The following is a 72,089-nucleotide window of genomic DNA, read 5'->3' as shown; positions in this document are numbered from 1 at the left end:
GATGAGATGTTAGCTAGAATAATGAGCTTACAGAACATAAAGGACTTGATGGAGCTGAAAAACAGCATGAGAACTTCGTGAAGCATACACAAGTTTCAATAGCTGAATCGACCAAGCAGAAGAAAGGAAAAAATGCTCATCATCGCTGGTCACAGAGAAATGCAAATCAAAACCACATTGAGATACCACTTCATACCAGTTAGCATGGTGATCATTAAAAAATCTGGAGACAACAGATGCTGGAGAGGATGTGGAGAAATAGGAACACTTTTACACTGTTGGTGGGAGTGTAAATTAGTTCAACCATTGTGGAAGACAGTGTGGCAATTCCTCAAGGACCTAGAAATAGAAATTCCATTTGACCCAGCAATCCCATTACTGGGTATATATCCAAAGGAGTATAAATCATTCTTTTATAAAGACACATGCACATGTATGTTCATAGCAGCACTGTTTACAATAGCAAAGACCTGGAACCAACCCAAATGCCCATCGATGATAGACTGGATAAAGAAAATGTGGCACATATACACCATATACTATGCAGCCATAAAAAATGATGCGTTTGTGTCCTTTGTTGGGACATGGATGAATCTGGAAACCATCATTCTCAGCAAACTGACACAAGAACAGAGAATCAAACACTGCATAGGTGGGTGTTGAACAATGAGAACACATGGACACAGAAGGGGAGCATCACACACTGGGGTCTGTTGCATGGGGGCAAAGGAGGGACAGCAGGGTGGTGCGGAAGTCAGGGAGGGATAACATGGGGAGAAATGCCAGACCACATTGCCATGTGTGTACCTATGCAACAATCCTGCATGATCTGCACATGTACCCCAGAACATAAAGTACAATAAAAAAAAAAAGACAGTAATTCCAAAGAAAGTTATATTCCTTCCACTCTGATTACTTGGTGCTAGGTTTTAACACTTCCTTATCTCAGTAATATCTTTCAACTGGGGAGATCAGAATGACCACAAAGAAATAAAATCTTCACTTTAGGTTCCGCTTTCAAAATAAACTGTTTACTGCACATCAACAAATTAAGCCTTGTGTTTACTCTAACTTTTAGAGAGATGATGGTTGCTTTCCTGTGGTTGTTTGTAATGGGTTTTCTGGACAGATATGAAGAATTACTGATAAAAAAAAAATCCCTCCTCTAATATAACTGGGAAGTGAGAAGTGAATTGCTTATCAATTTTTGAACGATAGGAAAGTGCCAAAATTACTTTCTTTAAATGTTTCAGAGATTTTTCGTAGTAGGAGATTCTTTTGCACAACAGACCTAAATGTCTAATGGTCCACAGGGTGTAAAAAAAAATCTTCTACGTGTCAAGGTAACCTACATATGCAGAGGCAAGAGAAAGGTAAAAGTGCTGAAAAGGCTCCTCCTTCCTGGAATTGCTGTAATTCTCAATCCTCTACAATTTTGGAATACAAAGCGGAACTCTTTTTATTTACATTTTATGATTCAAGGGAGTAAGTACACCATATAAAAAGAAATGCTTTATGTTTCTTAAGGATTAATATTCTTTTTTTTTTTTTAATTGAGATGGAGTCTTGCTCTTGTTGCTCAGGCTGGATTGCAATGGCACGATCTCGGATCACTGCAACCTTCACCTCCTGAGTTCAAGCAATTCTCCTGCCTCAGCTTCCCTAGTAGCTGGGATTACAGGCACTCGCCAACATGCCTGGCTAATTTTTTTGTATTTTTAGTAGACACAGGGTTTCACGATGTTGGCCAGGCTGGTCTCGAACTCCTGACCTTGTGATCTACCCATCTCGGCCTCCCACAGTGCTGGGATTACAGGCGTGAGCCATTGTGCCCAGTCGGGATTAATATTCTTAACATCAGATTCAGCCTGATTCTGATTTTTAGGACGGTAGCTCATATGAATTATCTATGCAGTTTTAAAATGTACAAAACATAGGAGATTCTCATTATATACCTCTTGGATTTCTGGATCTGTATATCAACAACAAAATAATAATAACAAAGATACCCTGAGGATAATTCTGATAAGCAGCCTCAGGCTCAACCTAACTAGATGCAGTAGAGATTTAAGAGGCTCCACCTCATCAAGTCAGCCTTTCTTCCTGTAGGTTCTAAGATATGTCCCTACGTCATATGCCAAAGTGGGGTTGCCTGTTTGTAAGTTCTTGACTTGGTAACTTCTATAAGAAATAAAGTTTTAAAAAATTTCACTCCAGTTGGGTGGAATTCTGCCCTTATACTAAAGGCCAATACTTGGAGCTCTGTTATCTACTTCTAAGATTGCATGATCCTCAAATCTGTCAATCCTGATTGTCCAGTGTTGACTGTTGTATCTTCCATTGCCATTGCCAGCAATTAAGAAATAACACAGTCTTATTTTGAATCCTCCAATTAAGAGCTCCTGGAGTACCATCCCATCCTTCACCCACACCCTAGGGCTTGGATTTCCCATCTAAGCTAATTGAGTTTGCCCTTTAGAATATGCCTGTTCAAATGAGTAGGTCTAGTTTGAGATAATGGCTCTCCTTTTTCTTTTCTGTCTCATTACTGCTGATCAGACCAGAGTCAGCGGTATCTTGAAATACTGTATCATTTTCCACCCCAGACCATAGAGAAAGAACTGGTAGAAACTGATAATGTGCTAGTGGAGGCCATAGCACTCACTGAGATTTAGCATCAGGACTAAACAGAGGGGTTATTAACAACCAAAATATGTGATAGTCTGAGAGGATAACTTTAGTACTAGGCAAGGACCAAAACTGGTCAACAGGACCAGGAGGAATTTGTCTAGTGAGGATATGATACCTGCAGGCCTTAGCACATCAGTATCCAAATGCTGGTACCCAGTCTGGTATTAGGCTGGTAGCATAAAACTCCTGCTCAGAATACAACTCCCTGACTTTAGGAAGCACTATATTTGAACATTACCACAGCAGTGATTTTCAACTTTGGTGTTTGGATAACACAGACAAATGAATATTTATGGGCTCTATCCACCAGATGTTCTGATTGAAGAGGTCTCTGGTAGGAACAGGGAGTCACATTTTTGGAGAAAGAAGCTAGGGGATTTTAATACAGTTGGTCAAGGATTATACCTTAAGGAACTCTGACCATGTAAAGTCATAATATGTCTTAACATTTGAAGCATCAGTTAGAGGGCAAATTATTTCATATGTTGGGAAAGGGGAATATAAGCCTTGGAAACCTGGCAGAGTCTGGCAACAACTGTGCCAAATTTTTTACAATTAATTATATAAGTGCTAAGTTTAGCCATTTAATACATCTTTCGTATGGTTCTACCAAAATTTTGTTGGGCTTCTCCTCAAATCCTTGTTTTGTAAGTCCTAAATTAAAGACTTTTAGTTTGACATATTTAGATTAGAAGCACAACACCTAAACCAAATGATCTCAACTGATCATCCAGTCACTGATTAGTGCTTCAGTAGAGTCGCCCCTTATCAGAATCTACTCAGCTCCATTGACAAGCACCATTATATACCCAGTGGTTCAACAGAGCACATTCCTGATTTGGTGGTTGCCAGGTGTAGTTGGTAGTCTTTAGGCCACTGCTGTCCCAAGAACAAAGTAAAAATTAGAGCAAGAAAGTATGTTACTGTAGTCCTGCAATGATGTCCTTTTATATTGTGGGGGGTCTTTGAGTGCTGATATACAAAAAAAAAAAAAAAACCTGAAAATAATTTAAAAAATACTGAGTCTGCGGTTGTTGGCTCTTCTTACATGATAGAGTCTTCGCTTCCTGCTCACTCTGGCAATCTCCTAACTTCAAGCATAATTGCTTCCCAAGGAACAACTCAGGTTTCATGGCATCATGTGCAGGTGCACAGATCATTTATGCTGCTTATTTGCAAGTTTAGTAAACTGCAGCAGTCAAATTAACTCTAATTCTTCATTCTCATCAATCTTTAACATATACTATCAATTGTAATCTGGCCTAACTCAACAGACATCATAAAATTGCATTATTAAATATTAAATGATTTAATGATCCTACATGCAGTTTCCTTGTGGATATAATCACTTTATTGTCGTAGCTTAAAATGCCTGTTAGGGAGAAACAAGGAAATGCAGCTCCCTGGAGGTGATTTTTTAAAAAGGTACATTGGATTGACTACCTTGCTATGCTATTAGTGACGTTTTCCTTTTTTTTAAAAAAAAAAAAAAAGAGTCTCGCTCTGCCACCCAGGCTGGAGGGCAGTGGCAAGATGCAGCTCACTGCAACCTCCGCCTTCTGGGTTCAGGCGATTCTCCTGCCTCAGTCTCCTGAGTAGCTGGGACTACAGGCATGTGCCACCATACCCGGCTAGTTTTTGTATTTTCGTTAGAGACAGGGTTTTGCCATGTGGGCCAGGCTGGTCTTGAACTAACCTCAAGTGATCTGCCTGCCTCGGCCTCCCAAAGTGCTGGGATTAAAGGCATGAGCTGTCACGCCCAGCAGATGTTTTCATTTTTAAACATGGTTTTCATCATGTCACTGCCATTTGCAGACTCCTATGAAGGCTCTTAATTGGCTCTCAATTTGAATTCAATTTCCTAATTCTGGGTACTAAGGTTCTCAACTTCTTTATTCACTTTAACCTGATTCTGGGGGGAAGGTTCTCAACTTCTTTATTCACTTTATTCACTTTTACCCTATTTTCCACACGATCAGGTTCACAGACCTCTGTATTCCAAACCTAGTTACTTTTGAGAGTTCATGTCTTAGGCTTGCCTCTGAGTTTTCATATTCGCCATTATTTCTCCTAGAAAAACCTCCCCAGTTTCTTTTGCCATATTGAGGAACACTTTCTTCACATTTCTCCCCAGAAGAGAAATGGCCTTTAAAACACCTTTGTAAATGTTTTCAGTAATCAATATCAGATTCCCCTGTCACAGTGGTTCTCAACCTCCACGTCATATTAGAATCACCTGTGGAGCACAAACACTCTCCCAGATGAATTACATCAGAGATTTTGGGGTTGGGATCCAGAATACAGTGCTTGTTAATCCTCCCCAGATGCCTCCGCTATACTGCAAGGGTTGGTAACAGCTGCCTCAAATTGTTTCTCAGATCTTAATGCACGTAAATGTTAAGGATGCAAATCCTTAGGCAAGTGCTCCTTTGTGGATGGATCCTGGATGGTTCTTCATTTTACTTTTGTCAGCTTTTGCATTCTAAAATGCATAGGCATTTAAAAATATCATTTCAGGCCTTAATTTTCTTGACAGGAGAAACAACCTCCTTCTTTTTCTTTAAGCTTTTAATTGTATCTCAAAGGTAAGCCAGGGCAGAGCTAATGACATGCTGATTCAATGTTGTATTAAATATATGGAGAAAATAGTGCCATGTTTATTTCCATGCAGATTTAGAGCATCTGTAACATATAATTTTTTAAAAATTCCCTGGCTAGAATGTTGGGTCAGTTATGGTGAGTTTGAGCCATGGCATTGGCAGTATCCCCAAAACAGCACTGAACTGATGGCCGGCCAATTCATTGCTAATACATGGCTGTCAGTTACTTTTTTGCAAGTTGGCATGAAAAAAGAGCCAAATATCTGGTTGAATGGGAACTTAAAGCAGGGAAGACAACACTTTATCAGATGCTTCATCTTTTGCAGTATACTAATAACAGTGAGCAAGCACATGCCACAGTAGGCAGGTAGACCCAGAGGTTCTGATTTAAGGGTTCACTGTACTACTTCACTGCACCACTCTTGAACAGCTTTGCTAACAGAAGTGTGCCATTGCTTCATTTGTAGTGCTCAGTGACAATTCTAGATGTCTGACCTAACAGAAGTGGCACCCAGAGGATGACTAGGGGAGACTGACTCGTCTCTGGATGTCTGGAGGAATAACAGAGTGACCAGCAGTGACTGAAAATAAATAGCAGTTTTCAATAGTATGCCCATGGCCTGTGGGTATGAAGGTACCCAGCAACTGTAGGCCCTTATATGAACACACATAGGTTCACACCTGCAGACTCTCAGGTATAAGTGTGTGAGATTTTTGCAGGTAAGTGGAGGTCCTTTATAAGCACTGGGGGTAACAGCCATGGATATCTAGGTTTTTACTATTAATATGATGCCATTTGATCTCATAGTGTGCTGGAGCCTGAGGGAATTCTTGTAATAAATTAGAAAACATGTGAAAATACTTGACATATTCATAGTAAGCCCTCATTCAGTACTATATGCTTATTGTTAACATTATCATGTAGTAAATTGTGAATAAATTATATTAGACTATTAAAGAACACAGTTTAACTTTCAATCATCTGCAGTTTTTAGGAATGTTTTATATACTGATACTTTTGTATATATATGCTTCATTTTACCTAATTTACAGAAATGCCTGACCAGAATATATCACATAACCCTGTAATGTTTACTTGTATTATATCAAGTTTGATTTTAAGTCTCTAGTGTATTGGTATCTCATCAGTATTTTCTATTAATCAATAAAGAGAAATATTTTACTGCTATATATGATACTGCTTTTAAAAAAATTTGATATTTTTATATGAATATCTAATGCTACATAACATTTCAACTAATGAGATTGTCCTTAATAATAGAAATTGTCCCATTTTCTACTATTTAAAAAAATTTATAATCACTGCTTTCATTTTTGCTGTTGATAACTATGCTATTCATTTTTTTAAGATGTGTTGTGGTAAGACACTTAACATGAGATCTACTCTCTTAACAGATTTTAAAGTATACAATACCATATTGTTAATAGGAATAATGTTGTATAGAACTTATTCATCTTGCATAACTGATTAGCAACTCATTTCCCCCTTTCCCCAAGTCTGTTATGCAAAATTCTATTATTTGCATCCATGATTTTATAATTTTAGATATTTCATAAAAAAAAATCATGTAGGTTTTGCCCTTCTTTGATTAGTTTATTTCACTTAGCATAATGTCCTCAGAGCTCATCCATGTTACTGCATATAGGAGGGTTTCCTTCTGTATATTTAGAATAATAGTCCATTGTATGCATATATCATATTTTTTATACATTCATCCCTTGAGGAACATTTAGATTGTTTCCACATTTTGACTGTTGTGAATAGTACTGAATTGAATATGGGAATGCTACTAACTTCTTGAGATCCTGATTTTAATTCTTTTGGCTAAATACCCAGAAGTGGGATTGCAGGATCATAAGATAGTTCTATTTTTAATTTTTTTAGGAACCTTCATAGTGTTTTCCACAGTGGTTGCACCATTTTGCATTCCTACTAACATTGTACAAGTGTTGCAATTTCTCTACAATCTTGCCAACATTTGTTTTTTGTTTTAGAGGATTTTTCTGATAATAGTTACCCTAGCAGGTATGAAGTGACATCTCACTATGATATTGATTTGCATTTCCCTGATGATTAGTCATGATGAGCATCTTTTAATATACTTATTTAACATTTGTATCTCTTCTTTGGAGAAATGTCTGTTCAAGTTCTCAGCCCATTTATTTAACTGGGTTATTAGGGTTTTGTTGTTGTTGTTATTGGGTCCTTTATATATTTTAGCGGTTAACCCCTTATCTGCTATATGGTTTGCAAATATTTTCTCCCATTCTGCAGGTTGTCTTTTTATTCTGTTGTTTGCTTTGTTGTGCAGAAGCTTTTTAATTTGATTCAGTTCTACTATTTTTGTTGCCTGTGCTTTTAGTGTCATAACCATGAAATCATTGCTAAAACCAATGTCATGAAGAATGTTCCCGTATTTTCTTTAAGGAGTTTTATAGTTGCAGGTCTTAAGTCTTTAATCCATTTTGACTTGAATAAAATGTATGGTGTAAGACAGGTATCTAAATTAATTCTTTTCCAGGTAGATATTCAATTTTCCCTGCACCCTTTTGTGAAGAGCCTATTATTTCTCCATTGGGTGTTCTTGGAAGCTTCACTGAAGATCAGTTGACCATATATATGTATTTATTTATGTATTTTCTATTCCATTCTACTGGTCTATATGTCTGTCTTTATGCCAGTACTTCACTGTTATCATTGTTGTAACTTTGTAAAATATATTGAAATCAAGAAGTGTGATGTCTCCAGCTTTGTTCTTCTTTATCAAGATTGTTTAGCTGTTTAGGGGTCTTTTGTGGTATTAAAATGAATTTTAATATTGTTTTTTCTATTTCTGAAAAAAAAATGCCATTAGAATGTTGATAGGGATTGCATTGAAGCTGTAGATTGTTTGGGGAAATAATAATTCTTCCTATCCATGAACCGGAGATAATTTTTGTAAGGTCTGACCACACCATGGACAGCATAGCGACTCCTGTGATCCACATGTACACCTCAGGACGGTCTTCCGGAATTAGAAAACCTGAAGTAGCTGGAAGGAAGGATGGTCAACCTCTGCAGTGCCCAACTAACCTGAGACATTCTTCTATTTGTTCTATTGGCCTCAATTGACAAGGCCACTGAACTTTGTAACCAACCTTGGTCAACCTTGTGACTCCATGCCCTAGGACCCCCTCCCAGCTTGCAAGCCTATGATCCCCTCCCAGCTTGCAAAAATATGCCGTAAACTGTAACTCCGGTAGCTTTCCACTGTTTATCCCAAACTTATAAAACCAACTCCAATCCCTCTGCCCTTCTCTGACTCCATTTTGGCCTCAGCCCACCCACACCCAGGTGAATAAAAAGCCATGTTGCTCACACAAAGCCTATTTGGGGGGTCTCTTCATTCAGAGCTTGTGTTTTAACACTTTTGTGTCTTTTAAAATTTATTTTATTATGGTTTCAGAGTTTCAGTGTACAAGTCCTTCACTTAATTATTTTATTCTTTTTGATGCTATTGTAAATGAGGTTGCTTTACTTATTTTCTTTTTAGAAAGTATGTTATTAGTGAATAGAGAAACAACTGATTTTTGTATGTTGATTTTGTATCCTACAACTTTACTGGATTCATTAAAAGTGTTTACTTCATTTGAACGACAAACATTAAAACATTTTTTAGCTCTACTGGCCTTTTATTTTTCTTACCCAATAATTTTGGGAATCAAATAATATATTTGATATTTTCCTAGTAATGTAAACTAGCAAGGCCTGCCCCATAGTAGTGCCAGCTCAAATACCAGCCATGTTCCTTTTTCATCTTCACACTGCTCACGCTGGATCCATGAGAATTTTTGTTTTAACACAATCAGAAAGTTTTCCTAAATGTTAATTTCATCTTCCTTCTGGTCTCTGGCTACTTCTGCCACTGTCTCTGGGATAACCCCAGGTTTTTCCATCCCCACTAGATTTCTGGTTCCTGAAAGCAGCCAAGTCTTATGTCTTAGCCAACAGATAGGATATGTCTTGTGTGCCAGAGGTTTACCAGTGTTTTACAGGAACTAAGCTTGTTGCAATTTATCTTTGATTTACAATAGACTGTTCATATCAGCCAGGGGACATTCAGAAGTGTCTATTCTCAATAAACAGTTTACCTGACCCTCTCTCTGACCTTAGTCCTAGTCCTTCTCAGACCACCTCTTTCAGCCATTAACACATGTTTGGAATTGACCTACATTGCCAAATACTTACTAGAATTATTTTTTATGGATTTTGCTCTTCCTCTTTAAGCAGGCTCTTTCCATGTGCATCTCCCCATCCAATTCATGCCCTGTATTAGTCAAGAATCTCATAGGCTCCATTTAACAGACATCAAATTCAAACTGAATTGAAAATAAAAAGGGAAATTATTGACTTACATTTTTGAAAATTCCAGAGAGTTCAGATTTTATCTTCTTTTCATTTTTTGTCATTGATTTACTCTGTGTCTCCTTTATTCCCAGGTGGGCTTTATCCATTTGGTATCTGGTCATTGACACTCTCCCAGGAAGTGCTACTATGACAAACAAATGGCTGAAAAACAAAAAAAACATTTTTCTTTTGTAATATCTCTGGAAAATCCAAGGTAATATTCACTGGCCTAGCTTTAGTCATATGTCAGTCCTGAATTAACCACAGCACCAGATGTTTGTGATGCAAGTCCTGCCATTAGATAGAAGTGTGAGTCAACCCCATCAGAACTACATGGGATTGAAGAAAGAATGAACCTCACAAAGAAAAACTGCCATACTATATTCTTACTAAAATAAAGAGGAAGCGGATACTGACCAGAAAAAAAAAGCAACTCCTACTATCTTCAACATACAGTTACTATCTCAATACTCAATGGATAATTTAAATTATTCCAGAGTCTCCATTTTTATGTTATTGTCAGTATGCTTCGTTAGCCATGATAGTACACACTAACTCACCTATTACCTGTTTTGCTAATTAGAGCAATAACAGGCAACATTTTTAGAGTACTTCCTACATGCCTGGGCTGATGCAGACCTTACAGAGAATGACCTGGGGATCTGCACCATTGTTTCCTTGGAAACAGTAAAGATAAATGGGAAATGCTATGTCTCCCCCCTTTGTTGTGGCAAACTGCCTGTGTTGACAGAGCTCTGCCTTGGCATGCAGGAGTCTGGCCTATGTGACTGGGACAGTATAAAAGATTAATAAGGAGATGGGATTGTGGCTTTTATATTTCAAGGTGATCCACAGGCACCTTGGTGCTCTTGCTGTGGAAGAGTAACAGGGAAAAAGAATCTGTGAACTTGGATAGATGCTGGGTCTGCCAATGAGATGCTGATGATCTACCTGTTACATTTCCTACTTTGAATTATTCTATGAAACTAAGTAAATGTAGCATCAGAGTGAAGCCTAATTTGGTCTTATGAGTCTTGTTAACATCTCAAACCCACAACTACAGCTCTGCTGCATTACAGACACTCTCCCAAGAGCTTCACGTACACAATCTTGTTTATTCCTTATAGAGAAGTCTATTAATTTGGTATTATATAATTAGAAGTAAGATGAGACCTGAAAGGTTGCATAATTTACTCAGGGCTATGCAGACAAATATAGGAGAAACAGGATCAAATACAGCTAGTTCAACCCAAGACTTTGTACCCTCAGTCAGTAAACTATGTCGTTATATTTGCCTCAGATCACCTTTAATCTATTTTATCATCATCACCTCAATGGTATTACAAAGTATTTTCCCACTCACATCTGAAAGAAAAGGATGTCTATTTCTTAGGTCTTAATTTTACTGACCTAGGTCATATCACATGGGAGGTGTTAAAAAGGTGTTTTCTTATTGACTCTGATAGACACATAATAGCCTGTTTGCCCTATAATCTGGTGACACACATTTGTTTATGCCAAACTTTGTAAAGGTACTGTATTTCTCCTTCCTGTAGCGTTAAAAAGTTTGTCTGTCTGTTCAACATCTTTCTTATGAGTTTTTTTTCTCTTGACTGAAATTTCTACTCCCATAGGATTAACTAAAATCCCTTGTTAGGCACTTTTCTTACTACCTATGAAAGTGTTATATTCTTCCTCTTCCTAATTAGAAACCATCCATCTGGAAGTTTTAAAGCTTAGGTATTTTAATGGAGGAAGTTCATTTTTAGAGTATAAGTATCTTTCCTGATATATGTGGTTGCTTATTTGGGGACACAGGCTATTTAAAAAGCAAGCAGTGGAACATCTGACCTATTAATATTGTACCTTTACCTAATATTGAAATTATATTTAATGAATTCTAACTGTATATTGTAACTAAGGTGAAAGTGACCTTCTATTGTAATTTTACAGTTTTTCAAAATGAAATAATAGACTTACCAAATATCAGGGGTCTGAATGGAAGCGCTACCAGTAAAATAAAAAATGCATGTCCTTTAGGCTTATGGGGAATAAACCACACTCTCAGTTTTTACCTCAGAACTATATTGGCTGAGTTAATTTGAGTCAAATTCCAGATAAGGCTGTCAGTCTTAAAAGAAGTAGGAAAGGTCCTGTGGAGTTCTAGGTTGTATTAAAATTGCCCCAAATAAAATTACAAGATTCACTTGATTGAATTTATCCTTTTGGATGTCAATATAATGCATTAGAAAAGTAGTTGTGGATTATGATGTTTGAAAGCTAGAAAATCAGCATGTAAAGTGGTTGGGGATTTAAGCATTTTTGTTTATGTGATACTATTCATTATTCAAAAATATTTATTGATATTCTTTCCAAGCTTTATCATTAATATTTCACCTAACAAATTGCTCCTTGAACCCATGTTCTAACTACAATTTATCTGGAAACATCATTATCTACTGTGGTTTAGTATCATTTGGACAGATAAAGACAAGCACCCCAAGAAGACTGAATACAGGCTGTATCTTGTCAATTACTTAGGAAAGGCCTGATTATTGTGTTCCCTTTATGGAAGTAGGTGTGTCTCTGTATTTTTCTATCTGTGTTAATAAATTCATATTTCCAGTGCTAATTCTAATGAAAAATTGAGGATGCCTATTTTCTATTTGTTCCTTTTCTCAAATATGTTTTGTCCTCTCCTCTGCTGTCACTCCTTTCCTATGATTTAGTACTTAGATCTACTCAATAAATAGTGATTCTCGATTTTCTAGTTCATTGAGGTATATTATTAGTTTGTTTATTTGAAATCTTTCTACTTTTTTGATGTAGGTGCTTATTGGTATAAACTTCCTTCTTAGTACTGATTTTGCTATATCCCAGAGGTTTTGGTGTGCTGTGTTCTGATTTTTCTTTCTTTTAAGAAACTTATTGATTTCCTCTTTATTCCTTGACCTAATGGTCATTCAGGAGCATGCCATTTAATTTCCATGCATTTGTACATTTTCCAGAATTCTTTTTATTGATTTCCAGTTTCATTCCATTGTGGTCTCAGAAGATACTTGATAAAATTTTTACTCTTAAAAATTTTTTGAGATTTATTTTGTGTGCTAACATATGATTTCTCCTGAAGTACGTTCCATGTGCTGATGAAAAAAAAATGTGTATTCTGTAGCTGCTAGATAAAATGTTCTATAAATGTCTGTTAGGTCCGTTTGGTCTAATGTGGTGATTAAACCCAATGTTTCTTTGTCAGTTTTCTATCTCGATGATCTGTCTAATGATGAGAGTGGGGTGTTGACGCATGTTCTCACTCATAAGTGGGTGTTGAACAATGAGAACACATGGACACAGGAAGGGGAACATCACACACTGGAGTCTGTTGGGGGGTGGGGGGCTAGCAGAGGGATAGCAGGGGGTGAAGAGATTGGGGAGGCATACCATTAGGAGAAATACCTAATGTAGGTGACAGGGGGATGGAGGCAGCAAACCACCATGGCATGTGTATACCTGTGTAACAATCCTGCAAGATCTGCACGTGTACCCCAGAACTTAAAGTACAATTAAAAAATTATTTTTAACAACAACAAAAAAGAGTGGGGTGTTGAAATCCCCAGCCATTATTGTATTGGACTCTCTCTCTCCCCCTTTCTATCTAACAATATTTGCTATATATATTTAGGTGCTCAGGGGTTGTTTGCATTTATATTGAGAATCATATTCTTTTGCTGAATTGACCACTTAATCATTATATAATGAATTTGTCTCTTTTTAAGTTTTTGACAAAGTCTGTATTATGTAATTGTAGCGATTCCTGCTCATGTTTGGTTTCTGTTTGCATGTAATATCTTTTTCTATCCTTTTAGTCCATATGTGTGTTTACAGGTGAGATGAGTTTCTTCTACAGGCCATATAGTTGGGTCATGCTGTTTTAATTCATTCAGCCAGCATATATCTTTTAAGTGGAAAGTTTAATCCATTTATATTCAAGGTTATTGTTGATATGTGAATGTTTATTCCTATAATTTTATTAAATGTATATCCTTTGTTCATTCCTTTCTCTGTTATTACTTATCATTCTGGTTTGATGGTTTTCTACAGTGGTAATGTTTAAGCCTTTTCCTTGTTTTCATGTTTGCTTTTCCAGTGGTGCTTCTATGTTTTTGTATTTTCATGATGGTAGATAATATTCTTTCACTTGCAGGTAAGACTTCTTTAAGCATTTCTCATAGGGCCCATCTAGTGGTAATGAATTCCCTCAGCTTTTGCTTGTCTGGGAAAGCTTTTGTTTCTCATTCAATTATGAAGAATAATTTTGTTGAGCCTAGTGTCCTTCACTGCCAGATTTTTTTTTCTTTCAGTACTTTGAATGTATCAATCCAGTCTTTCTTAGCCTTTAATGTTTCTGCTGAGAAGTTCAGTTATTCTGATGGGGATTTCTTCATACGTACTAGATGCTTTTCCTTGCTGCTTTTAGAATTCTCTCTTTGTCTTTTACTTTTGGCAGTTTGACTATAATATATTTTGGAGAAGTATATTTTATTGTATCTATTTGTGGATATTTGGGCCTCATATATCTGGAAGTCTAAATCTCTTGCTAGACTTGGGATATTTTTATCTATTATTTAATTAAAAAGGTTTTCTAACTTTCATTTTCTCATCACTTTATGGGACACCAAAAATTTGAGTTGCATTATGGTGTCCCATGTGTCATGTAGACTTTGCTAATTCTTTATTATTATTTTTTGTTGCTGTTTTTTACTTCAAAAGACCCATCATCCAGTTTTGAGATTCTTTATTTTGCTTGATCTAGTCTATTGTTAAAACTTTCAAATGTATTTTTCATTTTATTCAATGAAGTCTTCAGTTTCAAAATTGATCTTTGGTTCTTTTTTGTGGTATCTAAGGTATTTAGCTTTTTGGTAAATTTCTCATTCATATCTCGAATTGTTTTTCTGATATCTTAGTATTATTTTTCAGTATTTTCTTCCATCTCACTAAGCTTCTTCAAAATAACTATTTTGAATTCTTTTTCCATGATTGTGTAAATTTCTTTTGGATTGGGATCTGTTGCTGGGGAATTATTGTGTTCATCTGAAAGTATTATATTTCCTTGCTCTTTCCTATTTCCTTTGCCCTTATATTGATCTCTCTTGTTACAGACACTTCTTCTAAATTGATCTCACCTATTGTTACTTACATTGCTCTCATCTATTGTTACAGACACTTCTTCTAAATTCTTGAATTTGCTTTTGTAGGGGAGGACTTTTTCCTGAAGACGTATCTATGGCATTAATTGAGTAAGGCTCTTTGGCTTTGATTCCGGGTGCATGTAGTCATGTGGTCTTCAGCTGTAAACAGTGTCAGTGGTATCTGTGATTTCCTAAGTATCTTAGGGTGCAGTTATTTGTGGTGGTTATGAGGAAGTTTTGCTCAAGACAAGGATGCCAGGTGGGCCAGTCTTTGGGCCTCAGTGGTCGCAATGGTGGGCTGAATATCATGTTCTTGGGTGCTAGGGTGACATATGCTGCACTGGTGTCAGTGGGTTTGGGAAGGCAGACTCCCGGGCCTACAGGTGGCTTGATCAGATACTGGTCATAGCAGATGGATGGGTTATCAGGCCCCTGAGCAGCCAGCATGGCATGGGTATTGACAGTACCAGTGGAAGGATGATCCTCTGCCTCTGAGTGATGTGAACTGGTGTTGGCAGTGGCTATTAGGGAGGGTGGTGGGTAAGCCAGTCCCTAGGCCCACATGTGGCCCGTGCAGGTAGGTGCCAGCTGTAGTGGTAGCTGTCTGGTAGGTTGGGCCAACCTCGGGCACCAGGGAGGTGTGCTTAGGTTCCAACAGGCATGGACTGGGCTGGGTCATCCCCAGACCCCTGGACTGTGTGCTCTCACATGAGGGGAGTGAATCTAGGCCCTGTGGGGCTTGTCTTCGGGCCCCCTGATGATGCTTGCAGGTGCCTCTCATAGTAGGTAGGAGTGGTGTGATTCCAAGACCCATGGTGGAATGCTTAGGTTGGGTCCAGCAGCAGCTACAGCATGGCCATGCTACTGGAGAGGGCAGGGACAACTTTTCTGGCAGCAGCCTAGGCAGGTGGGTTGGGTGTGCATGCCCTGCTTGCACCTCAGCCCCAGTGGTAGTAGTCGATGCCTAGCTCACACCTCAGCTTTAGTGGTTGGAACTCATGTGTAACTTGTGCCTTAGCCCAGTGATGGCAGCCTATGTTTTGCTGCACCTCAGCCCTGACACTGCTGAGTCCCAGGATAGTGTGCAGTCTGTTGTAGGCTGGGTTCTCAAAATGGCACTTTGGCATAGCAGGACTCATGGGAGTGTGGGAGCCGGAGCAGGCTCCTTTGTAGCATGCTGTCATATGGTCTCCAGGTAGCTCCCTGTGTTAGTTTTAGAGCCTGTGAGGGTCTAGGGACTGTTTTCACGGCTTGGATTACATAAGTTCACAGTAGGAAAGTCTTTGGACTGCTGAGGGTCCCTCACTTATGCTTTTCCTGAATTGAGGAGTCTCTTCTGACTCCCAGTGAATCCCAGTCAAGCAGGCTGCCCCACTTTCCTCTTCTTACTTGCTTTAGGTGTTTCCTATACTTTTTCTGTTGAATTCCATTGTTCCCCTTTGGATTATATATTTGAAGTGGAATTATCTACTCACTATTTTGATTCTTCTTAGTAGAAGAAACTAGTATGTGATGCCTCTAGTCAGCCATCCTGAAGCCTCTCCAGAAAATGTATACTTTTAGAAACTGGAATCACTCTCTTAACAGCAAGAAGCTTATACAAATAGAAGGATTCAGAGATAATATTGATGAAAAGCAGAGCACATTTATAATTCTGACTGCATTCTTATTGTGTGGCACATTTGGTTGAATAGAATAATTACAGAATCACTACCACTATTTTAATTGTTTTTCTTCTCTCTCTTATTCCTCCATTCTTCCCTTTTGTGTATATGTATTTAAGTTAGTATGAGTTAAATGCACACTTGGTGTGCTCCAATAGTACAACAACAACAACAACAACAACAAAAAAAAATCACACAAATGCACATAGCATGAAAGAGATGCATAGCATGCTGAGTGGTTTAGCCCAGGTTGTACTGCTTCAACTTCATAACCTCTTTGTTTTAAACACCTTTGAGTCTTTCTTTATAGTTACATAACATATAATGGATGAAATGATAGGTCCTGAAATGTAAGTCAATTCTTCTTTTTCATTATACCTCCCCTAAATTCCGTTCCAGGTCTGGAAGAGACCCTGTGTCTAGTGGGACACCCAGAGATGGCAAGCCTAGCCTAGTTCCACTCCATGGAAGATGATTCCCTGTTCCTCAATATGAAAAGTGTTATCACTCCATATGTCTCGTTGGGCATTTTCAAGGATAACTATGCCAGAGAAAGGTAATAAATGACAGAAACCATTCTTGCCTAAATGTATACTTAGTAATGTAATGTATATGCAATTTGTCTTAGTAATTCCAATTATTCTTTCTAAAATCCCAATAGAGAATGTATTGAGTAGTTATCCTTTAGCATACTAGCCTTGATCTTTTTTTTTTTTTGAGTTACTTAAGGAATGTAAGAAATGATTATACAAAGTGATAACCACAAGGTATGGGGGAAAGTGCATGAACATTCTAGTGAGATTATTTATTTTATTGGTTATTGTAAATGTCATCTCAAATTTTATGTTAGGTTTGCAAATATAAGTGGTAGGTATATGGGTGTTCCCTGTACTATTCTTTCAACTTTTCCCAGTATCAATGTTGATAACAAATACTGACAACCATAAAAGATTTCTACAAAAAGAATTACAAAACACTACTGAAAGAAATCATAGATGACACAAACAAATAAAAAAGTCCACACTCATGGATGGGAAGAATCAATATTGTAAAAATGACCATACAGCCCAAAACAATCTACAGATTCAGTGCTATTTCTATCAAGTTACCAAAGTCAATTTTCACAGAATTAGAAAATCTATTCTAAAATTCATATGGAACAAAAAGTAGCCCAAATAGCGAAAGCAATCATCAGCAAAAGGGACAAAGCTAGGGCATCACATTAGCTGACTTCAAACTATACTATAAATAAAGCTGCACACCTACAACCAACTGCTCTTCAACAAAGTTGGCAAAGTAAACAATATAGAAAGGATTCCCTATTCAATAAATGGTGCTGGGATAGCTGGCTAGCCATATGGAGAAGGATAGTGGTCTAGTTACCACTACCTTTCAACGTATACAAAAATTAACTCAAGACTGATTAAAGATTTTAATAGAGGACCTCAAACTATAAAAATCCCAGAAGAAAACCTAAGAAATGCCATTCTGGATATCAACCTTGGGGAGGAATTTATGAGTAAGTCCCCAGAAACAATTGCAACAAAAATTGACAAGTGGGACATAATTAAAGAGCTTCTGTACAGCAAAATAAACCAGCAATAAACAGGCAACCTACAGAATGAGAGAATATATTCAACAACTGTACATCTGACAAAGGCCAAATATCCAGAATCTATGAGGATTTTATACAATTCAACAAGCAAAGAACAACCCCATTAAAAGTGGGCAAAACATCAACAGACATTTCTCAAAAGAAGACATGAAAGCAGCCAACAAACATATGAAGAAGTTCTCCACATCACTAATCATCAGAGAAATGCAAATCAAAACCACAATGAGATACCATCTTACACCAGTCAGAATGGCTATTATTAAAAAGTCCCAAAACAACAGATGTTGGCGAGGCTACAAAGAAAGAACGCTTATAAACTGTTGGTGGGAGTGCAAATTATTCAGCCACTGTAGAAAGCAGTTTGAAGATTTCTCAAAGAGCTTAAAACAGAACTACCATTTGACCCAGCAATCCCATTACTAGGTATATATCAAAAAATAAATAAATACATTATTATACTGAAAAGATGCATTTGTTTGTTCATCATAGCACTGTTGACAATAGCAAATACTTCGAATTGACCTACATGCCCATCAATAGTGTATTAGAGAAATAAAACATAATACATAAATACCACAGACTATTATGCTGCCATAAAATGAATAACATTATGTGTTTTGCAACAACATGGATGCATTTGGAGGCCATTATCCTAAGCAAATTAAGGAAGAACAGAAAACCAGACACTACATGTTCTCATTAAATATTGGGTACTCATGGACATAAAGATGGCAACAATAGATAGTGGAGACTCATAGATGTGGGAGGCAGGGACGGGGTGGTTGAAAAACTTATTATTGGGTACTATGTTCAGTCCCTAGGTGATGGAATCAATTGTACCCCAAACCTCAGCATCACACAATATACCCTTGTAACAAGCCTGTACATGGTATTACCTGAATCTAAAATAAAAGTTGAAATTCTAAAAAATAAAATAACTAACAGCAAATAAATAAATAAAATACTGAGAAGAAAATGAAATCCTCAAAGCCTGGGCCTTTGAAAATAATTCTTATTTTTTATATCATTATCATCTATTGATGACCTACTATATACACTTAGATAAAAACTATGGACAAACTTAAATTCAACATAGTGCCTGCCTTTAAGAATTATATCAATGAAGCTGGGTGTGGTGGCTCCTGCCTGTAATTCCAGCACTTTGGGAGGCTGAGGCAGGTGGCTCACTTGAGGTCAGGATTTCGAGACCAGCCTGGCCAACATGGTGAAACCCCATCTCTACTAAAAATACAAAAATTAACTGGGCGTGTTGCTGGGCACCTGTAATCCCAGCTACTTGGGAGGCTGAGGCAGGAGAATCATTTGAAACCAGGAGGTAGAGGCTGCAGTGAGCTGAGATCATGCCATTACACTCCAGCCTGGGCAACAAGATCGAAACTGTCTCAAAAAACAAAAAAGAATTATATCAATCACTTATAGCAACAACAATGCTACACAACCAATTTAGTGGCATGCAACCATAAGGATTTATTTTTATACTGATGGGTATGGAGGTTAACTGTGGTAATCACTCCTTCAATCACTGGGGTGGCTGCTTCAAATTTCAACTTCTGCTGGGCATGATTCCTGGCTATATATTGGGCTCCATTTTATTCAACATAAGTTCATTTTGAGACCCATTATCCTTTCATAGTGATGGCAGAAATTCAAGAGCTTAAGCCCTACTAACCAAGGAGGTGTCATGATTTTGGTTGCCTCACTTCTGCTAAAACATATTAGCCAAAGCAAGTCATATGGTTGAGCCCAAATCCAGAACAAAGTTAACTTTGCCTCTAGTGAAACTACAAAGTCACATGAGAAAAAGCATACCACGGAGAGGAAAGGATTAGGATCAAGCTTAAATTGCTCCAAGAGGGTTAGAGTTTAATTCTTGACAAAGCAGATAAAACACTGTACAGCTGGCAATAAGAAAGTCATCTTAACAGAATGATAATGGATTTCTCCATTTGTTTAAAGAGTAAATGAATGTTACTGAGTTCTAACCTGTGGGTTCATTTTCTATATTTAGTGCCTCTAACCTTAGATCATTTGAGAACTTGCACAGATTAATCCACATTATCAGACTATAATAAGAAATAAAATCAATTAAAGACACATTATGAAGGCTTGTTACTAATTTTTAGATTCTTTAGATTCTTTTCTAGACCTATATAAACAGTGATAAATGATGACCAGCACCCTCTCTCAAGAAGGTCTGGAGGTAATGAGATGTAAGGACATTTTAGTTTTTGTATCAACTATTTCTTTAACAGGAAATCTATGATTCTTGAATTGCAGACTATTGAATTTTTGAACAACTGTTAAGAACAAATTGAATTTTTCATGTGTCTTAGTGAAAGGTTTACATCCATTTAAAATTGCACCTTTGTTGTATAGATCAACATTGAAGGAAATCAGCCAGAACATTTTATAATTAAGAATAATGTAGGAATGTAAGATCTTTGTTGCTTGCAGAACTTAAAAAAAATCTATTAATTTTTCATTATTGCAGCATAATGAGTCGACTCCTTAAATGGAAAGGAACATAAACTCCTTGCACGAAATTTTGTGACAGAAACTCAGCATGTGCTATTAAAGTGTTTCTTTCAATAATTTGATTATATTTTATGATATAACCTGTTCAATCAAATGGAAATGTAGAAAATGTTTCATTTGATTCCTAAATAAGGGATAATGAGGTCTTAAAATTTCTGCTACATAAATTGCTATTAAGATAAAATGTGAAAATAATTCACAAACTGAAATATCTCTCTATATGTATATAATGCAGAATGCTTGAAGTTTGCAATGATTATATTCAGTGATATTATATAATTTTACTGCCCCTACATCATATATGAATTAAATCATTCTTATATGCTTAAATGCACATTTATACATGAATTTTAAAACAAAGGAAGTTGTAATCACATGCCAATCAGAATGCTTAAAACTAAAATGCCTGACAACTTTAAGGATTGTTGAGAATGGAGAGTAACTGGAATCTTCATATCTTGCTGATGGAGTTCATTTTGGTACAATTGCTTTGGAAATATCTTTGGCAATATCTCCTAAATCTGAACATATGTACACTCTATGACAAAGTCAACTCCCAAGTATACATAACCCAAAATAATGTGTCATCTATCTATAGACACAGAAGTGTTCACTGCAGTATTATTCATATGTGGCCTAAAATGGAAGCAATCTAAATCCATATCATCTCTGGAAATAAATTGTGAAATATTTGGGGAGAGAGATCCAAGATGGCTGATGATTAGCAGCTCGGGCACGTACCTCCCAGTGAAAGCGCAAAGAACGAGAGGACGCCACACTTTCAGACGAATATTAGTTGCTCACGGACCAGGAGATTCCCAGTGGAGGAGCTCCACGGGTCGCCAGGGCGACTCTTGTGGCCGGCGTGGCGGTTTTGCTGGTGCCTTAGCACGCCAGTTCTTGGTGCAGAGTCCGGAGATTCCCGGGCAGAAAAAAACACCATCAATCTTAACACCGCTGTTTTGGCCGGCTCAGTGGATTGCTCAGATTTCCGCGCAGGGAATCAACAAGTTGGACGTCAGAGACCCAGTTAGAAAGTCGGTAATTATAAAGACGACAGACGGACAAATATATAATGAAGGGAAGAAACCAGCGTAAAAAGGTAGAGAATACTCAAAATCAGAATGCCTCTCCCTCTACAGGGGATTGCAATTCCTCATCAGTAACGGAACAAGGCTTAATGGATTACACGTGTGTTCCAATAACAGAAGCAGGTTTCAAAACGTGGGTGATAAGAAACTTCTGTGAATTAAAAGAACTTGTTCTAACGCAATGCAAAGAAACTAAGAACCTTGAAAAAAGGTTTGACGAAATGTTAACGAGAATGGACAATTTAGAGAAGAATATAAGTGAATTGATGGAGCTGAAAAACACAACACGAGAACTTCGCGAAGCATGCACAAGTTTAAACAGTCGAATTGATCAAGCAGAAGGAAGGATATCAGAAGTCGAGGACCAGCTCAGTGAAATGAAACAAGAAGACAAGAATGCAGAAAAAAGGATGAAAAGGAATGAGCAAAGTCTCCAGGAAATATGGGACTATGTGAAAAGACCTAATTTACGTTTGATAGGTGTACCTGAATGTGATGAAGAGAATGAATCCAAGTTGGAAAATACTCTTCAGGATATCATTCAGGAAAATTTTCCCAACCTGGCAAGGCAGGGTAATATTCAACTCCAGGTAATACAGAGAACACCACAAAGATATTCTTCAAGAAGACCAACCCCAAGGCACATAATTGCCAGATTTATTAGGGTTGAAATGAAGGAGAAAATACTAAGGGCAGCCAGAGAGAAAGGTCAGGTTACCCATAAAGGGAAACCTATCAGACTTACAGCAGATCTCTCAGCAGAAACCCTACAAGCCAGAAAAGAGTGGGGACCAATATTTAACATCCTTAAAGAAAAGAACTTTCAACCCAGAATTTCCTATCCAGCCAAACTAAGCTTTATGAGCAAAGGAAAAATTAAATCTTTTGCAAACAAACAAGTACTTAGAGAGTTCACCACCACCAGGCCTGCTTTATAAGAGCTTCTGAAAGAAGCACTATACATATAAAGGAACAACCAATATCAGCCTTTCCAAAAATATATCAAAAAGCAAAGAACTTTAACACAATAAAAAATTTATATCAACTAATGGGCAAAACAGCCAGCTAGCATCAAACGCCGGTATTAAACTTATATATATTTTAATTGGATAAAAAGCCAAAACCCATCGGTATGCTGCATCCGGGCCCATCTTACATGCAACAATACACAAAGACTCAGAGAGAAGGAGGAAGGTTTACCAAACAGAGAGTAAAAATAAACTAATAAACAAAAACCAGGAGATACAATTCTCGCCTCTGATAAAGTAGACTTTAAAGCAACAAAGATCAAAAGAGGTGAGAAATGACATTACATAATGGCAAAAGGATCAATGCAACAAGAAGAGCTAACGATTCTATAGATCAACGAGATAGAAAATTAACAAGGATATTCAGAACTTGAACTCAGACCCGGAACAAGTAAACTTAATAAACATTTATAGAACTCTCCACTTCAAATACACAAAACATACATTACCACCTCACACCTATTCCAAAGGTGATTATATAATTGGAAGTAAATCACTCCTCAGTAATCGCATAGCATTTCATAGGTTTAAATTAAATATTGGTTGGCTGTTTGTTTGTTATCTTCTTCCCTTATACCTTCCTGACTACATCATTAAGTATAATTATCAGTATAAAAGAGGTTTTCAATACCCATTACTAAATTGCATTCTAGCCTGGGCAAGAAAGCAATACTCCCATTCTCTCTCCCTCTTTCTTTTCCTTCTCCCTCCTCCCCATTCTCTCTCTCTCTTTCTCTTCCTTTTTCCTCCTTCCTATTCTCTCTCTCTTTCTCTAAAAAAAAAAAAAAAAAAAAAAAATTGTGAAATATTTATACAATTGAATACTATATAACAATGAGAGCAAATAAATAATTGTTGGACACCATTTACATGAATAATTATCAATATAACATTCAGTGAAAGATGCCAAAGACTATATTTTGTATAATTTCATTCATATAAAGTTCAAGACCAGGCAACACTTGTTGAAAGTGTTAGAAATCAGGATGGTGGTTACTTTTACTGTGGCACTTACAGTCTGGAAGTAGATATGAGGAAGACCTCAAAGGTGCTGGTAATATTCTACTTCTTGATCTTGGTAGTGGTTACATGGATGTTTTTACTTAGTAAAAAAAATTAACAAGTTGTACAATCAAGATTTATATACTTGTCTGAATCTCTGACATATTTTTTGTAAAATATTTTTTTAAATAAGCACATATCTGGCTTCTCAATATGATGACTTGATGACACCCTATTTTTCACAATTTCTGAAACAGCTGCTTAATGACTCTAACACATTCTTTTGAATTTTCATTATTTTTAATTCTTCAAATTATGAAGAATTTATTTTAATTTTTAAGTCCCTCAACCTGTTCACTTACTATTAATTCCTTATGTTGAAATAAGACAAAAGACCTTAAGGAATTTATAGAGTCTCTCTTCATTCTTGTATTTGCCAAAAGAAACTCTCTGTTACAAACCTTGGTTATTGATTCTATGACATTTAAAATAATATCTTTCATAGGAACTCTGCTACCACCTTTCTGCCCAAAGTAATTTACACTAACCATGGAAATTTTGACATTAGATTTGGGACCTTCTGTCCCAAACTACATGCTTCTTGTAACAGAGGGAGTTTGAATAGTATGAGGTTATTCCTAATCTAGCAATAATACTTAATAATAATGAAAACTTAATGGATTGATCTATGAAGTCCATTTTTCAAATGAAAGGTAAGATTTTTTTCCCTAGGAAAATCAAGGTTAGGTTTGTCTCTAGACATTCATTAAGCAATGAACATGGGTTCCCAGGAAAGGAAGGCCTCCTAGGTATGCACAGGGCATACTCATTCAATTGGAAAGCCCTTTAACAAAGAAATTACTTCCTCATGAGCAGTATTCAAGCAACCTCCCATTACTACTGCATGTTAAACTCCCTCTTGGGCATTTGGTCAAATCTTTAAGTTGCATTATAAGCTTTTTGTATAAAATGTTTTTTCTCTGAAATAGCTCAAACATTCTCTCCTCACTGTCTCCTTTTTTTGTATCCCTCACAAATTCCATCAAAGTCAACCAACTTCAAACATTAATGTCTTCTATAGTGCTCATGAAGTTTTACACAGTGTGATATGGAGAAGCAAGACATCTGATGATGGAACAGAGTTCCTTTGTGACTAGAAGACATAAAATCCTTGTAAAATGCAGAAGACTTGTCAAAATTATTGTTTGTCTTATACTAAATTATAGCCTGTAGAGTAAAGAAAATCCACACAGAGTAAAAGATAAACAGTATGACTTAGGCACAAAGTCAATTCCATCATGAATACAAAGAAATTTATTAAAGTATTATTACTGAATTCCATAGTAAACACTAAGTGGTCAGATATGCTGCATAGGGTGAGGCATCTGGTAGTTTTCTCCTCTACATTTGTTGTACCTTTCTCCCTGGTCATATAGGCTAACCCAGTTGAAGACAATATTCACAGCCTCCTTTGTTTGTAGCCATGTTTGGCCACTCAACTAAATTCCTGCTAATAAAACATAAGCATAAGCAATTTTTTCCTAATTTGAACTTTCTCTATTTCCTATTCCCTTTTGATTAAAGGCAAATGAGGCCATGAACAACTCTGACCATGCAGAAGAAATCATATGCTAGGGAATGATGCCACACCAATATAGAAAGTATCTACACCACTGTATACCATGATTGAGCTGAGCCACACCTTTAGCCTAGATATTGAACTCATCTGAGAAATAAATATGCTTTTGTCTACCTTTAGCCATGTGCATTTCAATTTTTGTCATATAAACTGATGTTTATCCTAAAAAAATCCAGATGAGTTTTTTTTGTTTGTTCTTCTTGATTAATAATTTTTGATTCTGAAAGAATTTGGAATATTTGATTATTTTCATGATAAAATGCTTTGTATTTCTGTAGGATATTTCTTTTTTCTAGACCCTTCTCAATGATTTGTCACATTATAGTCACAACAATCATGTCGTGGCAGTTAAGATAACTCATTATCCTATATTGCACATAAGGAAGCAAGTTCACTGGCAAGTGGACCTCAATATTTCCAAATTATTTCAGAAACTCATACAAGTTTGGAGAAAAAATAGATGGATGACTGTTTATTAAAGTGAATAAAAAATTTTATTGAATTAAAATCTATAATTTTAATAAGGTATCTCATTCTTTTGGAGAAGTTAATACATGTGACATTTTACTGCATTTAACAACTAATTTATATCTTTAAAAAATTAAACATATCAATTTCTAAAATTAAGTCCATCTATTGGTGTAGACACAAATGAAATGAAATCACCACTCCATAGAGATAGCTGTACTCCTATATTCTTTATGGCATTATTCACGATAGCCAACATATGGAAATTAAGTGTCCAATGAGAGATGAATGCATAAAGAAATTGTGATTGGATGGAATATTATTCAGTCTTAAAAGACGAGATAGGGGGAAGTTCCAAGGCCGGTTAAGTGAAGCTCAGGATTGCAGCTCCGAGTGAAAGTGCAGAGGGTGAGTGGACGCCGCATTTCCAGATGGATTTTTATTGCCCACAGACCAGGAGATTCCCAGGCAGAGGAGCCCCATGGGTCGCCAGGGCGGCTGTTTTGGCCAGCGCGGCTGTTTTCCCTGCGCCCCGGCACAGCGGCTCCCGATGCAGAGTAAATGGGACTGTGTTCCCACTTAGCCAGCAAGGGGAGCTGAAACGGGGAGCCAGGCCAGGAGATTCCCGGGCAAAAAAGCACCACGAATCTCAGAGCAGCGGTTTCAGCCGGCACAGTGGGTCGCCGCACGGGAAATCACACAGATCCCGGTGCCTGTTCAACAGGCAACCAGGACACCTGGGAGAGACCCGACCATTCAACTAAAAAACAGAAGGCTCTGAGGCAGGGAGCCAGGAGATCAGGCCCGATTGGTCCCACCCCCACAAAATCAAAAACAAAAACAAAAAAACAGCAATTGGAAACGCTCTGGGTTGAGAGTTTCACAGCAAGCACCGCTGAACCCGGGACAGTCCAGCTCTGTGGGGGAGGGGTATCCGCCATTACGGAGGCAGCCTGCAGTTGCCGAGGCAACCCGCCATTGCCAAGGCAACCCGCCATTACAGAGAGAGTCCGTGATTACAGAGGTAGGCCAACATTGCGGAGGCAGTACTAACTACACCTATATAAACAGGACTGCAGGGAAGTTCACACGGCAGCTGAGTGGAGCCCACAGCAGCTCAGCAAAGCCTCTGCAGGCTGAGAGTGACTAGGCTGCCTCCTTGTGGGCAGGGCAGCCCTGAAGAAAAAAAAAACAGGCAGCAGCACAGCGGAAACTCATAAAGCCCTAACTCCCTGGGACAGAACACCTGGGGAAAAAAAAGGGGTTTATGAGTTCTGCTGCTGCAGACTTAAATTTACTGGCCCAGCAGCTCTGAATGAACAATGGGGCTCACAGCTCAGCACCTGAGCTAATATAAAAGACAGACTGTTTCCTCAAGCAGCTCCCTGACCCCCGTATATCCAAGGAGTCACCTCATAAAGCAGAGCTCAGACTGACATTTGGCAGGTATCCTTCTGGGACAAAGCAGAAGAAGAAACTGGTAGCAAACTTTACTGTTTGGCAGCTGCTGCAAGTGATCCCCAGGCAAGGGGGGCCTGGAGTAGACCTCAGCAGTCCTACAGCAGAGAGGCCAGACAGTTAAAAGGAAAACTAAGAAACAGAAATAACTTCATCAACAACAAACAGGACGTCCACTCAGAGACCCAATCAGAAAGTCAACAACTACAAAGCCAACAGGTGGATAAATCCACAAAAATGGGAAGAAACCAGAGCAAAAAGGATGAAAACACCCAAAACCAGAACACCTCTCCTCCTACAAGGGAGCATAACTCCTCACCAGCAAGGGAACAAGACTGGATGGAGAATGAGTGTGATGAAATGACAGAATCAGCCTTCAGAAAGTGGGTAATAAGAAACTTCCGTGAGCTAAAAGAACATGTGCTAACCCAATGCAAAGAAACTAAGAACCTTGAAAAAAGATTTGAAAAAATGCTAATGAGGATGGACAACTTAGAGAGGAATATAAGTGAATTGATGGAGCTGAAAAACACAACATGAGAACTTCACGAAGCATGCACAAGTTTCAACAGCCAAATTGACCAAGCAGAAGAAAGGATATCAGAGGTCGAAGATCAACTCAATGAAATAAAACGAGAAGGCAAGATTAGAGAAAACAGGGTAAAAAGGAATGAACAAAGTCAACAAGAAATATGGGACTATGTGAAAAGACCTAATCTACGTTTGATAGGTGTACCTGAATGTGACGAAGAGAATGCATCCAAGCTGGAAAATACTCTTCAGGATATTATCCAGGAAAACTTCCCCAACCTAACAAGGCAGGCCGAGATTCAAGTCCAGGAAATACAGAGAACACCACAAAGATACTCCTCTAGAAGAGCAACCCCAAGACACATAATCATCAGATTCGTCAGGGTTGAAATGAAGGAGAAAATACTAAGGGCAGCCAGAGAGAAAGGTCGGGTTACCCACAAAGGGAAGCCCATCAGACTCACAGCAGATCTCTCAGCAGAAACCCTACAAGCCAGAAGAGAGTGGAGGCCAATATTCAACATCCTTAAAGAAAAGAACTTTCAACCCAGAATTTCATATCCAGCCAAACTAAGCTTCATAACTGGAGGAAAAATAAAATCCTTTGTGAACAAGCAAGTACTCAGAGATTTCATCACCACCAGACCGGCTTTACAAGAGCGCCTGAAAGAGGCACTACACATAGAAAAGAACAACCAGTACCAGCCACTCCAAAAACATACCAAATGGTAAAGAGCATCAACACAATGAAGAATCTGCATCAACCAACGGGCAAAACAGCCGGCTAGTATCAAAATGGCAGGATCAAATTCACACATAACAATATTAACCCTAAACGTAAACAGACTAAATGCCCCAATCAAAAGACACAGACTGGCAAATTGGATAAAAAGCCAAAACCCATCAGTGTGCTGTATTCAGGAAACCCATCTCACATGCAAGGATACACAAAGGCTCAAAATAAAGGGATGGAGGAAGATTTACCAAGCAAATGGAGAGCAAAGAAAAGCAGGAGTTGCAATTCTCATCTCTGATAAAATAGACTTTAAAGCAACAAAGATCAAAAGAGACAAAGAAGGACATTACATAATGGTAAAAGGATCAATACAACAAGAAGAGCTAACGATCCTAAATATATATGCACCTAATACAGGAGCACCCAGATACATAAGGCAAGTTCTTAATGACTTACAAAGAGACTTGCACTCCCACACAATAATAGTGGGAGACTTTAACACCCCATTGTCAATATTAGACAGATCAACGAGACAGAAAATTAACAAGGATATCCAGGACTTGAACTCAGACCTGGACCAAGCAAACCTAATAGACATTTACAGAACTCTCCACCCCAAATCCACAGAATATACATTCTTCTCAGCACCACATCACACCTACTCTAAAATTGACCACATAATTGGAAGTAAATCACTCCTCAGCAAATGCAAAAGAACGGAAACCATAACAAACAGTGTCTCAGACCACAGTGCAATCATGTTAGAACTCAGAATTCAGAAACCAACCCAGAACCGCACAGCCTCATGGAAAATGAACAACTTTCTCCTGAATGTTGACTGGATAAATAATGAAATGAAGGCAGAAATAAAGATGTTCTTCGAAACCAACGAGAATGAAGACAACACATACCAGAATCTCTGGGACACATTTAAAGCAGTCTCTAGAGGAAAACATATAGCAATAAGTGCCCACATGAGAAGAAAGGAGAGATCTAAAATTGACACCCTATCATCAAAATTGAAAGAGCTGGAGGAGCAAGATCAAAACAACTCAAAACCTAGCAGAAGACAAAAAATAACTAAGATTAGAGCAGAACTGAAGGAGATAAAGACACGAAAAACCCTTCAAAAAATCAATAAATCCAGGAGCTGGTTTTTTGAAAAGATCAACAAAATAGACAGACCGCTAGCCAGATTAATAAAAAAGAAAAGAGAGAATAACCAAATACATGCAATAAAAAACGATAAAGGGGATATCACCACAGATTCCACAGAAATACAAACCATCATCAGAGATTATTACAAACAACTCTATGCACATAAACTAGAAAACCTGGAAGAAATGGATAAATTCCTGGACAGTTGCCTCCTCCCAAGCCTAAACCAGGAAGAAGTCGAAACCCTGAATAGACCAATAACAAGGTCTGAAGTCGAGGCAGCAATTAAGAGCCTATCACCCAAAAAAAGCCCGGGCCCAGATGGGTTCACAGCCGAATTCTACCAGACATACAAAGAGGAACTGGTACCATTCCTTCTGAAACTATTCCAAATAATCCAAAAAGAGGGAATCCTTCCCAAATCATTTTATGAGACCAACATCATCCTGATACCAAAACCCAGCAGAGACTCAACAAGAAAAGTAAACTACAGGCCAATATCCATGGTGAACATAGATGCAAAAATCTTCAATAAAATACTGGCAAGCCGATTGCAACAGCACATCAAAAAGCTTATCCACCATGATCAAGTAGGATTCATCCCGGGGATGCAAGGCTGGTTCAACATACGCAAGTCTATAAATGTAATTCACCATATAAACAGAACCAAAGACAAAAACCACATTATTATCTCAATTGATGCAGAGAAGGCCTTTGACAAAATTCAACAGCCCTTTATACTAAAAACCCTCAATAAACTAGGTATTGACAGAACGTATCTCAAAATAATAAAAGCTATTTATGACAAACCAACAGCCAATATCATAAATGGGCAAAAACTGGAAGCATTCCCTTTGAAATCTGGCACTAGACAAGGAGGCCCTCTCTCACCACTCCTATTCAATATAGTACTGGAAGTTCTAGCCAGAGCAATCAGGCAAGAAAAAGAAATAAAGTGTATTCAATTAGGAAAGGAGGAAGTCAAATTGTCTCTATTTGCAGACGACATGATTGTATATCTAGAAGACCCCATCATCTCAGCCCAAAATCTCCTGAAACTGATAAGCAACTTCAGCAAAGTCTCAGGATACAAAATCAATGTGCAAAAATCACAAGCATTCCTATACACCAATAACAGACTTAAAGAGAGCCAAATCAAGAACGAACTGCCATTCACAATTGCTACAAAGAGAATAAAATACCTAGGAATACAACTAACAAGGAACGTAAAGGACCTCTTCAAGGAGAACTACAAACCACTGCTCAACGAAATAAGAGAGGACACAAACAGATGGAGAAACATTCCATGTTCATGGTTAGGAAGAATCAATATCGTGAAAATGGCCATACTGCCCAAAGTAATTTACAGATTCAACGCTATCCTCATCAAGCTGCCAATGACCTTCTTCACAGAACTGGAAAAAACCACCTTAAACTTCATATGGAACCAAAAGAGAGCCCGCATAACCAAGTCAATTCTAAGCAAAAAGAACAAAGCGGGAGGCATCACACTACCGGACATCAAACTATACTACAAGGCTACAGTAATCAAAACAGCATGGTACTGGTACCAAAACAGAGATATAGACCAATGGAACAGAACAGAGGCCTCAGAGGCAACACAACATATCTACAACCATCCAATCTTTGACAAACCTGATAAAAACAAGCAACGGGGAAAGGATTCCCTGTTTAATAAGTGGTGTTGGGAGAACTGGCTAGCCATATGCAGAAAGCAGAAACTGGACCCCTTCCTGACACCTTACACTAAAATTAACTCCAGATGAATCAAAGACTTAAACATAAGACCTAAAACCATAAAAACCCTAGAAGAAAACCTAGGCAAAACCATTCAGAACACAGGCATAGGCAAGGACTTCATCACCAAAACACCAAAAGCATTGGCAACAAAAGTCAAAATAGACAAATGGGACCTAATCAAACTCCACAGCTTCTGCACAGCAAAAGAAACAGTCATTAGAGTGAATCGGCAACCAACAGAATGGGAAAAAATTTTTGCAGCCTACCCATCTGACAAAGGGCTGATATCCAGAATTTACAACGAACTAAAACAGATTTACAAGAAAAAAACAAACAAGCCCATTCAAAAGTGGGCGAAGGATATGAACAGATACTTTACAAAAGAAGACATACATGAGTCCAACAAACATATGAAAAAATGCTCATCATCACTGGTCATTAGAGAAATGCAAATCAAAACTACATTGAGATACCATCTCACACCAGTTAGAATGGCGATCATTAAAAAATCTGAAGACAACAGATGCTGGAGAGGATGTGAAGAAATAGGAACACTTTTACACCGTTGGTGGGAGTGTAAATTAGTTCAACCATTGTGAAAGACAGTGTGGCGATTCCTCAAGGACCTAGAAATAGAAATTCCATTTGACCCAGCAATCCCATTACTGGGTATATATCCAAAGGATTATAAATCATTATATTATAAAGACACATGCACACATATGTTCATAGCGGCACTGTTTACAATAGCAAAGACCTGAAACCAACCCAAATGCCCATCGATGATAGACTGGACAGGAAAAATGTGGCACATATACACCATGGAATATTATGCAGCCATCAAAAATGAGGAGTTCGCGTCCTTTGTAGGGACATGGATGAACCTGGAAACCATCATTCTCAGCAAACTGACACAAGAACAGAAAATCAAACACCGCATGTTCTCACTCATAGGCGGGTGTTGAACAATGAGAACACATGGACACAGGGAGGAGAGCACTACACACTGGGGTCTATTGGGGGGAAATAGGGGAGGGACAGCGGGGGGTGGGGAGTTGGGGAGAGATAGCACTATAGTAAACAATTTTTGAACAGAACTAATTTTGAGATTCACTGACATAGATATATATTTTTAATTTATAATATTGTTATCTTATCATCCCCTTATATCTTAACTTTTTCAAGTTATACAAATAAATTATATGGTCACCCTGCCCATAAATAACTCTATCCCTCTCTGGATAATATATGCTCCTTTATTAGCTTAGTCACTATCACTTTATAGTATTTTTTAACATTTCAATTTTAAGTTAAATAACCAAATAGACAGTGTATATACAAAATAGTGAGATAATAAAATTGGCTTATATTAATACATAAAATGTGTAATGGCTATAGTTTTCCTTTCTGCACTAGCCATGTGATTGCACATATTGTCTATAAGCTCCTTCTGCTATACATTTTATGCCCACTTTAACAGCAGATAAAACCTTAGCTGCCATAGTTCTTTACCTGGTAGGATAACTCAAAACTTCATTTCTTAAGGATCCGAGTCTAGTGTTTCTGTGTGTATTGATACGTTCTGCTATTAATCTTTACCACTAGTCAGAAGAAAAAAATAGTTACTTTCTGCCTTTGATTTCGGTGGGTAGCTTTCCTAGTATCAGTGAAAGATTCAGTCCATGACTTTAAAGTTAACCCTGACCCTACTCCTGGAAGTGGAGTTCCAGTCCTATTTGATTTTTTTTGTCCTTTTACCCATAAACACATTTTCGATATCACTTTAGCTTGGCACTATCAATTTCCTTGACACTACCAGCTCCTTCCACTTTACCAATGTCTGTGCCAAGGTTGTTTTTAGCCTGGGACAGGGTTAAAGCCTCTTGGACTATGACAGTTAAGAGCAATTTTTCTTCTTTAAAATAACAGACCTGGCGTGATGGATCACACCTGCAATCCAAGCTATGGAGGAGACTGAGGCAGGAGGACTGCTTGAGGCCAGGTGTTCAAGAAAAGCCTAAGCAACATAGCAAGATGCAGTCTTTAAAATTTTTTTTTTTTAAATTAGCTGGGCATGGTGGCACACATGGAGAGTCCTAAATATTTAGGAGGCTGAGGCAGGAGGATCATTTCAGCCCAAGAATCTAAGTCTGCAGTGAGCCATGATTGTGCCACTGCACTCCAGTCTGGAGTAAATCAAATTAACATGCCACATACATTTTCCTACTTTGTTAATTTTGAAAAATAGGTATGTTCAATTAAGTTAGAGATGGACATATAAAATTTATTACTATTTGGTTATCTCAATAGACACAGGAAAAGCATTTGACAAAATCCAACATCCTTTCATAATAAAAACTCTCAAAATTACGTATAGAAGGAAAGTAACCCAATATCATAAAAACCCTATATTACAGGCCCATGGCTAACATGAGACTTAATATTGAAAAGCTAATAGCTTTTCCTCTATGATCAGGAATAAGACAACTGTACTCATTATAACTGCTTCTATTCAACATAGTACTAGAAGTCCTGGCCAGTGAATCAGGTAAGAAAAAGAAATAAAAGGCATGCAAGTTGCAAAAGAAGAAGTTAAAATGTTTCTATTTGAAGACTGCATAATCTTATATATAGAAAAACTTAAAGACTCTAACAAAAAAAGTAAGAACTAATAAAATAAATTCAGTAAAATTAAAGCATTCAAAATAAACATACAAAAATCAGTTGCATCACTATAACAAACAATGAACTATATAAGAAAAGAAATTAAAGTAATCCAATTTACAATAATATTTTAAAAAGAGTAGAAATAAATTTAACTAAATAGGTGAAAGATTTTTACACGGAAAATATAAGATATTGATGAATAAATAGAAGACACAAATAAATGAAAATATAGACCATGTTCATTTATTTGGAAAATTAATATTGTTAAAATGTTCATACTGCCCAAAGCAAGCTACAGATACAATGTAATCCCTATCAAAATTCCAACATTATTTTACAATTAAAATTCATGTGGAACCACAAAAGATCCCATAGAGCCAAAGCACTCTTGAGCAAAAAAGAACAAAGCTGGAAACATCACACTTCTTGATTTCAAACTATATTACAAAGCTATAGTAATCAACAGTATGGTACTGGCATGAAAACAGACACAAATATCAATGAAACAGACTAGAAAGTCTAGAAGTACATCCACATATATATGGTCAACTAATGGTTGATAGAGGCTCAAAGAATACACAATTGGGAAGGAAAAGTTCTTTCAGTAAATGGTGCTGAGAAAATTGTATATCTGCATTCAAAAGAATGAAATTTTATACTCGTCTTATGCCATATACAAAAACTAACTCAAAGTGGGTTAAAGACTTAAATGTGAGACATGAAACCATAAAACTCATAGCAAAAAAATAAATAAGTGGAAAGACTCATTACGCAACAAAAACAAAAACAAGTTGGCCTACATCAAACTCAAAAGCTTCTGCACAGCAATCAATAAAATGGAAACACAACCTACAGAATGGGAGAAAACACTTGCAAATCATATATCTTTTAAGAGGCTGATATCTAAAACACAGAAGAAACTCACACAACTGAATATAAAAATAAATACCTCTAATTAAAAATGAGCAAAGGACTTCAATAGACATTTTTCCAAAGACAACAGCTATGTGAAAAGATGCTTAACATCACTAATCATCAGAGAAATGCAAATCAAAACAGCAATAAGGTATAACCTTATGCTTGTTAGGATGGCTTTTACCAAAAAGAAAAGATATAACAAGTATTAGCAAAGATGAGGAGAAACGTGAACCCTTGTACACTGGTGGCTGAAATGTAAATTGGTATAGTAAAGATGGAAAACAATATGGGTATTCCTCAAAAATTAAAAATAGATTTACCTATGGGGGTTGTGTGGAAGCCTGTCAGTCAACATGGTTGGTAGTCACTGGTTTGGAGAGTCTCTGCACTGTGATTGCAATATGGTCTCAAGTAGGAGAGGAGCCTCCATGGCTAGAACTGAGAAACAAGTGTGGCATCAGCTCCAGCTGTGGGTATAGGGATTGAGAGCCTTCCCTTCGTGGGACCAGACAAGAAGTGGTATGGCCTGGAAGCCAAAATTTTCATCCTGGGTAGAGAATTTTGTTGTCTGGGGCTATTCCAAGGACAGACTGCTTGTGACTTGGCTGGCTGTTTTAGCTTGCTGTCAGTGGTGGACCAAAGGAGTAGGGTTGAGAGCATAGGAGTGAGGGAGATCTCACCAATACCCAATAGGCTCTGGAGCGCAAGACACCTCACTTTCCCTGTGCTGGTTCTTTGGCATGGCTGTGGCTGCTCCACTCCTTCCTGGAGCATTACCTCAGAACCCTGAGAACTGCCATTCAAACTCCATCATGGCCAGCACAAGGGACAAATATCAAGAATCTACCAAGAACTCAAACAACTCAACAAAAAAAAACCCACATAACATCATTGAAAAGTGGGCAAGTGACATGAACAGACATTTTCTAGAAGAAGACATACAAATGGCCAACAAACATATGGAAAAATGCTCAACATTACTAATCATTAGAGAAATGCGAATTAAAGCCACAATGAGATATCTTACACTAATCAAAATGACTGGTATTACAAAAAAATGACAGATATTGGAGAGGGTGTGGAGATAAGAGAACTCATAAACTATTGTTAGGAATATAAATTAGTACAAAGTCTATGGAGAACAGTATGGATGTTTCTTAAAGAACTAAAAATAGAAATATCATTTGATCAAACAATCCCACTACTAGATATATACCTAAAGGATAACAAATCATTATATTAAAAATATACCTGCACTCATATGTTTATTGCAGCACTATTCACAATAGAAAATATATGGAGTCAACCTAAGTATCTGTTAATGGATGATTGGATCGAGGACACACACACATATATAGATAGATAGATATAGATATACATAAAATACTTTATATACAAAGTCTGAGTAGTATTCTATGGTATGTGTGTATTTATCTTTATATATTTCAAAAATATGTATATTTTTTAGATTTTTTTGAATAAATTGTATATAAAAAAATATAAATACACACACATACACACACACCATAGAATACTAGTCAGCCATAAAGGAAAGAATGAAATCATGTCTTTTACAGCGTCATGTATAGAACAGGAGGCCATTATCTTAAGTGAAACAATGCAGGAAAAGAAAGTTGATACAACATGTTCTCACTTATAAGTGGGAACCAAAAGAGACGAGAAACTATATATGTACAATTTGGGTGATATCACACTATTTGGGTGATAATTACTCTAAAAGCCCAGACTTCACCATTATGCAATATAGCCATGTATCAACCTGTACTTGTACTCCCTAAATTCATGCAAATTTTAAAAAGATAAACAGTATCTTGTAAGATATGAGTTCTGTTCATGATATTGTAATGACTTATACAGATAATTTTAAAAATGTGTTCCTAGTTTAAATTGAAGTTGGGAAGAATTCTAAAATACATTTTAAAAGTAAATTTTACTGTTTCTATTTCAGGTTTAAAACGTGATGTTATGGAAAACATATAGATATTAAAGTGGTTATTATAGTAATTCAAATTTTTAGTAAAGATCAAATACATTGAGATAGAGAATAAAACAGTGGTTCCTAGAAGTAGTGCCAGGAGAAAATGGGAAGATGTAGGTTAAAGGATATAATATAGCAGATATTTAGGATGAAGAAATCTGGAGATCTAAAGTATAACAAAAGAACTATAGTTAATAACTGTCTTAAATGAGCATATTGAAAGAAATACACTCATCATTGTTTAGCAGCCTCTTAACCAATACATGACAAGCACCATTTGAAACTTGGAAGTATCTAAATTAGCATGCTTAATATAATAATCATCACAAATACTGCATTTAATATAGTCACTTTAACTGTTTCAAATTTCTAACTGATCATTTTAGTCTGAATATTGATTTTGAACTAGTTAGTAGAGGCTTAACAACGTATAGTTTTAATCCAACAATCTGTTATTGTGAAACAAATCTTCAATTTTACTTGGTTATGGGTTTAGTTTTTTCCATCACTCTTTGTTCTGTGTGTTAATAGTTAAAATTCTGTTGATAACTATTTTGCATTGGAAATTGAGGTATTCAAGTAAGGTAAACTGTAAATAACAGTTTAGATAGTATTAGTAACCTTGTATTATACACATCGGAATATGCTCGACTGAAATGTTTTAATTCCTGCAATTATTAAAATTCCCCTCAGCTGTATGTCTTCCACTTGGCACTCCAGATCCATTATTCACCTTGCCACCCTGCTCTGTACCACAGGAGGCTGACCTGTATGGGTTACATCAACTGTTTGTCTTCAGTTTGCTTAGTCAATTGGTGGTACTGGAAGATAAGAAGGCCCACAGGTAGGAAACTGGAAGACAAATGAGGTCAGGGTGCTTATTCTTTCTGCTTCCTCCTTGCAAATCTGCTTAAGCTGCTTGCAAATCCCCAACTTTGTTTGCTCCTGTCAGTTGCCCATCTTCACACAGCTCTTTGTCTCCAGGTTCTGGAAATTTCTACTCTCATTCTTTAGGCATAGGATTAGTAACATTGTGCCCTACAGTGCTTGCACTTTCCTAACAGACTCTCCACACCTTTATAAATTGTGCTTCCATTAAATACCCCTGAAATTTGAACATTTTATTGTTCCATATTTGATACAGCTACAAATCAAGGTATTGCATTTGAATTAATGAGAAACAGGCTCTCCCCTTAATAGACTAACCAATGAGAAGTAGCTCACTGTTTTTAATGTACAATCTTGCAGAACGTAACACACTAAAGGGTAGACCCAAATTGTTAAAACAGAAATGAGGTGGAAAGGCAATGTAAGAGAACCCAGAACATCTATATATTTATAAAATGGCTAGAGATCCAACTTTGAGATATACTGACAATTGTAAGAAAACAGAACATCCAAGCCATAGTATAAGAAGAGTCACTTCCATCACATCCATTGCTAGCCATTTCCATAATAAGGTAAGTTTCTTTGATCATAAGTGAATTTACTTGGAACCATAGGTATAGTATTAGGAAGAAGTATACATTTAATTCCTAGGTTTCATTCTGTCCAATGGCTTTGATTTGTTTATATATGCCAATGTTTCTCAAATTTAGATTCTAATGAACTCTACTGAACTTGAGACTACTAAATCCAAATTCTTACTCATCTCTCAATTTGGATGTTTAATAGCTATCTCATATATCGTATTTCCAGGTTGAATTATTGATGCTTCCCAAGACCCTCACCTCTACGTGCCTCAGTTAAAATCTAATTGCTCATGCCAATATTACAAATGTCATCATCAGTGTTTTCTTTCATCTTCCACATTCATTTTATCACTATATCCTGTTGTTTCTACATTTAAGTTATATCCTGAAGCTGAGCACTTCACATTATCTCCAGACTTAATACTCTCAATCTTATGATCATTTAATATCTACTTCTTCAGTTATAATATCTGGTCTCTCTTTTTCTGCTCTTATAGAGTTGACTTTCCACCCATCAACCAGAAAAATCCTTTTAAAACGAGCTACATCATTATTTAATATTTTTTGCTAAATTGCTCTACATTTTAAACAGAGAGACTGAATCAATATGAAGACAATGTATAACTTGTGAGAATAGCTTTTTACCAATTAATAATAGTGATTAAAAATTTTGTAAAATGATCAAACCAAAAACTCTTTTAGGCAACAATGTATATTATTATAAAAACTAAGATAAAAATCTCAAAAATAATCTTGATTATACATATAAGGATGATGATGGAGATGCAAAGTGGTATAGCTTCTTTGGAAGACAGTTTGGCAGTTTATTGCAAAGCTAAACATGATCTTACCATACAAATAATCAATTTGTACTATGGTATTTCCCCAAGCGAATTGAAAATGTATATTCACACAAAAACCTACACACGAGTGTTTATAACAGATTTATAAATGCCAAAACTTGAAGCAACAAAGATGTCACGATAAAAGCAAATGGATAAACAAACTGGTATACCTATACAATGAGCTATTATTTAGTAATAAAAATAAATGAGCTATCAAGCTATGAAAAGACATGAAGGAACCTTGAGTAAATGCTGCTAAGTAAATGATGAACAAGTCTGAAAAGGCTACAATTTAAACAATATGACATTCTGGAAATAGCAAAACTATAGTGACAATAAGAAGACCAGTGATTATCACCGTACAGGAGTAGGGAGGAAGGGAGAGATGAATAAGGAGGGTATGGAAGATATTTAGGACAGTAAAATTATTTTGTATGATATTGTAATGGCAGATGCACATTATATATTTGTTAAAACTCATATATGTACAATACAAAGAGTGAGCTTTAATGTAAACTATGGCCTTTAGTTAACAAAAGCGTATTAATATTTGCTCATCAATTACAATAAATGAACCACACTAATGTAAGATGCTAATAATAGTAGAAAAATATAATGTACTTTTTGGGTCCTGGGAAATGATCAGTTGTGTCCTTAAGCAAAGTTAATATTAAACTGGAATATTTGGTTTATGGAGAGTAAGCAATGGGCATGTGAGGAATTAAGAATTTTGTATACTTTGATTCAGGTACTCACCACTTCATACATGATATATTGTAATGCTCTCTTAATTTGTTGCCTTGCATTAGACTTTTCCATTTATTGGCCATTGCCTACATCATGGATAATTAATTTTTCCAAATCACTGTTTTTCATTTGTCACACAATACCCAAAAATCTTTAATGTCTTTCTATTGCTTATAAAATGAATTTCAGAATTTTTAGCATGCCACTCAACCTTTCCTTTAACTATTTCTTAACTATGCTCTAAAATGAACGGCTTCTACTGCCTTTATAAGAACTATGCTCTGTGGAAACTGTTGTATTCATTCTCACTTCCACACCTACTTTCTTTCGGCTAACCTGGAAGTAAGAAAATATTTGAAGCAATAGTTTTACCAATTACAACCTGGGATATTGATCAAGGTTTATTTTGGAAGCTTTTTGAACATCAATTTCCTCATCTGAAAAATACACGTGACAACATATACTCTTGGGGTTGCTGTGATATTTGTGTAAACAGTTTGTCCTCTCCAGTTCAATGCCCATAAAACAAACTTATGATTCCACTTCTGTACAAATTTCTTACTTCTTTTGCTTGCTTAGAGACATTTGCGCTTCTGTGGCATGGTAATCTGTACCACAATTGATATTTGAGTAGTCTTAGCTGTCTTTGCATTAATAAACTTATTCTACAAACAAAGCATGTTGCTAAGTGATCTGGAAATGAATCTACAGAAATAAATATGACATGAGTACTGTCCTGTGGTACTTATTATCTAATTGGAAATAGTTTGGCAGTTTACCCTACTATAGTGTAAACTCCTTGATAGTAGGGTACATATCTGGTTAATATAAGTTAGTACTTCTAACACTTTCCATAATGCTTTGTGCATACCCAACACTAAATATAGATTTACTTATGATGCTGTACAGAGAAATATGAAATAGGGAGTTTGTAAAACAGCCAGGATTATCCTTAATGAAAGAAAACATTAAAATTAACATTTAAAAGGAAGACAAAAACTTTTTTTGAGAATTATTTGTCTTCTCTTTGCCCCACAGTATAATTTAGGTTTCTGTTTGGTTTCATTTGTAAAGCAACAACAAAAGAGAAACAAATCTATGATACCTACAATAGCAAACAACAAAATATTGAAGTTGAAAGGACAATCCATTTTTCTGTATGTTTACTAGCTGTATCTTATCATTGCAATAATCACTTACATTTATTTAGTGATTGATGGTTTATAATTTTGCATGATGCAATTTTACCTTTAATCTTCAAATAACTCTGTGACATCCAGTGTGGGTAATTTTTCCTGAAGCAGAAATGTGCTAGCTTATATATATTTTTCCTACTTTCCTTAAGACAATGATATACATAGCTATGATCATTGACTATGTCCCAGAATTGACCCAGGGAAGTATTAAACTTATAATCTCAATTTCATCCCATCATGCTTGGTCACCAACCAATATTCCCCAATTTGTTTAGTGATGTTTTTCTAAACACAGTAACTAAAAATGCCATTTAGATGAGTGAATATGTACTTTGTTTCATTTCAGTTATTAAAATCCTTAGTGAGATTTGAAAAATACTTCCAAATGACTCAGTGCTCTGCTTGCATCTCTCTGATTCCTTCTCTTTAACTTAAAATTAAAGTTATTTCCTTAATTATAACCTTAAAAATGAAGACAATTTACCATTTTATTTTTAATATCTTAAATTCAAAATATTAGTGTACAACACCCCATTCCTCTTTATATGTGAGACTTCTGTATATAAAATATTTTGTCTTTGCCTGAACATATATGCCTCACATTTCGGTTTAAGAATTTGATTTCCCTTAGATAAGCCACCCTTCTCTCACTTTTTGCTGGTGTGGTTCAGAGGGAATTTCCAACCTCAATCTCAGAACTGTCTCTGTAGTCCTGAATAAATTAAAACACTACCTCTCCCAGGCACTAATAATTGGTCCAAAGCTACCCTAATGAGACCCCTACTTAAAACTTTTGCTGCAAGTATAATAATAAGAAAGAAAATGAGAACTTAAAGCTAATACCAGAAGAGAATTACTTCTGATTTTAAGCCAATGTAGAAGAAAACAGAGTTGAATAAATGTAAGAGATGGATTCTTGAATATAATCTTTTAGCACCTTATATAAATTACGAGGGCTGCATAACAAATTACCTCAAAACTCAGTGGCATCTATATTCATAGCAGCTTTATTCACAATGCTCAAATGTGGAAGTAACCAAGCTGTCCTTTGATAGGTGAGTGGATAAACTGTGGTACATCCAGACAATGGAGTATTATTTTGTGCTAAAAAGGAATGAGCTATCAAGCCACAAAAAGACATAGAGGAAACGTAAATGTGTATTACTAAGTGAAAGAAGCCAATCTGAAAAGTCTACATACTGTAGGTTTTAACTATATGACATGGAAAGCAAAACTATGGAGACCATGAAAAGATGAATGGTTGTCAAGCAGTTGGTGGGAGGGAGGAACAAATAGAGGGAGTGCAAAGGATTTTGGGGGCAGTGGAAATGCTCTGTATGATACTGTAATGATAGATACATGTCATTATACAATATTTGTCTGAACCTATAGAATATACAACACCAAGAGTGAATCTTAATGTAATCTATGGACTTTGAGTAATGATGATGTATCAATGTAGGTTCATCAAATGTGAAAGATGTACCACTTTGGTTGGGGATGTTAAGAATGAGAGAGGCAATGCATCTGTCAGGGACAGAAAATATAGGGGAAATCTCTGTACCTTCCTCTTAATTTTGCTGTGAACTATTCTAAAAAATAAAGTCATTTAAAAAATAATCAGCCTTGGGTATTTTGCCTGTTGTTCATTTTGGGGTACCATGGGACCTTTTATCTTTTCACTTGTAATGATATTTTCTATCTTTTAAAATTAATATTTTCAATTAACAAATCATAATTGTATATATTTATAGGATACAAATGTGATGTTTTGATACATGTATGCAATGTGGAATAATTAAACTGAGCTAATTAACATATCCATCACCTTGCTTACCTATAATTTTTTATGATGAGAAATTTGAAATTTACTCTCTTATTTTAAAATACACAATACATTATCATTGACTACAGTCACTCTGCTGTGCAGTAGATCTCAAAATGTATGCCTTCTCTCTATCTGGGCTCTTATGTAACCCTTAATTTTTTATAGATATATTGTATATTATAGAAGTTTTTCAGGGTGTTTTACACTACCATTTTCCTTTCATTTTTATAATTAATTGCCAGTTATTCCAGGTTTTTCCTGTCATATGCAACACAAGAGTATTAGCTGAAATAACTCAAACATCTGACAACTGTATATATAAGTATGCTCTGCACATTTCTATTTTTATGAATTGTTAATGTATATATTGGGATGAAATATATAAGTTTTTATAGGTTGAAATGATTGAATAATAGTTTCATATGATTTAAACTAATATATATAAGCATATAACATATGATTTGGAAATATATACACTTAGGTGTTGACAATGGATACCTTTGGAAAGAATAGATGATAATTTTTAGTTTTCTTTTATATGTCTGTATATTGTATTTTTGAGGAATAAGCAGCTTATAGAAGAAAAATCTTGGACAACACTATACAATAACAGTATATTGAATCTATATATATGAATCTAGAAAAGAATGGGACTTGAGGTATATAGTTTTAAATCTCCTACTTGAATTAATGACTCCAATGATTTATGGCTTATTTTGATTTCCAGGAGGTATCCCAAAGAATGTATTCAAAGCTAAAATCTTATTTCTTCAACTACATCCACTCTCCTTTCTCCCCACCAAATTTTCCACAAGGCCTTCCCTTTCTCAGCACATGGCAATTCCATCTTCACTTTGCTCAGGCCTAAAATTTTTGTGTTTATCCTTGACTCCTGCCAGTCCCTCACCACTCACTGTATTAAATCCAATAGGAAATAATATCACTTCTACCCCTACCACCGTAGTTTATGCTAACATCAAAGCTTATATGTTTTATTGCAAATAGTCTCTTAACTGGTCTCCTTGCTTCAATTCCTGCTTGCCTATAGCCTCCATCTCATAGTTATCACTGTTATCCTTTAAAAATATCAACCACATTATATCATCTCTCTGCTCAAAACCTTAAAACCTTCTAATCTCATTTAAAATAAAACCTAAATCCTGTACTATAATTTACATGGTCTCTGGTGATCTCTTCCTACCTCTGACCTCTTCTTCCACCCTGCTCCTTACTTATCTCTCTTTAGTCACATCACTCTCTTTTCTTTCCCCCAGGCTCCTCAATTGCTATACTGAAACACTTCTTCCACATATAGCCAGATGGCATCCTCATCACTTCATTCAGTTCTCACCACATCAGAAGACCTCCTTCACCATCTTATCGAAAATAGCAAAATACATAGCTAGATATCAATATACCTGTAGATGTGGATATATATATGTAGATATAGCTATATAGATGTAGATACAACAGTATGTCTTCATCCACTCATTACTATCATTAGATTATGAATTCTACAGGGTATTTTTGATGTCTGTCTTTGTTGACTACTGTTATCTTTCTGTTTAAAACAGCTCCTGACACATAACAGTAACAAAAAGTTATTGACTAAATGAATTAGTGCAATCATCATTAATATAGTATATTGTGAGGGGGACAGGGGAGATTTTTAAAGGAACAAAACCATCACAATCTACCTAGTTGGTTTTCCTATTCAGTTCACTTATGGTAACAGCAGCAATAAAGAAGTCCCTGAGCTCTCTGTAGAAGCTAGAATGACAATTAGGCACTGGGGAAGTGTTGGGATTTCATAGATAAGGTAACCCTTTCTGTGTCCCTGGATTTAGAGTCAACCAGTTGAGAGATGATTAGCAACTCAATCACAGCAGTGGCAAAGGAATTGAAATGCAGAAGGTGGATGGAGAAGGCTGAGAAAGAAGTTACAAGACCTGACAACAGATCACTTGTGGTGGGGTGGGGGAGGGCGGGAGAGGAGGAAATGAACAGAGCTGAATTTTCTAGTATAAAAAATTGAGTTCACAGGGATAAAATTCTGCCTTTACCTTCATTCAGGGAACTCCTACTTTCTTTTCAACAACAATGTTGCCTTGGCATCAAAATTAGCAATACTGCTAATTAGCATTATTTGGAAGAAATAACACTAACATGGTAAAACCCCAATGGTAAATGAGCCGATTGAGATCACTATGACATAAGACAGGGACAAGGAAAAAATAATAATTCTTGAAGATTATGCAAAATATCAAGAATGAATATCATGGCATCTAAAACTCTAACTACTGAGTGCATTTTTAGTTGGGTGCCTTTGTTCAGACAAGTGTTACCACTTACCAGCTGGCATTTCCTTCTTTTGTATTTACTAAGACAATTAGTTATTTCTGTGCCAACAGACCTACATGATGTGTAATGAAATACAATAATGATGGAGCCCTATGAACTTGAACTAGTGTATTTTACATTGTAAGGCAGTGGTTTACAATAAAAATTACTAACCAATAATTCAACCTAAGCCTCCTTGTATCACTAAATAATACATTCACATACAACATAGTAACTGCAGAGACCAGTGGTTCTCAAAGTTTATTATGCATGAGAATCACTGGAGGAATTTGTTAAAACATAGATTACTGGGTTCCAGCTCCAGATATTCTGATTCACTAGGTCTGGAATAGGGCTCGATAATTTGCATTTCTAACACTTTCCTGAGTAATGGTGATACAGCTAGTCTAGGGATCACATTTTGAAAATCATTGCCATAGATTCATATTTTTCTGTCACCAGAGAAGTAGTCTTTAAAATATTAAGTCCAGATGTAGAGCAAAAGCTGTAAGACTAAGATTTTCCTTCATCTTTGTCATTACCAGTAGGACAATTTCACACACTGTTGAGCCTTTACGAGCTGTAATACTTGGATAAAGTGTTAATTAACAAAATCACTAGTGAGACAGAGAAAAATAGGTGAAGGAGAAACAAAGAAATATGGTTTCTAGGTCTGTGTCCTGGAAATCTAGATCTGACTTTTATGAAAGGAATATTTTTAGATACCCAGCTAAACTCATTCTCTACATCTGTTGCCAGTCTTTAAAGTGCTCAGGTCAGACTTGATGATTTAGCCTTAGGGAGTCAAGCTAAGAGGATGGAAAACCTATCTACAGGCAGTTATTCCAAATGTTTATGCTAATTATTAGCTGCTTTCCCTCACATTTAAATATAACTTCAAGTTTAATTGAGTTTTTTTAATATTCAGGGTTTTTAAGGAATATTTTTAACAGGGAAGCAAATCTCAAAATCTACATCTTTTTGTGACTCACCAGTCCATTGTATAACATGAGCAATCTTTGCTGTCTGAGGTACTTGTTCCATACTGAATGCTTTGGATTGCAGTAATATTTTTACATCAATCTATTAAGATTATTTTTCACTAAGATAGTTCCTGCAATATATTTTCAAACACCATCTCTGTAAACAAAACACAATCAAAAATTTCTCTAAAGAAACCTTTTGATAATGAAACTTTCATGAATCCTGTGTCAATACCAAGAACAGTATCTGGAATACAGGAGGTACTTCATATCCATGCTCAGTGATAGGCTGCATGATTCAGATAAGCTGATAATGTATTAACAAGTATTGAGCCTACTTTTATACATTTTGGCTTTACAGAAGAACTGAGTAAATTAAGACAAAGTTTATATTTGGAAAAGTGCTGCAAGAAGTAGTCAAATAATTGGGAACATAACAGCAGAGTATGAATTTTACTGATACAGGTAATGTTCATTTGAGTAGAAAAAGTGTACAAGGTTAGTTCCTAATCACAAAAATATACTGATAAATAACCTTGATTATAGTTTTTCTATTAAATATATTTCTATAGTTTTACTTTAGTTGGTTAGAAATTGCTAGAATTCAACTTTAAAAATGCCAAGTAGACCTTTTTCTATACTGTCTTTAAACTTAACCTACCCCTTAAAGCATTTTTGCCTTAGCAGTATTTCATTATCATGCTTGTGGAGTGGGGCAAGGGTATCACAGACTGAGGCCAAACTTCATAAGTATTGTTAGACATGTGACTAGGTGAAGTAGAAAAGAAAGAGACACAGAGTATTTTAAGCAGTCCTGTGCTTCTACTGAGTGATCATTAAGTTACTTCAAAATTACCATTAACAAATTGTCAGTAGTAAGTCCTTACATATCAATAATTCCCTTCAATGTGAATAAATTAAATTCACCAAACTAAAGATATAAAAGTGACTGAATGAATTTTTAAAAAATGAACTATATGCTGCCACAAGAAACTCACCTCACCTGTAAGGACACACATACACTGAAAGTGAAGGAAAGCAAATGGTACTGCAGCAAATGGAAGCCAAAAGGGAGTAAGAATAGCAATATTTAAATGAGATAAAATATGCATTAAGTCAACAACTGTAAAATGATACAACGAAGATCATTATATAATGACAAAGGGGTCAGTTCACCAAGAGGATATAACAATTATAAATATATACACCCTACAATGGAATGCTTAAATACATAAAGCAAATAGTAATAGATATGAAGAAAGAGATTGACTATAAGTAATAACAGTAGGAGAATTCAAGATCCCACTTTCAGCAAAGGACAGATCATTCAGACAAAAAATCAATACAAAGTCATTGGACTTAAACTATGCTTTAGGCCAAATGGGCCTAACAGACATACACAGAACATTCCATCCAACAACTAAAGAAAATATTCTTCTCAAGGGCACACAAGACGGTTTCCAGGAGAGATCATATATTAGGATACAAAATAAGTCCTAATATTAAAAGATTGACATAATATCAAGTATCTTTTCTGACCACAATAATATAAAACTAGAATTAATACCAGAAGGAACTTTTTTTTAACCACAAATATCTGAAAATAAAACAATATACCTTTGAACAAACAATGGGTCAATGAATGCATTAAAAGGGAAATTTTAAAAATAATCTTGTAACAAGTGAAAATGAAGACATAACATACCAAGACTGATGGAACACCGAAGAAACAGTTATAAAAAGGAAGTTTGCAGCAATAAATGTCTACATAAAAAATAAATATCCCAAATAAACAACTTAACGTTACACCTCAATAAACTAGAAAAAAAAAGAACTAAGCACAAAGTTAGTAAAAGGGAGGAAATAATAAAGATCAGATAAGAAATAAATGAAATAGAGACTATAAAAATAAGAGAAAAGATTGACAAAACTGAGGGTTGCTTTTTCAAAGAAAGGAAATTGGCAAACATTTAACTAGACTAAAAAAAGAGAGAAGGCTCAAAGTAATAAAAGTGGAAATTAGAGACATTATAACTGATATCACAGAAGCCATAAAGACTCATAAGAGACTAATATAAACAATTTTATGCCAACAAATTGGATAAACTAGAAGAGATGAATAAATTCCTATTCCTAGAAATATGTAACTTACCAAGATTTAATTGGGAAGAAAGCAAAAAAGAAATTGAATGAGTGATAAAAGTCTCCTGCCAAAGAAAAGCAGAGTAGCTGATGCCTTCACTGCTAAGTCCTACCAAACATTTAAGGAAGAACTAATAAGAATCCTTCTCAAACTCTTCCCAAAAATTGAAGAAAAAATACTTCCACAGTTATTTTATGGGGTCAGTATTACCCTGATACCAAAGCCAGACAAAGGACACTATGAGAAAAGAAAATTACAAGCCAATATCCCCAATGAACATAGATGAAAAATTACTTAACAAAATGCTGTTATACCAAATGCAACATCACATTAAAAGGCTTATGCATCATGATCAAGTTAAATTTATCTCAGGGATGCAAGATGCAAGGATGGTTCAACATATACAAATTTATAAATGTGCTACACCACACTAACAGAATGAAGGACAAAAACCATATGATCATCTTGAGCAATGCAGAAAAAGCAATTTTAAAAATTCAACATCCTTTCATGATAAAAATTATCAAAAAATTAGGCATAAAAGAAATGTACCTTAACACAATCAAAGTTATATATGACAAGCCCACTGCTAACATCATACTCAATGGTAAAATATTGAAAGCTTTACCTTTAAGGATAAGAAACAAGAGAAGGATGCCCACTTTCACCACTTCTATTTAACATAACACTAGAAGTCCTTGACCAGAGCAATAAGACAAGAGAAATAAATAAGAGGTATCCAAATTGGAAAGCAAGAAGTTAAATTGTCCCTGTTTGCAGATGACATAATCTTATATATTAAAAAAAAAACCTTAGTGACTTCACAAAAAGACTGTAAGAACTAATAAATGAATTCAGCAAAGTTGCAGGATATAAAACCAACATACAAGATCAGTAGCACTTCTATACACTAGAAATGAACTACCTGAAAAATAGTCAAGAAAACAAGACTATTTTCAGTAGCTATAAAAAATACTTAGAAGTAAATCTAACCCAAAAAGAAAAAGACCCATACACTGGGAACTATGAAACAGCAATTAAAAAAATTAAAGAGGACACAAATAAAGGAAAATACATTCTGTGCTTATGGACTGGACCATTAATATTGCTAAAATGTCCATACCACCCAAAGAAATCTACAGATTCAATTCAATCCCCATTAAAATACGAGTAACATTTTCCACAGAAATAGAAAAAAAAAAAAAACACTAAAATGTGTATGGAACCATAAAAGACCCTGAATAGCCAAAACAATCTTAAACAAAAAGACCAAAGTGGAAAGCATCACAGTACCTGACTTCAAAATGTACTACAAAGCTATAGCAACCCAAACAGCATGGTACTGGCATATGAACAGACACATGGATGAATGGAACAGAATAGAGAGCTCATAAATAAATTCACATATTTATAGTCAACTGATTTTCAACAAGGGCAACAAGAGCACACAATGGGGAAGACAGTCTCCTCAATAAATGGTGTTAAGAATATTTGATATACACATTCAGAAAAATGAAATCAGACCATTATCTCACACCACATCCAAAAGTCAATTTAAAATGTATTAAAGACTGAAATGTATGACATGAAACAATACACTTAGTAGAAGAAAACATAGTAGAAAAGCTACATGACACTGATCTGAGCAATGATTTTTTTGATATGAGTCCAAAAGCATTGTAACAAAAACAAAACTAGACAAATGAAATTATGTTGAATTTAATTTTCTGCACAGCCAAGCGAACAAACAATAGAGTGAAGAGACAACCTATGGGATGAGAGAAAATACTCGCAAACTATATATGGGATAAGGAGTTAATATCCAAAATATTTAAGGAGCTCAAACAACTCAATAGTAAGAACACAAATAGCCTAGTTAAAATATTGACAAGAAATCTGAATAGAAATTTTCAAAGAAGACATATGATTAGCCATTAGGTATACGAAAAAAATGTTCAAAATTACTAATCATCAGAGAAATGCAAATTTAAACCACAATGAGATATCACCTCACACCTGTTAGAATGGCTATCATCCACAAAGATGAAAGGTAAGTTTTAGAGAGGGTATGGAGAAAAGGGAACCCTTGTACAACATTGGCAGGAATGTAAATTAATAGAGTCATTACTGAAAACAATATGGAGGATCCACAAAATATTAAAAATAGAACTACCCTATGATCCAGCAATCCCACTACTGGTTATATATACAAAGAAAATGAAATCAGTATGCCAGTGGTATTTTTGTACTCTTATGTTCATGGTAGCCTTATTTAGAATAGCCAAGATATGTAATCAATCTAAGTGTCTACCAATGGATGACTGGATAATGACAATGTGATATATATACATAATGGAATATTTTTCAATCTTAATAAAGAATGATATCTCATAATTAGCAACAATATGAATAAACCTGGAGGACATTATGCTAAGTGAAATAAGCCAGGCATGGAAAGACAAATACTACATGATCTCATATACATGTGGAATCTAGAAAAGATGAACCCATAGAAGTAGATAGTAGAATGTTGATTACCAGAGGCTAAGGTTGGGGAGATGATGGTTCAAAGGGGAGATGATGGTTCAAAGGCTAGAAAATCAGATAGGAAAAATAAGTTCCAGAGATCTATTGTTCAACATTGTGACTATAGTTAATAACAATGTATCATACTCTTAAAAATTGCTAAGAGAGATTTTAAGTCTTCTTGCCACAAAAAATATGTAATGCATATTTCAATTATCTCAACTTATCTATTCCACGATGTATACATATTTCAAAACACATTGTACATGACAAATATATATAATGTTATTCAATGAAAATCAATAATTTTTAAAATTATGATTATTTTAGGACTCCAGAGGCCAGTTACCAGTGTAATTTTCTGGCATAACAAAAGGCTTATGTTGAAGACCATAAGGAAAATCTAATTTTTGAAATATAGTACAAAGCACACCACTGGATTTTTTTGGCTAATTGAGTATAAATATTAAAAAGAACTTGAAAATTTGAGAAATAGTTAAGTCAATGGTCATGACTAATTTGAAATTCTAACTAAGGAAAAACATGAAACATTTGTGATATAGATAAGATTTAGAAGGATGTGATTGACTAAGATGTATCATGAATATAATGTATTATTCAGGCTATTGAGAAAACCTATGAAAATTAACCCATCTAATTAAAACAGACTTCCTTAGTCACAGTGAATTTTCATATTATATTGAATCTGGATAATAAGATACTGGTTTTGATATTGGAGTTCAACTGAGTTGTTTATGTAACCTTATGGAATTTAATTATATTTGTCAAAAAGATTGCTTAATTTTTAATGGGTTTTGCTTTGAACGTTGAATTTTATTTTTTCCCCATTTACTTGGCACCACCATAAAGTATACTCTTAGAGTATCACAGTTCAAGTTGTTCACCCCTTCATAATTAAAAAAAACATGACTAGAAATGATCATTTATATAAGCTGCCTTGTATTTCAAAAGAGTTCCAGGAAACGTGATATAGCTAGGCACACAGTTTACTACCCTGTGGACACTTTCTCCAAAGATATTTGCGAAAACAAAAAGGAGAAACTCTTTATCGACTGATCAAACCAGAATTTATTTCTTGCTAAACTATGCTTCTAGCAGGATAGAAAGAACCAAGGGAACAATGAAAACAAAATTTATTGTGTATCAGCATGAAGCCAATGAATCTAATGACAGATATGTAGAAACCTAGATAATTGTTTCTTCCTGTATTGCATGAATGATATGAGTTAAGGAGACACTATCCAGTGAGTGTCCTGCCTACTAAGGTCGTATTAAAATGTGATTTGCAGAGTCCTCAATACCTTAAAGTAACAGTGCTGGTACCGTTTCACTCTATTTAACCACTGATATTTAAAGACAGTCTCTTACCTTTCCTAACTCTCTCTCCCAATATTGAACAACAGTATTTGTGCTCGCTCTATCTATCTATCTACCTACCTATCTATCTATCTATCTATCTATCTATCCATCCATCCATCCATCTGACTTTCTCTAGCTCTAAATTGTGAAATTCCCAAAGACAGTGACCGTGCCTCAGTACCTGGCACATCAGGAACACTAAGTGTTATTTGAGCAGGGGTATCTTGGGCAATCTGAGCCTAAACATAATTATTCTAATAATCCAACCAGTCTTTAATGAGTACAAGCTGTATACAAGATATGTTGTTAAGCATTAAGATACAAACATAAATGTAATATAGTCCCATCCTTATGTATTTTACAATCTGGTTTGGGAGGCAGATAATTAAAGTGCATCTTTGATATAGCAGAGTAAGTGATGGATAAAGCTATACATATGGTAATAGAGGAACACAGATTGTAATACTTATAGTTTTGTTTTAGAACTACCTTTTTGACAGTAGGTATGGGATGGATTCGGGGAAGAAGGAGGGTGCATGCATGAGAAAGAGACATAATTTTCTCTAGTACCTTTCTTTCAGTATTTTCCAAGAGCGTTCTATTTTAACTATCAGTGTCTCATACCGTTACCAAGTTTAATACCATGTCTAGGATTTTATAACTGCTTCTTCTTTTCAGCCCCTACATTGCTTTCCCCAATTTCTCTTTCAAGGCAATAGTTTCAGAGCATCTGTTCTATGGTCATAAGAAAAGATGCATGATTCTTTAGTCTGTCACTTACTATTTGTGAACAACTGGACAACTTACAGAATAATCTCCTTGCATATTAAATGTGTTGATTCATACGGGATGATATATATGCCTTTCATTTACTATACAAACCAAGAGACAACTCTGACAATTAGCTTTTTAATAACAGGAAAACAAGTTTTGCATATAGAGATATAAAATTAGTGTTTATAGTCTTATTTGATGCTTTGAGTTTGCTTCTTTGAAAATGAAATTCGATATTTTATTCATTTTAACAAAAATCACCTTTTAATAATTTTGCCAAAGTAATACATGCACATGTTTTTAGATAAAATAGGACAGAAAGGTATTTAGTACAATCAATAATCTCCTGTCCCCAATCATACCCTGTTTGGTTCACTCCCCAGAAATAAACAATTTGAACATTTTCTGCTTGCAGCTCCTTTAATGGCTGCTGTCCTATTTCTAAATGTTATATAATAATGCTTGTTTTTAGTGACTTTAATATTTCTCGATGGCTTTCTCTATTGATGATAAGCAATTGGCTTATTTATACCATCCCATACCCTCTTTCTTATCTTGCTGAGTTTTATTTTACTGGTTTTTTCTTTCTTATCTTGCCAAGTCAGTTTTATTTTTATTTTTTACACTTTTATTCTTAATTGACACATAATTTTACAAATTTATAGGGTATAATTTACTTTTTACATACATGTATGCATTGTATAATGATCAAATCAGGGTAATTAGCATATCTATCACATTATTTGTCATTTCTTTGTAGTAAGAACATATAAAATCCCCTTTCCTAGCTATTTTGAAATACATTATTGCTAACTATAGTCACTTTTACTGTGCAATGGAACCCCAAAATGATTTCCCCCTATCTACTTCTAATTTTGCATCTGTTGACCAACTTCTCCCCTTCCCCACTTCTCCCCTACTCTTCTCTGCCTCTGGTAGCTGCTCTTCTACCCTCTACTTCTTTGAGGTCAGCATTTTATATTCCACATATAAGTGATATCATATTTGTCTTTCTGTGTCTGGCTTATTTCATGTAACATCATGTCCTCCAAGTTCACTGATGTTAATACAAATGGCAGGATTTTATTACTTTTTATGGCCAAATAGTATTTCATTGTGTACATATACCACACTTTTCATCCATTCATCCCTTGATGGACACAGGTTGATTTCATATTTTTGCTCTTGAGAATAGTGCTGCATTAAACATGAAAGTGCAGTTATCTCTTTGACATACTGATTTCACGGCCTTTGTATAAATATACAGTAGTGGGACTGCTGAATCACATGGTAATTCTATTTTTAATTCTTTTAAGAACTTTCGTTTTTCACATATACTAATTTATATTCCCAACAATAGTGTGTAAAGTTCTCTTTTCTTCACATCCTTGCCAACACTTACCTCTTTTATTAAAATAGTAACCATTCTAACTAGAGAGAGGTGATATCCCATTGTGGTTTTGGTTTGCATTTGCCTGTTGATTGGTGTTTTTGAGACATTTCCATATACCTGCTTGCTATTTTTATCTCTTTTGATAAATGTATATTGAGATATTTTGCTGATTTTAAGTATTATTTTCTATTGAGTTGCTTGAGTTCCTTATAAAATTTTAGGCATTAACCCCTTGTCCGACTTCATAGTATGCAAATATCTTCTCCCATTCTGTAGAATGTCTCTTCAATGATTCATTGTTGATTATTTTATTTGCTCTGCAGAAGTTTTTACAGTTTTAGGTAATACTATTTGATTCTTTTTGTCTATGTTGCTTATGTTTTTGAGGTCTTATCCAAAATTCCTTGCCCAGACCAATGTCATGAAGCATTTCTCCCATGTTTTCTTCTAGTAATTTTATAGTTAGTGGGTCTTACCTTTAAGTCTTTAATCCATCTTGATTTGACTTCTGTATATGTGAGACATGGGGGTCTAGTTTTATTCTTCTGCATATGGATACCCAATTTTCTTAATATTGTATTTTTGAGGATACTATCCTTTCCCCAGTGAGTGCTCCTGACGTCTTTGCTGAAAATCAGTTAGCGGTAGATGTACACGTTCATTTACGGGCTCCCTATCTATTCTGTTTCATTAGTCTATGTATCTGTTTTTATGCCAGTACCATGGTGTTTTGCTTGCCATATTTTGAAGTCAGGTAATGTGGTATCTCCAGCTTTGTTCTTTTTGCTCAATATTGCTCTGGCTATTCAGTCTTCTGTGGTTTTATATTAATTTTAAGACTTTTTTATGTGTCTGTGAATAATGTCATCAGTATTTTGATAGGAATTGCATTGAATTTGTAGATTCCTTTGGGTAGTATGAACATTTCGACAATATTAAGTCTAGTAACCATGATATGGTTGTATTTCCACTTATTTGTGTCCTCTTAAATTTCTTTCATCAATGTTCTATAGTTTTCCTTGTAGAGCTATCTCATCACTTTGGTTGAATTTATTACTAGGTATCATTTTTGTAGCTATTGCAAATGGGATTGCTTTCTTGCTTTCCTTTTCAGATAGTTCACTGTTAGTGCATAGAAACACTACACATCTTTGTGTGTTGGTTTTACATCCTGCAGCTTTACTAAATTTATGTATCAGCCACTGGCTTGGCTCTGGGGAAGCAGCAGTGCTCTGGAGGACTGGGGCGGATAGCAACTGCAATTTTTAAGAACCAGATCCAGTAAGGCACAGTGGCAAGTCAAGTTCTAGGGGATGCAGCATCTTTTAGTGGTGACTTTGGATTCTTACATGATGGGACACAGCAGTACCTCAAACTCTGAATCCAGACTTAGCAGCAGGATCTCCGAATGGTAGAGTGTAGTTTGTGCCCTGGGGCGGGGTGGGGCAGAAAGCAGCACAATCAGATTCCACTTCTCAGGTAGAAAGGTGCCTCAAAAGCTCAAGTTTCTATGGTCCTGGTCTAGTTCCAGAGAAGCAGCATACTAGAGTTGTTTTGCCTGTAGGGTGGGTTTCTCAACTCAAAGCTCTGTTTCCCTGGGCCATGGGGTGCTATGTCAGTTCTGCTCTGGGATATGGGTCTGCTTGGCTTGGCCAAGGCACTGGTTCCCCAGGAGGTGATGCACCTCTTCAGCTCAGGCCTGGAAGGCATTACTGCTTTGGACAGCCAAGGCACCATTTCCCTGGGATGCAGGGTGCTGCTTCCACTTAGGAACAGGGGAGCATGAATGCCCTGGGCATCTAAGGTACTGTTGACCTAGGGTGGGGCATGGCTTCTACACAGGCACTAAGAGGGCATGACTGCTTTGGGTGGCCAAGACATAACTTTCTCAGGATTCAGGGTGCCACATTAGTTCAGGCACAGGAGACGGGGGAGTGGCAGCAGTAGATGGGGTAGATAGAACAACTGTGCCAATGTGCTGTTTCATTGGAAGGCAGTGCACAGCTTTAGGTCAGGCCCTGAGAGGCAAGGCTCAGTAGTGACTGGGAGGGATAGATGGACTAACTCCACAGCAGCTTGGCCCCATGGGGTAGGGTGTAACAGTAGCTCGGTTCAGGTACCGCAGACCACCAGGCAGGGGTGGTTCAGTGGCAGCTAAGCTTCAGGGGTGGAAGACTGCTGTGGCTACTCACGCCTGGAGCAGGACATGCTCCATCAGTAGTTCCAATTCCAAGATGATGGTGTAGCCCAGTGGGCCACAGTGAGTGGGGCACTGCTGGCTGCTTCTCTGTAGGGAGCATGGCCATGTGGACTCCAGGTGACTCCCTCAGCTGGGCTTAGTGTATGTGAGGACTGTAGGGGTCCCTAGTGGTAAGGACCATAGGTGTCCAAGGTATTGATGGAGGCTGCTGAAGTACTCTTGCTTACCTTTTCTCCAAAGGGAGAAGTCCCCCCTGGTTCTAAGCTGATTTGGGCTGGTGGATGGGGTGATAGAGGCCAGATGTTTTTTCTTTCTTTATGTAATCATCCTGGGTTTCTGTCCTCTACAGGGTTTCTGCTACTCCTCTGATGTACACTGGTGCTTTCCTTTAGTTATTTTCATCAAAATGTAGTAGTTTGTCTTTTTGGCTATCTTTATGGGGAGGAACAAACACAAAAGGCTTCTGGTTGGCTATCTTGCAGGTGTCACTCCCCAGTCAGTTTCATATCAGTAATCTCAACTCTTCCACTCATCTTATCCTCCCTGTCAAATATTTTAAACCCCTATTTCTGGTTCCATTACTCTAAATGAATTTCTGTATCATTTTCTGCTTTCTGTATTAGTCGGGGTTCTCCAGAGATATGGAACTAATAGGATGTGTGTGTATACACACACACACATCTTACTGATTCCATATATATGATTTATGATAAGAAACTGCCTCACACAATTATGGATGCTGGCAAGTCCAAGGTCTGTGGAGTGAGTAAGCAAGCTGGAGACACAGCAGAGTCAATAGTTTAATTCCAGCCTGAGATCAAAGGCCTGAGAATCTGAAGAGATGATGGTATACTTTCAGTTCAAAGGTTGGATGACTCAAGACCAAGGAAGAACCAAAGTTTCCGTTCATGTAAGAGGATAGGAAAAATTTCCTAGTTCAAAGACTATCAGTGAGGAAAATTCTCTTTACTTGGGGGAGGGTCAGCCTTTTTGTACTATTCAGCACTTTAACTGATTGGATAAGGCCTGCCAACATTATGGAAGGCAATATACTTTCCATTTTATAGATACTTGTTTCATTTCTTGTCTATTGATGGCTCTATCCCCATGCTCTTCCCTATTGTAGTCTTACACATTTCTATTTCATGTACTATTATTTTAACAAGGTGTCAGGAGGACTAAGAAAGGCATGTCTATGTTTAATGTGACAGAAGTCCTGCTTATTTTTTTTGAAATATCTATCTTTTATTATCTCAGGAACTATTTGATTGAAAAATATATCTAGATTTAAACCAAAAAGCCTATTTAATTTGGGCAGTGCTAACAAATTTGAGAGGAAATAACATAGTACTATGAAGCAAAGTGTTTAAAAAGTAGTGAGTCATAGAACTTTCATATGAAATACACTTTGGAGAATACTGACAATATGATTTATAATTTCACTCACTCTCATGTCTAATTCAAACAGTGACTACAATAGGTAATATCTTTTGTTAAATGGCAAGTGAATGAAAAATACAAGCTATGGTTCCTGGCCTCAAGGAGTTGATGAAACCAAAATTAATCATGTGAACAAATAATTCCAATTAAATATAGAAAGTGACAACTATCATGTGAAATGAAACAGGAAGATACAGAGGAGTAAGAGAGACAATGTCCAGGGCCAAAAAAATTGTTCTTATTCATCTACAATTCTCTAGTACTTAATCCAAGGTTTGGCATAGAGATGATGCCCAAACAAGGGTTTACTGCATGAATAAATATGCGATTAAAGTGTGGTGGAAAGGATCTTGGAAAGCTTCATGATAGCAGAATTTGGTCTGAGTCTTAAAGCATTGGCAGAATTTTCATAGAAAATTTTCATAGGTCAAGGTTGGAGAGAAACAAATACTATTGCTAGAATATTTCTAACACACTTGAAAGAGCTAGAAACTAAGTTGAATTCTTCGATTGACTCTTGAAAAGTAGCCTGACATTCGAACATGAAACCAACTGAATGGACAGGTTAGAAATATAAACTCTATTTGGTAGAGATTTAGCAAAGACTGCTAGTTCTCCTCTATATCTATTATAACTTTTTTCTTTTAGTAATAGAATCTCCTAAATTTATGCTAGGATGGGGTCATATGGTTAAGTTCAGGTCAGTGGCATATGAGTGGAAGTGTAGATGTTGAGGTTAATTTTGGACATGGTTAGTTTATAATGCTCATGGTACAATAATCACACTGTCATTTGTCTTCTAAGTTTTGAAACAATTTAATAAAATTTATCTACAGATGATTCAATAATACCTAAAGTGAGAATTTAAACATTAATTTCCCTTTATACTTTTTGGGGGCATATGATAATTACAGATACGTGAGATTCGCTTACCCTTTAAATCTCTTAGGTAAAATTTTTCTATCAATATTTGTGTAAAATTTGAACCCACATTCCTTTGTCATTTATGTTATCATTTGTTTTGCTTGCTTTTTACTGATACCTAATAATTATACATATTGTGGGATACATGTGATATTTTGATATCTATACACAATATGCAAGGATCATATCAAGGTAATTAGGATAGCCATCACCCCAAACATTCATCATTTTTTTGTGTTGGGAACATTCAATATCCTTTCTTCTAGCTATTTTGAAATATGCAGTAAATTATTGTTAACTATAGGTCACTCTACTGTGCTATCAACCACTGGCACTTACTCTTCCTATGTGTATTTTTAATGTACTTTAGGTTCTGGGGTATATGTGCAGATCATGCAGGATTGTTGCATAGGTACATACAGGGCAAGGTGGTTTACTGCCTCCATCCTCCTGTCACCTATATCTGGCATTTCTCCCCATGTTATCCCTCCCTAACTTCCCCACTCCCTGCTGTCCCTCCCCTAACCCCCACAACAGACCCCAATGTGTGATGCTCCTCTCCCTGTGTCCATGTGTTCTCATTGTTCTACACCCGCCTATGAGTAAGAACATGCAGTGTTTGATTTTCCGTTCTTGTGTCAGTTTGCTGGTTTCCAGATTCATCCATGTCCCTACAAAGGACATGAAATCATCATTTTTTATGGCTGCATAGTGTTCCATGGTATATATGTGTCACATTTTCCTTGTCCAGTCTATCATCGATGGGCATTTGGGTTGGTTCCAGGTGTTTGCTATTGTAAACAGTGCTGCAACGAACATATGTGTGTGTGTGTCTTTATAATAGAACAATTTATAATCCTTTGGATATATACCCAGTAATGGGATTGCTGGGTCAAATAGAATTTCTATTTCTAGGTCCTTGAGGAATCGTCACACTGTCTTCCACAATGGTTGAACTAATTTACACTCCCACCAACAGTGTAAAAGTGTTCCTTTTTCTCCACATGCTCTCCAGCATCTGTTGTCTCCATATTTTTTAATGATCGCCATTCTAACTGGTGTGAGATGTGTATCTTGTACCCATTCACCAACCTTTCTTCATCCTGCTCCACACATGCTTACTACCCTTCAGAGTGAGATTCTTAGCAGGAGACTGCTCTAAACACTGCTAACAAATTTCCCTAAGACTCAGCAACATTCAGCATTTAACAGGATTTCTTTCACAGTTTGGTTTTCGTAAAACATGTTGAGCTAGATAGCATACTGAATGGACAAAAGCTGGAAGCACTCCCTTTGAAGACCAGCACAAGGCAAGGATGCTCTCAGTCACCACTCTTATTCAACATAGTATTGGAAGTTCTGGTCAGGACAATCAGGCAAGAGAAAGAAATAAAGTGTATTCAAATAGGAAGAGAGGAAGTCAATTTGTCTCTGTTTGCAGACGACAAGATTGTATATTTAGAAAACCCCATCATCTCAGCCCAAAATCTCCTTAAGGTGATAAGCAACTTCAGCAATATCTCAGGATACAAAATCAATGTGAAAAAATCACAAGCATTCCTATACACCAATAATAGACAAACAGCCGGTCAAATGATGAGTGAACTGCCATTCACAATTGCTACAAAGAAAATAAAAAACCTAGGAATGCAACTAATAAGGGATGTGAAAGACCTCTTCAAGGAAAACTACAAACCACTGCTTAGGAAATAAAAGAGGACACAAACAGATGGAAAAGCATTCCACGCTCATGGATAGAAAGAATCAATATCATGAAAATGGCCATAGTGTCCAAAGTAATTTATAGATTCAATGCTATCCCCATCAAGCTACCATTTACATTTTTCAAAGAATTAGAAAAAAACCGCTTTAAATTTCCTATGGAACCAAGAAATAGCTTGTATATCCAAGACAATCCTAAGCAAAAAGAACAAAGCTGGAGGCATCACACTACCTGACTTCAAACTATACTGCAAGGTTACAAGTAACCAAAACAGCATGGTACTGGTACCAAAACAGAGATATAGATGAATGGAACAGAACAGCAGCCTCAGAAGTAACACCACACATCTACAACCATCAGATCTTTGACAAACCTGACAAAAACAAGCAATGGGGAAAGAATTCCCTATTTAATAAATGGCACTGGGAAAACTGGCTAGCCACATGCAGAAAACTGAAACTGGACCCCTTCCTTATACCTTATACAAAAATTAATCCCAGATGGATTAAAGATTTAAACATAAGACCTAACACCATAAAAACCCTAGAAGAAAACCTAGGCAATACCCTTCATGACACAGGCATAAGCAAAGACTTCATGACTAAAACACCAAAAGCAATGGCAACAAAAGCCAAAATTGACAAATGGGATCTTATTAAACTAAAGAGCTTCTGCACAGCAAAAGAAACTATTATCAGAATGAACTGGCAACCTACAGAATGGGAGAAAATTTTTGCCTGTCTATCCATCTGACAAAAGGCTAATATCTAGAATCTACAAAGGACTTAAACAAATTTACAAGACAAAAACTAACAACCCCATCAAAAAGTGGTTGAAGGATATGAATAGACACTTTTCAAAAGAAGACATTTATGCGGCCAACAAACATATTTTAAAAAGCTCATCATCACTGGTTGTTAGAGAAATGCAAACCAAAACCACAATGAGATACCATCTTATGCCAATTAGAATGGCAATCATTAAAAAATCTGGAGACAACAGATGCTGGAGAGGATGTGGAGAAATATAAACACTTTTACACTGTTGGTGGGAGTGTGAATAAGTTCGACCATTGTGGAGGACAGTGTGACGATTCCTCAAGGATCTAGAACTAGAAATACCATTTGACCCAGCAATCCCATTACTAGGTATACACCCAAATGATTGTAAATCATTCTATTATAAAGACACATGCACACCTATGTTTATTGTGGCACTGTTTACAATAGCAAAGACTTGGCACCAAATGCCCATCAATGATAGACTGGATAAAGAAAATGTGACACATATATACCATGGAATACTATGCAGCCATAAAAAAGACGACTTAATGTCCTTTGTAGGTACATGGATGCATCTGGAAACCATCATTCTAGTCCACAACATTTAAAGAAAATAGGCTAGATGTACAGGAAATAAGAAATAACTATTATTTAGAGAAGTAATGTTTTATGAGGTGAAAAGGGCAGTAAGATTTGCAGATAAGCAGACAAATATAAAAGTCCATGAAACAAGTAATTATACCCTGATTTGGGGCAATAGCAGTATATAAAAGAAAAAAAGGGACGAATTAAAGAAATATCTCATTAGAAGATTTGTTTGTAAATGAAAAATGACAGGTCTCTCTGGAATTTTGAAATTGAATGACTGGAATGGTAATGATATTAAAAATTGAGAGACCATGGAATACTATGCAGCCATCAAAAACAATGAGTTCATGTCCTTTGTAGGGACATGGATGAACCTGGAAACCATCATTCTCAGCAAACTGACACAAGAACACAAAATCAACCACCACATGTTCTCACTCATAGGCGGGTGCTGAACAATAAGAACACATGGACACAGGGAGGGGAGCATCACACACTGGGGTCTGTGGGGGGGAAATAGGGGAGGGACAGCAGGGGGTGGGGAGTTTGGGAGGGATAACATGGGGAGAAATGCCAGATATAGGTGATGGGGAGGAAGGCAGCAAACCACACTGCCATGTGTGTACTTATGCAACAATCTTACATGCTCTTCACATGTACCCCAAAACCTAAAATGCAATAAAAATAAAATCAAAAAAATTGAGAGATGAAAGTCAGATGTAAGACTTGATTTATGATGGAAATTAATTAGTACTCTATGATGTCCAATTGAGAGCTCATGAGATGTCAAAGCAAAGTTTATCTTGAGGACAAATCTGACTTTTATAAAGTTCTATGTTTATTTTCTGGCAATAAAAATGAATCAAGGAGAGGCTTCTCCTCTCTCCCCCATCCTGGCTTCTCTATAAATTAACACATATAATTGTCGAATATTGGCATTATGTGCCACATCTAGTTTTTATAGCCATAACAGAACTATGCCATGAATTGCATTTTTGTAGAAATGTTTTTAAGAGTTTTCTTTTCCTTCTTCTCTCTAAATAAGCAAGTAAAAATTTGTTATCTGATTCTGAGTGAAAATTCTTATGTCTCAGTCTCCCAGTCTTTGTCTCTGAGAAGGGACAGGAATCAGATCAGGCCCCTTAGGTAGAATGGGGTAGACCCCAGGCTGCCCACTCAAATAGGCAGAATGAAAAAGAACACAGAGAAAACAATGTCTGCATTATGAGTTAATTTGATTCCTCTCGCTGACTTTGCTGACTATTAGAACCCCAAGATTCTTGACCTTGGTGACCTACTCATAACTGTTGATTATTCTGCATAACTGCTGATTATTCTACATTTATTCTGCATTTATCTCTGAAATCAACCTCTTTACTGCCTATTTAGTGTCTGACAGAGCTATTCCCTGCCTACTGGACTGCCTATTGATCCTTTTATTTAAAATCAAAACATTTTATTATTGAAATTTTCAAATACAAACATAGAAAGAATAGTATAATGAGCCCTATGTGTCCATTAATTAACATCAAAATTTCTTTCATTGCTTCATTTATCTGTCCCATTTTAAAGCGCATCCCAGATATCATATTTTACCCATGAATTCTTTAGTATGTGTCTCTGATCCATACATATACACATACATACATGAATATATGAGTGTGAATGTATACATGTATGTATATATACTTATATATATACACATATATGCTTATACATCTAATACATTTAGTAATAATCCCTTAAAACTTACTTCATATTGTATTTGTATTACTTTTTCATGATTATCTCAGATTGGAGTGCAGTGGCACTATCATAGCTCACTGTAACTTTGAGCTCATGGGTTGAAGCAATCCTCCCACCTAAGCTTCCTGAGTAGCTAGGACTATAGGCTACTTTTAACTGTGGATCTTTATTTGATACGAGTCACTGCTTCATTTCATTTCATTTCTGCAAGAAAAGTATACTTTCATTTGTTCATTTGTTTCTCATAACCCTTACAACCTCTGGTGATGACATAATCAAGATGTTAGCAAGGTGTTTAAAATACTTTCAGAGACTGCAGCTAAGCAATTACAATAAAAGCAATCTTAGCTTGAAAAAATGACATACCTAATTCCAAATATAATTAATGTAGTGATTAAGCAAAAATTATAAAATATCTAGATTCTATGAAATATAAGAATCCTGTTATGGTTTGTCTGTGTCCCCACTCAAATCTCATCTTGAATTTTAGCTCCCATAATTCCCATATATCATGGGAGGGACCTGGTGAGAGGTAGTTTAATCATGGGGTCAAGTTTTCCCATGCTATTCTCATGATAGTAAGTCTCATGAGAACTGATGGTTTTATAAAGGGGAGTTCCCCTGCACAAGCTCTCTTGCCTGTTGCCATGTAAGGTGTGACTTTGCTCATTTGCCTTCAGCTGGGATTGTGAGGCCTCCCCAGCAGTGTGGAACTGTGAGTCAATTAAACGTTTTTCCTTATTTTTATAAATGACCCATTCTCAGGTATGTCTTTATTAGCAGTGTGAGAACAGACTAACACATCACTGGTCAGTGATGTTACAGTGAATTTCAAGAGCACTGAGAGGGCAGTGTTGTAACTTTTATGTGTCTAGAAAAGCATTGGTATTTCTAGGCAAAATAGGAAGTGCAAAATCAAATCATACCATGAGCAGCAGAGCTTGTGATAAAAGAGAAAAATCCATTTGTTTTTAGATAGAAACTTTTAAATTAGCTCTGAGAGATTATTTATACCTTTAAAATATAACTCTTATGGGACAAATTTTCAGTGTCACTTGAATTCATTATCTTGTATAGAATACTAACAAAATGACAACTTAAACCAGAGAGAAAAGCTTATAAATTCAAGAAGACCTAATTGAATTAATAGAGGGATTGACGTATTTCAGAAACATTAACTAACTTAGGAAGAACTACAGTAACTCCTAAAACTAGAAAAAGAATAGTAGTTTAGAAATTACATGTTTAAACTTTCATTTTAGGTTCACAGGTGAATGTGCAGGCTTGTTATACGGGTAAAATTGTGTCATGAGGGCTTGTTGTACAGATTATTTTGTCACCCCGGTACTAAGCCTAGTACTCAATTGCTATTTTTTCTGCTCCTCTCTCTTCTCCCAACCTCCACCTTCCAACAGGCCCCAGTGTCTGTTGTTACCCTCTTTGTGTTCATGAGTTCTCATCATTTAGCTCCCACTTATAAGCAAGAACAGGTGGTGTTTTGTTTTCCGTTCCTGTACTAGTTGGCTAAGGATAATGGCCTCCAGCCCCATCCATGTTCCTGCGAAAGAAATGGTCTCTTTTTTTTATGACTGCATAGTATTCTATATTTTGTGTCCTCTTCAGCTTATTATATCAATGTTTTATAGCTTTCATTGTAGAGATATCTTACTTCTTTGGTTAAGTTTATTCCGAGGTATTTTATGTTATTTGTAGCTATTGTAAATTAGATTACGGTCTTGATTTCTTTTTCAGATTGTTTACTGTTGTCATATAGAAATGCTACGGATTTTGTATGTTGATTTTGCATCCTGCAACTTTACTGAATTTATCAGTTCTAATTGTTATTTTGGTGGGGTCTTTAGGTTTTTTCAAATATAGGATCACATTTTCTACAAATGAGGATAGTTTGACTTTTTCTTTTCCAGTCTGGATGCCCTAAAGGTATTGTGTTTTTAATTTGAAGTTCCACTTGTTCATTGTTGGAACATAGGAAAGTAATCAATTTTTGTATATTAACCTTGTATTATGCAAACTTGCTATAATTGCTTATTAGTTCCTGGAATTTTTTTTCCAATAAATTACACTAACACATAGATTGGAAGATGTCATGTGTATATGTGTGATGAATACATAAGGAAAGCTGCTTACTCTATGTCAGGTGGACTTTAGTTGAAAGTCTTCAAACTTCTCTTTATTTAATTTGTGGCTATTTCCATATTTTCCTCTTACTCAAGGTTATTAAACATTTTTTGATTGCACAATTTATGTAATTGCTAAGCATTGCACAATAAGAGGTGAAAATAGATTATATCTACCCAGTGGTATAAACTTAGAATTTTATGTCTTTCCATTCAGTGTTGTCATCTTTATTGTATATACATTTATTGAATTAGCACTACCTTTTGATCTCAACAATACATCAAAGTACTTCTCTGAATTATTATATCAATTTCCAAACAGTTGATTCCAGGAGCTGGATAATATTCTGTTGAATTTCATTAAGTATACTTCTAATGTTAGACATTTAAGTAGTTTCCATTTTCCCATTCTAAACTTATGAATGTTATCTTAATACATAAAAGTTTTATATATATCGAATTTTGCCTTAAGATAGAATATGGTATGTATTGAATCTGTTAAAGAAAAAACAAAACATTCAAGTGTTCCCTCTGGATAGGGCCCTTCGCTTCAGTGGGTTTTTTCCCCTCCATCCCCATTGTCATTATTTCCAGCCACAAACATTGTTATTTTAGGGTCCTCACCTCAGGGAAGAAGCTCTTCCAAATTGAGCTCTGGCTAGAATGTAATTTTCTCTCATATTCACTCTTAAGGATTGTCTTTGAGTACATTTCACTTTTTGAAGCAGTATGTTTTGGTGAAAAGAGCATGAATCAGCTTGTCATTTACTTTTCTGTTGTGCACAGTCACTGTTTTCTCATCTTTAAAATGAGAAGAACAGCACCTATCAATAAGGATTGCTGTGGCACTTAACAAATAACAACATCTATGCCTTCACCCAGCATATATAATGTTAGATATATCTACAGCTCTAATAACATGTAACTTGAATTGTATTCAAGGGCTAATTTATTAAACAGGTACTTTCTGGATCTTTTAGAATAATGCTAAGAGAACTTTCTATTGTGATGGAAATGATCTTCACTGTCTAATATGGTAGCCGACAACCACACGAATATTGAGCACTTGAAATGTGGTCACTACAGCTGTAGAACTAAATTTTTAATTATATTTAATTAATTTCAAGTTAACTAGCCATACCTAGCTAGTAGTTACTTCAATTGACCAACACAATTCTAGAGAATATGTCCTTGCTTCTGTTGTTTAAACAATGAATGCCTATATAATGATGGGAATTTCTGCATAGGTAAATTCACCGCTACACCGTGAAAGCTGATGAAGGAAATGCTCTGGAACTAAAAAGACTGTGTGAAATATTTCAGTCAGGCTCTTTAAGCAGGTATCTACTTTTTCTCCACATAAAGCTGGCGCTGGTCTTATAAGTATAGCTACCAGGCAAACTTGATCTTGTTAGAGTTACACACAATGTATTCCTCCAACCAAGGTAATTATCTGGGAAAAAAGTTAAATAATGCATGAATGGTTTATTACAAAATAAAAACTAAATATCTGAATGAACCAATTTTGTCCTGTTAAATATAAAACCACATTTTCAGAAAATGAAAAACACAACAAATCTTAGCAATAATGAACTATGCTAAACCATTGAATGCTCAGTGATAAACCATCTTACTTGCTCAGTGAGGCATTCTCTTGAAGCAAAATTGATGGGTGAGATTTAGTTTACATCATACAAAATATACTAATAGGAGCAATGTTCAAACTTAATTGCTAAAAAGTGACTAAATAATGAATTAAAATGTTAACGTGATTCTACTTTATTTAATGTGTGCCTGCCTAAAATAAGTCAATTTAAAATTCATCTTTAGTAATATTACTAAGAACATTGCATTTATAAATGTTAGAAATATTCCACTAAATTTCAGTGGTATAGTTATTACAGTATTATCAATATATACTTGCAATTTATAGAGGCATAGGAAAAACCACCCACTACATTTTATATAACTAACATATAGGGATTATTGACTTAGCTTTGTAGATGTTGTATATATAACAAAGCTTTGTTAAATGCATGTGAACCTCTGATAATGTGTTTTACATTATTAATTCTAAACCTATTGGTCTAAGATTAGATATAATATAGATTATAAGTGAAAGGAAAAATATACCTAATGATCACACTTTTGATAGTATTTTAAATTTAGTAATGTATCATAAAAACTTCATTTCAGAACAATGACAGGACATGGTCCTCATTTGAATGTTTATTTTCCTTATTAGAGCTGTCCTAATTTGCTATGTGATATGTTTTAAAGAATCTATTAGAAAGTCAACTTGGTTTTATAGAAAAGCAATAAACAAGAACTCAACAGATCTAAGTTTTACCCTTAGTAGTAGACAGTCATAATATTTAAAGTCATACTGATTCACATGCTGATTTCAAATATTAAAAATGAGATAACATATATAAAGAATGTGCCATCATTCCTTGACAATATTAAGGCACCAAAGAGAGCTGTTATTGCTTTAGTAGCAGTAGTAGTGATAGAAGCAGATTACTTTTTCTAATTAGATTATATGAAAAGTCAAAGAATTGAATGTCAAAAATTATGCTACATCAAGTTGATATTTATATTAAAAAATCAAGTACTACCTCACACTAAACCAACAAACAAATTAACTTACAAAGGATCAGAAACCTAAAGGTAAAGCCTACAATCACAAGTTTTATAGAAGGAAACATGCATATATCTTTATAAACTTGAGGTACTCGAAGTTTTCTTAGGACACAAAAAGCATGAATAACAAAACAAAAAATGGCTGAACTGGATTTCATCAAGACATAGACCTATCATAGAGACTGTCACAGCTCTTGGTTTATTGTGACTAATGGGAATAATGGGGCCTCATATGATAGGTTAGGTGGCTACAGATTGTCCCATTAACCTCTTTCTTGGAAGTTTCTTCTCAGAAGTCATGGGGATTGTGAAAGAGCTGCTTCCTCAACATCTGCACAAAAGTGGATCTCTGTGATATGAAAGGTAGACTGGCAGCTATAGAGGTGTGCCTAAACCCCACATTTCTAAGGAGTCTGAGCCTCTCTAGTAATCATACCCTTCTCAGGCTGGGCTTGTGAAAGTCTTGGTCAGAAAAATACGAAATCATCCCTTGGTATCCATGGTGGATTGATTCCAACAACCCTGTGGATACCAAAATCCACAGTTTCTCAAGTTCTTGATATAAAATGGTGTCACTATTTACAATAGCAAAGCCATGAAATCAACTTTTGAGGTTGCCCATCAATGGTGGATTGGATAAAGCAAATGTGGGACATATATACCATGGAATAGTATACAACCATAAAAAAACAAAATCATGTCCTTTGCAGCAACATGGATGCAGCTAGAGGCCATTATCCTAAGAAAATCAATGCAGAAACAAAAACTCAAATTCTGCATGTCTCACAAGTTGAAGCTAAATAATGGGTGTTCATAGACATAAAGATAGCAAAAATAAACACTGTGAACTACTAGTTGTGGGGGAAGGAAGGGGCACAAGGGTTGGAAAACTAACTGGGTATTATAGGGTGATATGGTTTGGATGTGTGTCTCTTCCAAATCTCATGTTGAAATGTGATCCCCAATGTTTGAAGCGGGGCCTAGTAGGAGGTATTAGATTATGGGGACAGATCCCTCATGAATGGCTTAGCATTATCCCTTTGGTGATGAGTGAGTTCTTGCTTAGTTAGTTCACATGAGATTTGGTTGTTTAAAAAAGTCTGGGACTTCCTCCTTCTCTCTCTTACTCTCTCACCATGTAATATGCTGGCTACCCCTTAAATTTCCACCATGACTGTAAGCTTCCTGAGGTCTCACCAGAAACCAAATGGATGCCGGCACCACATATCCTATATAGCCTACAGAGCTGTGAGGCAATTAAACTTCTTTTCTTCGTCAATTACCCACTCTCAGATATTTCTTTATAGCAATACAAGAATGGACTAATACTTTAGGTGACAGAATCAGTGATACCCCAAACCTCAGCATTACACAATCTACCAAGGTAACAAACCTGCACATGCACTCCCTAAATCTAAAATAAAAGTTGAAATTATTTTAAAAAAAAGCAAAAAAGTGGTGTAGTATTTTCATAAACCCTATGTTCATCTTCTTATATACTTTAAATCATCTCAAAATTACTTATAATTCCTAATATGATGTAAATACTATGTAAATAGTTGTTATGCTGTATTGTTTAGGGAATAATGACAAGAAAATGAGTCTTTATATGTTAAGTACAGATGCAACCTTCTTTTTATTCTTGAATATTTTTAATTCATAGTTGGTGGAATCCACAGATGTGGAACTCACAAACAAGGAGGACTGTCTGTATTTGTAAACTATGAAAGAGTCCTTTCGGTTTGTGTAACATTCATTTGGTAAGCCCCTTCATTTTCTCATCATCCCTCTGTAAGACGTCAATACAACTTAGTAATAACCAGCCAACTCCATTGTGCCTGCATGCATCTTCTTCCCATATCTTTAAAATGCCTAAATGCATACCAACAAGAGTATTCTCTTCTACTACAACATTCTCCCAGTTCAACACAGATGAGTATTTTTAACAAGCTTGCTGATATGCACTGAAACATCATATCCCAAAGGAATATGGGTGGGACATTATCAACATTTGCTACTGACATATAATACTGAATAGGTGTTGGAGTTTTAAAACTGAATTACTGAACGACTATGTAGGCTTGGAAGGTAACTTTCATATTTGTTTGAGGGATTATTTGAGTTCCCATGTTGAATGGACTTTAGCTTTTTTTCTTTTTTGGTCAATTTGACTTTCAAGTTGAATGATGGCTATAGACATGGGATTCCTCACCACAAATCTATAGTGTCCTAGTTCTCAGTGACCCTCAAATGTACCTCACTTTAAAAAATATGTACCTTGAAGAAAATTGTACCTGTGTGTCCTTAAATTTCTGGAATCCTCCAAAGAATATGAAATAAAATGTTTACCATTTTATGACAGTAATAATCAAAATAGAAGGTTATATTCTATCAATGATCATAGTAAGTCCAAGCTATTTTAGGAGAAAACTATAAGAACAAACAAAAGTAAGCATTTTTGGTAATTTCTTCTATGGATTTTTCAAAAGAGAGACTAAATTATACCTTGACTAACTACTGAATATTTAATAACTGCAGGGCTCTTTCAGTGTACATTCACACTACCTTGTCATCATGCTGACGAAATTTGCTAAACAAGTACTGCTTAAGAGGATTTTGCATTACTGAGATAAAAAGGTAACCCATAATACAAATCATTAAACTGCAAGAGAAGCAGGTCTGTTGTTAATACTTACAAAATTGATTTGTACTGCTTGATATCCTAGAGGCGACAGAGAAATTTTGTAGCACTTAGCTATGAAATAAACCCTTTATCTTGCTGTCCTGTATATTTCCTTTTCTATGGCTCGTAGAGATCTGAATAGTTGGTCTTCATATTTCCGCAGCATATAGATATCCAAGAAGAGTCCATACGATGTTCAAAAAATATTATCTACTATTAATAAAAATTGATTGCATCCATTTTCAACCTTATAAAATTAACAAGAGTGCCCTAGAATTGTGCTCATGGTGGAATAAATAATACGGCAGTGAATCAGATTGTGAGTATTAAGACAATTATCATACTTGAAGCAACTATGGGGACTGCCAATGTCTACACAAATGTGTCTTTAGAAATAGCTTTAGTTGTAAAAGCTC

The sequence above is a fragment of the Aotus nancymaae genome, unplaced genomic scaffold, assembly GCF_030222135.1.
Source record: "Aotus nancymaae isolate 86718 unplaced genomic scaffold, 86718_ANA_hifiasm-v0.15.2.pri h1tg000058l, whole genome shotgun sequence".
Lineage (NCBI taxonomy): Eukaryota > Metazoa > Chordata > Mammalia > Primates > Aotidae > Aotus > Aotus nancymaae.
The sequence above is the reverse complement of the archived record's forward strand: the minus strand, read 5'-3'. Positions refer to the sequence as shown.